Source organism: Phacochoerus africanus, chromosome 2 (assembly GCF_016906955.1).
Source record: "Phacochoerus africanus isolate WHEZ1 chromosome 2, ROS_Pafr_v1, whole genome shotgun sequence".
In the NCBI taxonomy this organism is placed as follows: Eukaryota; Metazoa; Chordata; class Mammalia; order Artiodactyla; family Suidae; genus Phacochoerus; species Phacochoerus africanus.
The window spans coordinates 148,082,096-148,152,651 of record NC_062545.1 but is presented as its reverse complement, the minus strand read 5'-3'; the positions used below and the strand labels follow the sequence as shown (position 1 = coordinate 148,152,651).

General features: G+C 49.7%; 1 protein-coding gene and 1 long non-coding RNA gene across 5 annotated transcripts; one reads left to right on the top strand and one right to left on the bottom strand.

Moving 5' to 3' along the window:
- The first annotated feature begins 25,692 nt into the window (after window positions 1-25,692).
- CTDP1 (CTD phosphatase subunit 1) lies at window positions 25,693-67,627 on the top strand. 4 transcript variants are annotated; one of them, XM_047766902.1, is made up of 13 exons: window positions 25,695-26,188; window positions 33,568-33,651; window positions 34,527-34,620; window positions 37,018-37,146; window positions 38,671-38,821; window positions 41,269-41,359; window positions 43,362-43,528; window positions 44,028-44,966; window positions 46,218-46,359; window positions 46,502-46,705; window positions 52,998-53,160; window positions 63,648-63,826; window positions 66,890-67,627. In XM_047766902.1, exons 1-13 carry the CDS (start codon window positions 25,884-25,886, stop codon window positions 67,029-67,031), a joined length of 2,790 nt encoding a protein of 929 aa, XP_047622858.1. In that variant the 5' UTR covers window positions 25,695-25,883; the 3' UTR covers window positions 67,032-67,627. The 4 variants fall into 4 exon arrangements, with proteins under 4 accessions (XP_047622859.1, XP_047622860.1, XP_047622861.1 ...); XM_047766903.1 differs by lacking the exon at window positions 63,648-63,826 and having other exon boundaries at window positions 25,693-26,188; XM_047766904.1 differs by lacking the exons at window positions 52,998-53,160; window positions 63,648-63,826 and having other exon boundaries at window positions 25,693-26,188.
- On the bottom strand, window positions 28,435-29,125 carry LOC125119644 (uncharacterized). The gene is made up of 2 exons (XR_007133134.1): window positions 28,989-29,125; window positions 28,435-28,545 (listed from the first exon to the last, which is right to left on the bottom strand). It is a non-coding gene; the product is annotated as an uncharacterized LOC125119644 (long non-coding RNA).
- Window positions 67,628-70,556: the final 2,929 nt, after the last annotated feature.

Genomic DNA, 70,556 nt, shown 5'->3' with positions numbered 1-70,556 from the left:
CTTAAAGCCAAAACAGAGAGGTGGATGGGGAAGACATTGTGCTGTGGCCGCCACACCACCCAGAGTCCCTCCCGGAGGCACTTCTGTCTCCAGGCGGACCTATGCCCGGCCACAAGGGTGGTGAGTCATGTCCCAGGACCCCAGGCCTGCAGGGTGGAAACACTTCCTCTTTCCGAGGCACAGTCAGTGTCCGGAGAGCAGTTTGTCCTATGTGTTGTCCGCCAGACCTCACAATATTTTCCTACTCCTGATGCATGGGAGCAGGTTTCCACGGGATGGTGGGCTTTTAAGGAAGCTAAGGTAAATTACACTCAATATTAGTTTATACTTGTATTTTAAAATATTTCTTAATAGTATGATGGAGTCCAGAAAAGTAAAAGTAGAAGTAAAATAAATGAGAATTCTGACACTAAAAAAAAAAAAAAAATCCCAAAATCTGAATGAAGATGCAAATATAGGACAGACATGGAGGTGGGTATTTATAAAGGGCTGGACCACGTCCTTTTTCTGTGACATGCTTGCTCCCTGCCAGGGCTTCGGTGATACCACAGCATCAACATATATGGAACAACTTCTGTTTAGGGCAAAACTCTCAAGTACAAGGCTCAGGCCATCTTGAGGCAGAATTCTACTTTCAGGGAAAATAACTTATGTGCTCCAATTTACTCTCTGTAAAACATGAAATAAGCTCAAGGAAGTAAAGGGCTGGACGCTTTGCTGGCTGCACTTCCAACCCCTCCCCTCCATCTCTTCCCAGGAGGTTTCCTTCCTGGCCCCTCACATGCACTCACTCCTGCAGCCCATCATCGTCCGGCCCCCAGTGCCCACCGTGAGCAGGGGTCACCCCATAGGGCTGACATGAAAACTACCCAGGTCACCCATGCTGCACCCTCAGAGGAGCAGGAGCCCTGACAAGACCTGGGTGTTGATGAAATGACCCCAGGAGTCCCAGCGGATGGGCCTGGAGTTCTGGAGCCGCCCGGTGCTCCCAGAGCCAAGATGATTAGGAGGGGCCAGTGAGGAAGGTCAGGTCACCAGTGTTCCTCTGCTGAGGGCACCGCCACCGCCAAGGAGGGCAGATTGCAGGGAAATGAGGGCAGACAGAGCCATCCAGGACCTCCAGGGCAGGGGCGGAGCGGGAGCACAGCTCTCTGATGCCCGCAGACCCTTGGCCCCAAGGATCAGCGGGTGTGGACAGTCCATGCCTCGGTCCACATCTGCTGGTCATGGTGACCTGATCCTCCTTGTCCCACCTCTTGCTTGCATTTCTGAGACCCAGCGGGAAAACCAGGCTAAGGTCTGGCTGCCCATCCTGCCAGGATCCTGCTGCCCTGCTCCCAGGCCAGGGCTGATCTCCGTGCCTGTGCTGCCTCCCAGGATGGGCATGTGAGCATCAGATCTGCACACAAGATCCAGGAGGGAGTGTTCTGTGAGCTGGGGTAGACAGGAGGGCAGGGTTGGGGGAGCTCAGAGAGCAGCCAAGGGAGATGGCAGGGGGCCCCTGTCATGGCTGCATCAGGCCAAGCTAAGATTTAATAACAAAGAGGAACCAGGACATGACCTCACAAAGGGTGCCTCTCCTGGATGTGCCCCAGAGAAGGCAGGCACCATGGGGCCAAACACCTGGCACAGCTCAGCCACTGGGCGGTGTCTCCCGAAGGAGAGGCTGTCTACCTGGCCCGGGTCTGGTCTGCTCCGCTGCACTTTCTTGTTGTGCCCCCGGGGGTAAGAGGCCAGCCGCTTAGGAGACAGTCTGATTTCTGTTTTCCAGGTGGAAAAGCATTTCTTGGTCTAATCTTCTGTGAAGTTGCTCCAGCTTGTTCACTCGACACACAGAACAGGGACAGAACAGTCTTGAGCAGCTGTGCTGTGTGCAAAGGACTGAAGGCGCTGGCTCGGGGGTGCTCTGGGGGGGTCCTGTTCTTGGAGGACTTGGGAGAGGCTGGGCCTGCTGGCTTCTGACAACCCAGAGTGGGAGACACAGCTGCCTGGCCAAGTGGCCGAGGCCTGCATGTGGCCTCTGGCAGGAAAAATGTCCACTCTGGTCTGGTGACACCCCCAGATGTGGGGGAGGGGCCACACCAGCATCATATCCCAGAGCCTGGAGTGGTGCTCAGACAAAAACTTATCTTCCATGTGCTGGTCCACCAGGTTCTAAGTCGCTGCTTTTAAGGGCTCTGAAGTTGGGCGGCTTCCAGGTTTTTCTCAAGAGGTTTCTGGGGAGCTGCCTCTCTAGGCCTCCTATTGGTGGCCCTGCCTCTCTGGGCCAGAACCAGAAAAGAAGGGGCCTGGGCTGGTCCCCTGGCATTGTCCCAACCTTGTGAAAAATGTTATCTTTTTAAAATGAGAAAGAATGATAGACGTTCTATATAACTATAGAAACTATAGCAGAAAAAATATAGCTATAATAGAAAAAATAAAAATCTTAAATAAATAAATAAACAAAATGAGAAGGTGCTGTTCAGCTCCCATTGCTCTGCCATGCATCTTTGTCCATGTCTGGACTCTAAATTAGAAACTCTGACCTAAAATGCTGTGATAGGCTTAAACGTTTGGGTGAAAGCATCTCTTGAGAAGTGTCTATAAGGGCACTTATTTTGGGTCAGTGTAAGCCGGGTGGGCTGCCCGGCCTTGCACCTCTAGAGCCCCTCCTGCTGTGTTGTTCTAACTGCTTTCCTTTCCTTCTCCAACCCGGCCACGTGGGCTAAGGAGAAGCTTCAGGGCTGGAGAGGCTCTCAGGACACTCTCTCCCGCTCAAGAGGCGCATCGTGGCAGGGGTCGTGGGGAGACAGGCCTGAGCCCAAGTCGCCGCAGGACCAGACCCACTGGGGTCTGAGTGGGAGGAAAAGACCTTAACCTCTAGCTCAGGGTCCCTCTGTGTGGGACGGGAAGAAAAGAGTGACATCTACGTAAAGAGCGTCACGAATTCCCTCATGGGATGGATGGAATGCGGAGGGAAAAGTACAGGAAAGGGCATGGATATTGTGGCCCCCATGAGGCCAAGGGTGGAGTGCAGAGCGGAGCTTCACCCCAGGGATGCTGTGGCTCGACATCCCGCGGGGTGCACCTGAAAGAGGGGTCCTGGCAACTCTGTTGTGTGTCACATTTTATCTGTCTGCCAGGGGAGGGGGACTGGGCCTGCAGACTGATGAGTCCAAAGCAGTCCTCACTTTCAAAGGACCAAAGGCAGCTTCACCACAGGGCTGGTCCTTCTGATAATGGTTAGCTCCTTCCCTGAATTTTGACTCTTTTTTTTTAATCTTTTTTTTTTTTTTTGGCTGCACCCACAGCCTGCAAAAGTTCCCAGGGCTGGAATTGAACCTGAGCCACTGCAGTGACAGTGCCAGAACCTTAACAAGATGTACCACCAGGGGAGCTCCCACTGCATTTTTTAAATTGCAGTAAAAGACACATACAATGTACCATCCTCGCCATGTTCAAGGGCACAGTTCAGCAGTACCAAGTACAGTCACACTGTTGTGCATCTGTCACATCTCCAAAACCCTTCTTCTCTTGCAAGATTGAAACTCTGTCCCCCTTACACACACCACCCCCCGCCCCAAGCCCTGGCCACACTCTCTACTCTCTGTGAATCTGGCCACTCCAAGTCTCTCACATGCTGTGACGGGTCCGTTTCACTCAGCTTAAGTCCTCCAGGCTCACCCATGTAGTTGCCTGAATCAGAATCTCCTTCCTTTTTAGCGTTAAACAACACTGCCTCGTCTTTTACTGCATTTTGCTCTTCTTCATCAGGGGACAGACCACTTTGGCTCAGGGGACCATGCACTGGGGACCACACATATCTTTTTGAGATCCTGCGTCAATTCTTTGGTATATCCCCAGCCTCCACTGTATTTGAATAAGCGAGCTCATCTTTCTCTGAGCTACTTTTTACACATTTGTAAAATTTAACTCATTTAACTGAAATGTACTGGTAATTACTGTTTTTGACATTGATAACCAACACCATCTACAAATCGGTTTTCTGCTAATAAAAATCTGTGAAGAGAAAGGAAGACAAGGGGATGAGAGGGAGGGAGGAAGACGGCAGCTCTGGAACCTCTGCCTCCCGGCCGAGGCCAGACCACTGAGTCTGCTTTTCCTCGGCATCCGGGTGTCCTGGTGTCCCAGCATCCCAGCCAAAAGCAACACCTCCTGCTGGGCCTTTTTCCTTCTGGACCCACAGGCTGTTCTGATGCTGCTGCCCCGGGTTCTGGGATTTTCATCAGGAGTGACTATGACTCTTAGGTCCCTTTCTAGGTGTAAAATGGCGGGGAGCAGTGAAGGGGGTGCCTATGCAAACCTTCACCCGGGCCTCTCAGCTCTGGGTCACCTGGGCCCCCACCTCCCAGCTGGATGGTTCACCCACTTGCTGTTGGTGTGACGACCTCAAGGAGGCCCTGCCTTCCTCTCGCACTTGCAACCACGATGGTCTGTTGTTCCAAGTGAAGCAGGGTGAGCCCGCCTGAGGCCCCACCCAGGACCCCTGGCCTTCAGTGCCTCCCACTCTGCACAGTATGGCAGCCTCTCTAAAGCCTGAGCCTCTCCCCTGTTCATTGAACTGGGTCCTGCCGTTTCCATGTGAAGGACACTGTCCTACAGAAACACTCACGGCTTGCACGTGTGCTTTTAAAGGTCTGATGGTGCCCCAGTGTGGTGACAGGGAAGAATGCAAACCAGAGCCGCGCAGTGCACGTGACCTACACACACCTGAATGGCAGTGCCAGGAACTGGAGGTAACTAGCGAGGGTGGCAGTGCCACACCAGCTTCTTTACAGAACTCTGGTCTTTGCAAAGTTGGAGGATTTTGTTAGCTTGTTAATTCTTTGAGACCAGGTACTCTGTTATCTAGCTTATTCATTTATTTGTGAAAAATTCCATATTCCTTAATGTATGTGTATCCCCCAAGCATTTCAGACAGATGGTTATAATGGAAAAACACCCTTTCATGCAATATGACCAGGCACCACCACAATGTGTGAGCGAAGACAATGGCTTAGTAGTGAATCCCGTCCTGTGGTTGCAGCACTGTGATCCAGAGAAACCCCACGCTGTCTTGGGTTTCTTTTTCTTTCTTCTTCTTTTTTTTTTTTTTTGCTATTCTAGGGCCGCACCTGCAGCATATGGAGGTTCCCAGGCTAGGGGTCCAATCAGAGCTGCATCTGCCAGCCACAGCCACAGCCACAACGAAGGATTCGAGCCAACATTACACCACAGCTCACGGCAACGATGGATCCTTAACCCACTGAGTGAGGCCAGGGATTGAACCCGCATCCTCATGGATCCTACTTGGGTTTGTTAATCGCTGAGCCATGAAGGGAAATCCTGTCTTAGGTTTCTTCACTCCGATGGCCTTCCCCACCAGAAAGCCTGAGGTCACCCCACACAAGGAGACTCAGCACATGTATTGGGCAAGAACTTTCTCGTGCTGGGGCAGAAATGATTCCGAGAATCTATAACACAGCGAAAGATCCAGAGTTAGAAGACCAAGATTCAAGTCCATTTCTTTGGGACCCATGAAGCTGCTCAGCTGTTCCGAATGTCAGATTCCGCGTTGAGAAAGTGGGAAAAAGCTTTTGCCTCACAGGGTTGTCACCAACATCGTGGGAAGACAAGGTGTGCACTCCTTGAGGAGAGTCAGCGGGAGGCTGCAGTGTCCATGTGACCACCAACTAGTACACACTTCCCAATCTGGGTCTGCTTCCAAGGTGTGAGCTGCCCCCCAGATGCTCTCTGTCCATCCCCCTCCCCGGTCCCTGTGTCACTGAGTGTGTGGTGACAGACAGGTCCCCACTCATGCACAAGTGACCACTAATTCCATAAAGGGCCGGCCTCCCGAGGGTGCTCTCAGAAAAGGACTCTGGTTCAGGGAGGGATGACCCTCAGGCACACTGGCACTGATGGCCTGTTTCTGGAAAGGAAGTTTCCTGCTCTCACTGCGGGGAGGCCTCCTCCCGGCCACTCTTCCAGCGCTGTTCCCAGACTCAGGGCCTGAGCGCCCACACGCTGCTTTTCCCATATTCACATGTCGCTTGTGCTATTTAGTTACTTAATAGCTTTCTTTAATTTTAAATGTAATCCTTAAAAAACAAAACTTGTCGTCCCAAATAACACCGTGGGCTTAATGTATTTGTTATATTTTTTCTATATGTATATAATATATAATAACAATATAATGAGTAAAATAAAACATGTTTATCCATGTCACCTAAAAATCCTCTCTTGTACCAAAGGATTCAGTATAGCAGTTGGGGAAAATTGTTTGAAAAAATTGCCTTTGAGGGAGCATGCCTGCCTCTCCTGCATAGTGGGAGGTACCAGCTCTGAAATCCCCTTCCAGCAAGAGAGCCCCCTGGGTCCCCTCTGCAACCCCCCACACCCCACAGCACAAGTCAGGGGGTCGAATCTGCAGATTCGCTGAAGGGATGTCTCCATCTAGTGGCTGGGCCCTCTCATCACACTGAGAAGCAAGCTCCTGCTCTGGCACCTGGTTGGGGTGGGTGGGTGGAGCAGGGTTTGAAGTTTTTTCTTCTTCTTCTTCTTTTTACATGGCACACACACCATATGGAAGTTCCCAGGCTAGGGGTCAGATCGGAGCTGCAGCTGAAGCCTACACCACAGCCATGGAAACAGGGGTATCCCAGATGCATCTTCAACTTATGCTGCAGCTTTTGGCAATGCCAGATCATCAACCCATTGACAGAGGCCAGGGATCTAAGCTGTGTCCTCACAGAGATAACGTCAGGTCCTTAACCTACTGAGCCACAATGGGAACTCCCAATGAAAGAGTTCTTGAATTAGACAATGCTGATGGTTGCTTATCATTTTGAATATACTGAAACCTACTGAATTGCACACTCTAAAGAAATGCATTCTGGAGTTCCTGTCATGGCAGAGTGGAAACGAATCCGACTAGGAACCATGAGGTTGCGGGTTCTATCTCTGGCCTCGCTCAGTGGGTTAATGATCTGGTGTTGCCATAAGCTGTGGTGTAGGTAGAAGACAAAGCTTGGATCTGGCGTTGCTGTGGCTGTGCCATAGGCCAGCAGCTGTAGCTCCGATTAGACCACTATCCTGGGTACCTCCATATGCTGCGGGTGTGGCCCTGAAAAGCAAAAAATAAAAAAAATAAAGGGATGCATTCCATGGCAGAAGTCATATCTCAGTTTTCCAAAAATGTGAAGGATTCACTATGAACAGAAGAGAAAACACTGTCTAGCCTTCCTTTGATGAAATGAAATGATCTAAAGCATGGCAAGGGTGTCTTTTTCTCTGCTTTGTCTTGGGGACATGAAGTTTATCCAGGGGCCAGAGGTCTTAAAAGTAGAAATCAATTCTTTCATTTTTGTTTGTTTGTAAACTACAGCTACAGTTCCTATTAAGCACAGTTTTCCCAGGAGTCCTTATCTGATATTCCTGAGTTGTTTATTTTTAAGGCCATTTCACCCTAGAAAGTGCTTTCCAGCTGCAGCTACACAGATCTGAAATGTGCAGCATATGCCTTTGCTCTTGCTTTGCTGCGGAGTTGTGGGTGTGGTTAAATTATGATGTTTTATTCTAAGGGGAGGCTAAGAAACATCTGCTGTTTGATGGAAACCATGTGTTATACAAGACACTACGTCAGGCATTTTAACACGATGTATTCCTTACAATTACACTTACTAAACAGAACACCATCACAGAATTCCCACTAATGTTCTCATCACACACCAACTCAAGAATCTCCCCTGTAACTCACAGGGGATTGATCAGTGCAATTATTTTGTAAAGGTCTTTGTCAGTGGATTCAAAATAACCAGAAACAGTAATTATTATTATTTAGGATTCAAGTGTTAATTTTCCAGCTGAGAGGCAGCCTCAGCCTCACTCAGCTACAGGTGTGGATACAGTGGAAAACAAAGCCTCTGTGCACAGCTCGTTCTCTGGGAGGGAGAACACTGAGCGGTTCCCGCCTGCCAGGAGCGCGCTCCCACAGAGGTGCGTTAGACACATGGCCTCAAGACCTCCAGCGCCCAGGGCGAGCCTTAGCTCTGCCACTGTCACAGCTCACATCTTTGTGCCCTCAGCTGGTCCTCCTCATCCATAAGCCTGGGGAAAGTGCCCTCTGTGGGGGCAGCAAAAGTACCAACCCCAATCTGCTCCCCAGAGGGCATTGCTGCCCCTCTAGCCTCGGTGCCTCAGCCAGAGCCATAGCAGGGGCCTGAGCAGGGCCGAGGGGGAAGCCCATGCGGCATCCAGGGAGAGTTCTGATGGCCACCCTCCCTCCAGTGAGGCCAGCACTGCAGCTCTGCTTCTCCCCACTCAGTCCTGATCCCGCTCCTCCTCTTACACCTCACACCTCAAAGCCCACCTGCACGTCAGCCACAGTCCATCAGGCAGAAGACGGCCCTTCACACCAAAGCGTCATCTAGCTCAGGGTGTCAACAGGTGTGAAGCTGAGCCATCCTTGCTAGACTAGCCAAGGAGAAAGAAAGAGAGGAGACACGATGGGCAAAACCGGCCATGGAGGAGGAGCTTCGGCTACCAACTGCAGTGAAAAGGATCATAAGGAAAATGAAGAACTTTATACCAATGAAGAGGAAATGCCCACATTCCTGCAAAGACACAGATGATCAAAACCAACTTAAGAAACAGAAAATTTGTTAAGAAATTCAATTGGTGATTTGAAGTCTTCCCACAGAGAAAAGGTCAGGCTGGCTGGCTTCAGGGATGAATTCCACCACGTAGTTAAAGAAAAGCTGTTTCAGAAGAAGAAGAGGTAACACTTCCCAAACTCGTGCTATGAGACCTGATCACCCTGATACCCAAGCACACAAAAAATTCAAAGAAAACCTCACACCAACATCTCTCATGAACATGGACATAAAAAACCTTAATAAAATACAGCAAACTGAATCCAACAGCGTATAAAAAAGGATTATAAACCATGACCAGTGGAGTTTATCCCAGGAATGCAGGTTGGATGAACATCTGAAAATTGATCAATCAATAGATGTGGGAGAGTATTATTGACAAAATACATCACCTATCCATCATAGAACAAAGAAAAACCTCTCAGTAAGCGAGGAAGGAACATTCTGAACCAGGTAATGGACATATGAAAAGCCTACACATCATAGAAAAACATGTTTCTCCTTCCTAAGACTGTGAACAAGGCAAGGGTGTGGATTCTGCCACTTCCACTCAACACTGCTGGACAAAGGAAGAGAAGGAAAGAAAGGAAAACAAACTGAAGCATAAATATTGAAAAGAAAAAATAAAACTGTCTATTTACAGATAACCTGATCCCATATAAAGAAAATTCTGATACACCAAAAAACCCCACTAGAACTAAAAAATGAACTTATCGGGTTTGCAGGATCCAGAGTTCCTGTTGTGGCTCAGCAGTAATGAACCTGACTAGTATCCATGAGGACACGGGTTTGATTCCTGGCCTTGCTCAGTGGGTTAAGGACCTGGCGTTGCCATGAGCTGTGGTATAGGTCACAGGTGCAGCTTAGATCCTGTGTTGCTGTGGCTGTGGCTTAGGCCGGCAGCTACAGCTGATTCAACCCCTAGGCTGGGAGCTTCCATATGCCGCAGGTGTGGCCCTAAAAAGCAAAAAAAACCACAAAAGATTGCAGGATCCAAAGTCACTGTGCAAAACCCATTTTCATACAGTCAACCCCTGAACAACATGGGTTTGAACTGTCCAGGTCCATTTATATGCTGATTTTTTCAATAAATTCATATACGTAATGTATCATCTCTTCCTTATGATTTCTCTTTCTCTCTCTCTTTTTCTGTTTTTGTTTGGTCTTTTTAGGGCCACACCCACAGCATATGGAAATTCCCAGGCTAGGAGTCAAATCAGAGCTAAAGCTGCTGGCCTACCCAACAGCCACAGCAACACGGGATCCAAGCCACGTCTGCAAACTATACCACAGCTCACAGCAATGCTAGATCGTTAACCTACTGACAGAGGCCCGGGATCAAACCTGCATCCTCATGGATACTAGTTGGGTTCATTACCACTGAGATATGATGGGAACTCTCTTATGATTTCTTAATAACATTCTTTTCTCTGCTTATTTCTTTATAATATAGTACATATTACATATAACATACAAAATATGTATTAATCAGCCATTTATATTACAGGTAAGGCTTCCAGTCAATAGTAGGTTGCTGTCAAGTTCTGGAGGAGTCAGAAGTTATGCACAGATGTTTTCCTGCACAGGGGTTGGTGCTCCTAACACTTGTGTTTTCCAAGGGTCATTATTATCAGCAAACAACCTGAAAATGAAATCAAGAAAATAATTGCATTTGCAATTGCATCAAAAAGAATAAAATACTGAGTATTAAATGTAAAAAAAGAAATGCAGGAGTTTTTTTCCTGCCTTTTTTTTTTTTTTTTTTTTTTTAGGGCTGCAACTGCAGCATATGGAAGTTCCCAGGCTAGGGGTTGAACAGAGCTACAGCTGCCAGCCTGCACCACAGCCATAACAACACCAGATCTGAGCAGTGTCTTTGACCTACACCACAGTTCACAGCAATGCCAGATACTTAACCCACTGAGCAAGGCCAGGGATCAAATCTGCATCCTCATGGATACCAGTCGGATTTGTTTTCACTGAGCCACAATGGCAACTTGCAAGAAATGCAAGATTTGGTCTCTAAAAACTATAAAACATAGCTGAGAGAAACTACAGAAAATTTAAGTACATGGAGAGGCATTCCATGCTTATAGATAAAAAGATTTGATATTATTTATATGTTCATTTCCCACAAATTGTAGAGATTCAATGTAATCATTATCAAAATGCTATCATGTTTTTATAGACATTGACAAACTAATCCCATTAATTATATGGACATGAAAAGGACCTAGAGTAGTCAAAACAATTTTGCAAAAGAACAAAATTGGAGAATTTACACTATTGGATTTCAAACTTACTATAAAGCTAGAGTAATCAAGATCATCTGGTGTTAGCACAAGGCTAGGAAACATGAGGTTGTGGGTTCGATCCCTGGCCTTGTTCAGCAGGTTAAGGATCTGGTGTGGCCGTGAGCTGTGGTATAGGTCACAGACACGGCTCGGACCCATCGTTGCTGTGGCTGTGGTGTAGGTTGGCAGCTGGAGCTCCAATTGGACCCCTAGCCTGGGAATCTCCATATGCCGTGGGTGCAGCCCTAAAAAAAAAAACGGGCAAAAAAAAAAAAAAAAAAAGATCAATGGAATAGAACTGGAAATTCTAGGATGTTCATCGCCTATACCATAAATTTTAACACAAAGTAACATTTTAAAGAGTCATTGGAGAGAGATTTTTTCTATTAAAGGCTCCCTCAACCCCATAGTATATTCTCAGGTCTAACTTGTGCTCAATTCAGAGAACGGGCTGACAGGCCATGACTTCAACCTGTTCTGTTTAGAATTACACGAACACGGTCATCTTGGGACCTGCTTTTTATAACTCTCTCTCCAGTGGCTGTAATGGAAACTTGGCAGTCATAAGACGAGAGCAAATTAGGAAGTAACTTGTACATAAATTATACGTGGAATTTATGCAGGAAGATTATTTCCTCTAATGCAACACTTAAATTTTTATTATGAAAGTTTTCAAACATTCAAAAATACTCATGTTCCCATTACCCGCCCCCAACGATTATCAGCACAGAACCTATCTCCTTTCTGCTGTACCTACCATTCCCGAAACCTGCCTATTTAGAAATAAACCCCAGGTACCACATTATTTCATCCATAAATATCTCAGCATATATATCTAAATGATATTCTTCTTAAATCCATAGCCAAATAAATCACCTGTATTCTCCTATGGGAATCTAAAAAATAAACAGAAGAAATCCTCCATAAGCTCCATGGACTCTGCATTCAGCCTATGAAGCACAATGTTCTCTGTGAACAGCTTTTTTTTTTTTTAGTATGATTTATTATTATTATTATTATTATTATTATTATTATTATTATTATTATTTGTCTTTCTGCCATTTCTTGGGCCGCTCCCGCGGCATATGGAGGTTCCCAGGCTAGGGGTCTAATCGGAGCTGTAGCTGCCAGCCTACGCCAGAGCCACAGCAACGCAGGATCCAAGCTGGGTCTGTGACCTGCACCACAGCTCACGGCAATGCTGGATCGTTAACCCACTGAGCAAGGCCAGGGATCGAACCGGCAACCTCATGGTTCCTAGTCAGATTCGTTAACCACTGCGCCACCACGGGAACTCCCTGAACAGCTTTTTTACACCCATCTGAGGATGTGAAATCAAATGAGTCTCACGCTCACTTCCCCCTTAAAATACACTTTCCAGCAGCAAAGCAAATATCACAATAAGCACTGGTCAGGAACCTGCTGTCTTGCCGGGCCCGAGTATGCGAGATAAAATGGACAGACAACCCACAAAACGCACTGGGGTCATCTCAGGTGGCAGCTGCAGCCCTAGGAAAGCTGAGCCTCAGTGCAGAAGAAAGGCTTACCTTCTCGTTCTAAGCCTGATTCAAATGAAACCTGTGCCTGGAGATGTGATCAGATGCACTCTAAAATGTTTTGGGTTTTTTGTTTTGTTTTGTTTTGTCTTTTTAGGGCCACGCCTGCATCATATGGAAGTTCCCAGGCCAGGGGTAGAATCCTAACTGCAGCCGCCAGCCTACACCACAGCCACAGCAACTCCAGATCCAAGCTATGTCTGTGACCTACACCATAGCTCACGGCAATGCCAGATCATTAACCCATTGAGTGAGGCCATGGATTGAACCTGCATCCTCATGGTACTAGTCAGGTTCATTAACCACTGAGACACAGACAAAATTCCTAAAATGTTTTCTTAATAGGACTTAAAATAATAATTTAAAAATTAAATCTGAGCCATATGGCAAAGCTCAAATAGTCAAATGCTTTGATGCCACTTCTCCACCACAACTGACACCACAGTTGGGAAAGAGGCTGTGTGCTCTCTGGATCATAACTTCATAGGAATTTCCGGGGGAACCAACCACAGGCTTCACAGCACTTCCTTTTACTAGGAAGTATAACAAGAGAGTAGGAATAAGTACAGTCGGTTTCTTCTCTCAGGATTGCCCAATTGCTGCCAAGCGCTAGGAAATGCTCCTGAAAAAGTCACTGTTGGTGCAAGACACAACCTAGAAGATCCCACCAGACGTGTGTGGGGTTCTGAAGCATACCCTCTATTCTGGTAGGTTTGTGGGATTATTTAAAGGGAATGTTTCTGACTGATGGTTATCCTGTATACGAATTGGCTACACAGCCGACTAGTTGTGGTCATGAGTCATGAAAGCATAGGCATCATCACTCCACGACTCCTCTTCTCCCAGAGAGCACAAGCCACGGTCTCCTGAGCAGCCCTCTCCGCTCCCAAAAGCACACTGTAACTACCACTGCCCCCTTTGAAAAAAAATGGTAGAATGTTTCTTTTAGCCAGAATACATTTGTTTTCATTATTCCTCTCTTCTCAAAGAGGCATTTTATAGAAAGTAAAGTGCTATGCAGCCAAGCCCCACGAGTGACAAAGAGTCAGTAAATCATTGATTAAGCCAGAACAGATCCGGTACTTACATGCCTTGCACAATCAATTTAGGCCGTCTGTGTACCGTGTTGCACAGGACAGCAATTCCACTCTACGGTCACTCCATCAGGTGACAACATCCCACATACAGACGTATGGGCTGTGCAGACACCTGGTCTTACAGCGGCTTCTCCTCCAAATGACTTAAAACCCTTACATCACAAGTGTCTCTTTTCCCAGACGTGTCAGCAGTGCTCTTCCTCCAACAGGAGCTCTCCTACCTCCTCCTTTTCCTCTGCCTCCTTCATCACCATCAAGGGGCTGGTGAGCACACGACTCCTCCAAGAACGGAAACTTGAAGTACAGACCAGAAAAGGAGAAACCAAGGGGTAAAAGAGGGGAAAACAACCAGAAGGGGAAAGGGGGTGGGAGAAGGAGGGGAGGGAGAGGGAGGAGGGGGAGGAGAGGGGGAAAGCAGAGGAGAAGGAAGACGGCGAGGGGGAGCAAGAGAATGTTTTCTCCTTGGGATCCAGTTAGAAGCCAAGACAAGAAAAAAATCAAAGTGCATTTCCACTTGGGGCGGTACAGCAGTCTGGGAACTCCCAAAGGCCCTCACATACAACACAGCTGGATCTCTGTCTAGGACTGAATTCTCTGTGCCAGTGCTGGGCCTGAAGTCTCTCAGACCAAGGAATCCCTAATAGGCTTGATCCAAGGAAGGAACTCTAGTTAAAAAACTCAAGCAGGACAGATGGCCTCAGAGAATGTGCCAATGTCAGGACCCCTCAGGGCCACAGACCAAGGAGGGAGCAGGAGAGGCGAGCTCCTGAAGGCAAACCTGGGGGATTCACAAGTGTCCCCACTGGGGCCTCTGGTTCTCAGGACAGCAAATGTCACCAGGATTTCCACAGATTTCAACCAAGTGTATGCTCGCAATGAGCACCAAGCATAAAGAGAAACACTTCTAGAGATGAAAATCAGTAGGAATAGCTACAAATACAAACCAACTCAGACCCACAGGGATATCAATTATTCAAATGATCAGATTCAGAATCTCAAAAATTAGGTGTGAACTACTTTTTTTTTGTCTTTTGTCTTTTTAGGGCAGCACCCTCAGCATATGGAGGTTCCCAGGCTAGGGGTCAAATCAGAGCTGCAGTTGCTGCCTACACCACACCCACAGCAACGTGGGGTCTGAGCTGCGACCTACACCACAGCTCACAGCAACACCAGATCCTTAACCCAATGAAGGAGGCCAGGGATCAAACCCTCATTCTCATGGATACTAGTCGGGTTTGTTAACCACTGAGCCATGATGGGAACTCCAGGTGTGAACTATGAAATAAAAAAGATAAAATTATAAAGATGATGTGCAAGTAAAAATAGACTATAAATGAAAAGGCATATTTGAAAAATATCCAAACAGAACTTTCATAAATGAAAAATATAATTTCTGAGATAAAGCTTCAAAAGATGAGTCAGATGGCAGATTACCAAAGGTAAGGAGAGATGAATAAACTGGAGTCTGTGTTTGAGGAAATTCCCCAGAAGGCTAGACAAAGAAATAAGAGGGAAAACTTGTAAAAGCTTGAGAGATGATTAGAGAATAAGAAGGTTCCGCACATACACACTCAGAGGTCCAGAGACTAAAAACAAATATTTAAAAAGATAATGTTTGAGAATTTTCAAGAACTAATGGAATTCATGAACTCACAATGTATTTCAAACAGTATAAACAAAAAGAAACCTACCGTTAGACACATTGCAACACAATTACAGGCCCTCAAAGGCAGTGAGAAGACCATCATCTACAATGCCAGGAGAACCAGATTAACAGAATCTCAACAATAAAAAATAGGAACAAGAATGCAAGAAAATGTCTTCTAAATGAAAAAAGCCATTGTCACCCTATGGCTGTATATCTATCAAAACTACCTTTCCACAATGAGAGCAACATACAACATTCTCAGATAAACAGAAACTGATTTTAACTACAGAAGAACTTTACCAGAGGAATTTTTTTTCTTTTCTTTTTTTTTTTTTTTTTTTTGCTTTTTGGGGCCGCAGGTGTGGCGGATGGAGGTTCCCCAGCTAAAGGTTGAATCAGAGATGCAACTGCCGGCCTACACCACAGCTCATGGCAACACAGGATCCTTTAACCCACTGAACAAGGCTAGGGATCAAACCCACTTCCTCATGGATCCTAGTCAGGTTCATTACCGCTGAGCCACGATGGGAATTCCTACCAGAGAAATTCTAAAGAATGTATGCCAAGGTGAGCCCTAATCACATGGGTAAAATGTGATTATTTACATATAACATAGTGTATACAAATGTGTATTATGATACATATCATACGTAATCATATATTACATAAATATATTAGATATCTATCATTTTAGTAGAACCAGTTTCTTTTCATTGGAATCTATTTCCTAACAAATTTACTTTTTTTTTTTTAAAAAAAAGGGAAGATATCAAATGTAAGAAAAAAGCGGTGAAAAATAAATTGGTCAATATGTTAAAGCAAAACACACATTGCCTTTAAAATAGTATCTAATTTGGAGGTTGTAAAAAAAGCAGAATTGAAATATTGGCAATTATAGCGTGTAAGTCTGGAGAAGAGAGGTATAGTGTTTTAAGATCTATGTATTGTTTGGAAGGAAACTGGAATGTTACCTTCAAATTTAGTTAAGTTAGGAATACAAGGTTCTTTTGGGGTCCTGGACCCACCCAATTCCAGTGTGCATCTGTGTGCCATGTGTGTGTATGTATAACTATGTGTGTGTGGTATGTGTGTGTAACTGTGTATATGTATAATTGTGTGTGTGTAACTGTGTATATGTGTAATTGAGTGTGTAGGCTTCCCCACACCACAGGCAATTCTCAGATGCCAGCAGGGTGCCCAAAAATTCAACTTGATCCTGATGCTGGGTCCCTGGAGAGACCCACAGGACAGCCCCGCTGCAGACTCCAGTCTGAAGCCCAGGTTTCCTGCTCCTGATCCACTGGTCGCAGAATCGAGATCCTGGCGAGGTCTCAATTCAGGATGCCAATCACAAGTCCAGGTTGTTCTTGTACTTCTGATCAACTCGCTATGAATTAGAGGTTCCCACGGACCCCACCCCAGTTTCCGCTAATTTGCTAGAACAGTTCACAGCATCTAGAAAATCTGGTTTTCTTACTGGATTACCAGTTTATTTTAGAATACAGTAAAGCATACAGGTAGACATCCAGATGAAAGAGGGGCACAGGAAGAGAAATAAAGCTTCCACACCCCCCACCCCGGGTGCACCACTCTGCTAGGTCTGCACGTGTTCACCAACCCAGAAGTTCTCCAAACCCTGTCCTCTGGGGTTTGACAGAAGCTTCGTTGGTTAGGCACTGTTGATTACATCACTGGCCACTGGCAATTGATTCAATCCCCAGTCCCTCTCCTCCCCGAAGTTCAGAGTGGAGGTGGGGAAGGGGTGAAAGCTCCAACCCTTTAATCACGTGGCTGGTCCTCTGGCAATCAGCCCTTACCCTTGGGTGGGGTCCAAAAGTCCCTTCCTGAAAGCATTTTCAAGAGACCAAATATTGTCCCATTCTTCTTAGCACTCAGGAAATTCCAAGGGTTTTGGGAGCTGCGATCCAGCTACTGTGGCTGAAAACCAAATATATACTTTTCCTAAAAATTGCAATATTGCAAAGGTAAAATTTCAATAGTGGTCACCAAAAAAAAAGAAATAAGAAAAAAACATAACAGGAAAATAAACAGAAGAGCAGATCTTAATATATCCCCAAAGAGAAAAAGATGATAAAAGAGAGAAGATATCCATAGAAAAATTGGAAAGTTAAAAATATATTGGACTTTCCAGTTAAAAGATAGAGATTGTCAGAATGAATTATAAAAGTCTAGTTATACATCACTCAAAAGAGAAATATCTAAACTTAACGTATAAAAAGATTAGAAGTAGAAGTGAAGTATATACCAGGCGAAAATTTATTAAAAGAAAATTAAGGAGGAGTTCCCGTCATGGCGCAGTGGTTAACGAATCCAACTAGGAACCATGAGGTTGCAGGTTCAGTCCCTGCCCTTGCTCAGTGGGTTAACGATCTGGCGTTGCCGTGAGCTGTGGTGTAGGTTGCAGACACGGCTCTGATCCCGCGTTGCTGTGGCTCTGGCGTAGGCCGGCGGCTACAGCTCCAATTCGACCCCTAGCCTGGGAACCTCCATATGCTGTGGGAGCGGCCCAAAGAAATAGCAAAAAGACAAAAATAAATAAATAAATAAATAAATAAAAATTAAAAAAAAAAAGAAAATTAAGATAGTCATATTACTCAAACAGGATTTCCCATCGTGGCTCAGCAGAAACGAACCTAACTAGTATCCATGAGGATGCAGGTTGGATCCCTGGACTCTCTCAGTGGGTTAAGGATCCAGCGTTGACATGAGCTGTGGTGCAGGTCTCAGACGAAGCTCCGATTTGGCATTAATGTGGCTGTGGCGTAGGCTAGTGGCTACAGATCCAATTCGACCCCTAGCCTGGGAACCTCCACATGCCGTGGGTGCAGCCCTAAAAAAAAAAAAAAAGACCAAAAAAAAAAAAACATTTTAAAAGATAAGAATTATTCAGGATACAGAGGGCGCTACATATTGAAAAGTTTCAATTCTTCAAGGATATAAAAAGTTAATGTCTATACCTTAATAACAATCTCTGCCCCCCATTTGTGTATATATATGTACAACTGTGTGTACACATACACAATCAATAAAACTACAGGGAGAAATTGGCAAGTCCACTACCACAGAAGGAGATTTAAACATGTATCTCTCGATCATTGCTTGGTCAATCAGGAAAAAAAAGTAAACCTGGGAAATTTTAGTAACATATTCAACAAGCTTAATTTATTGGGTAGATAGAATCCTGATTTAAATAAGGAAAGAAGATATATTCTTTTGAAGCACATACTAACCATATACTAGAGTTATGCTAATTGAATTAAATTTCAAAGAAGTAGTATCATTCATCTTATGCAATTCACTTAGAAATCACCAATAAAAAGATGGAGAAAATTCCCATGCATTTTAAAATATATTTCTAAATAATCCACTGGTCAAACAAAGAAAAAGATCATAATGGATATAAATGAATTATCAAATGACTGATAGTGAAAAAAACTACATATCAAAACTAAGAGAAAAGCAAGGACATATATGGCCTAGAGGTTTTACTTTAAAAGAAGATAGACTAGGGAGTTCCCCTTGTGGCTCAGTGGTTAACGAATCCGACTAGGAACCATGAGGTTGCGGGCTTGATCCCTGGCCTTGCTCAGTGGGTTAAGGATCTGGCGTTGCCGTGAAGTGTGGTGTAGGTCTCAGACGCAGCTCCGATCTGGCATTAATGTGGCTGTGGCGTAGGCCAGCGGCTCCAGCTCCAATTAAGACCCCTAGCCTGGGAACCTCCATATGCCACAAGTGCGGCCCTAGAAATGACAAAAAAAAAAGACAAAAAATTAATAAAAGTACTCTAAAATTAATGCTTTAAATATGTGATTAAAGATAAAAGGAAAAAAAGAGTGAATCCGAACAAACTGACAAAATTCCTAGAAAACGCAATTTCCAAAAATGACTCAAGATGAAAACAGAAGGTCTGAGTAGACCAAGAACTAGGACAGAAACTGAATCATTGGGATAAAATCTTTCCATAAATAAGATACAAAGACCAGAAGATTATAAAAGCTAGTTCCACCAAATTTTCAAGAAATAGATCATTCCACACCTATAAAAAATTTTAGAAATAGAATAAAAACAAAAAAAAGAAATAGCTCCCCAACTCATGAAACCTATTGGTCTTGATACCAAGTTAAATAAGAATACAGAAGAGAAAACTTATGGACTATTCTCACTCATAAACATGGATGTAAAAATATTAAGTAAAATATTGGGTAACTAAATAATATTCGGACTGAATTGAGTTTATCCCAGGAATGCATAATTTAACTTGGTTATATAAATAGAATTCATATGCGTGTATGTATATGTGTGCACGTATATGTATGCACATACATATACATATATATATGACATATACATATATATATGACATATACATATATATATGACATATACACACACACACATATATATATATGACATATACATATACATATAGTCTTTTTAGGGCCACACTCCCAGCATATGGAAGTTTCCAGGCTAGGGGTCAAATCAGAGCTACAGCCGCCAGCCTACACTATGGCCATAGTAACTTCAGATCTAAGCCGCATCTGCGACATATGGTAACTCACAGCAATACCGGATCCTTAACCCACTGAGTGCGGACAGGAATTGAAGCTACATCCCTATGGATACTAGTCGGGTTCATTACCACTGAGCCACAATGGGAACTCCTATATATTTTTATATACGTAAAATACCATATAATTTTAACAAAAGAGAAAAGCCATATGATTACCTTGAAGATGCAGAAAACTTTTGCTATCATTCTAAAATGATCCTAAGAATCTTTTAAGAGGCTCAGGAAAGACTGAAGCTTCTTTAACCTTATAATGGATATACAAAAAACCCTCATCAGGGAACTGTTGTAAACGTCTCCCTTAAAATCTGGAATAAGACAAGGATACCCACAATATCTGATCCTGTTCATCACTTCAGTACAGAGATAAACTCGCACAGTAAGGCAAGAAAAGAAATACAGGGGTTCCCGTTATGGCTCAGCAGTAACGAAACCAACTAATATCCATGCGGATGAGGGTTCGATCCCTGGCGTAGGCCGACAGCTACAGTTCCAGTTCGAACACTAGCCTGGGAATATATGCCGCAGGTGTGGCTCTAAAAGACACACACACACACACACACACACACACACACACAAGAAAAGAAAAAAATAAAGCTATAAAACTTGGAAAATAATAAAACATTTATATGTAAATGATACAAACTTCTACATAAAAATCCAAAGAATCTACTGATATACTATCTGAAATAAAAGAACTTACTAAGGTAAATAGGTGTAACATCAATTCACAAAAATCTACTACGTTTTTATATATGAGCAAAATCAATCAGAAAATCATCAATTTTTAAAAAGTATTATGTATCAACAAAAGTACTGACAACAAAAAATAAGGAATAAATCTAACAAAAAATGTACAAGTCCTATATGCAGAAAATTATAAATCCTTATTGCAGGATTTTAAAGGAGGCCTAAATAGATAGAATGATATACTGCATTTACAAATGGGAAGATTCAAATTACAAAGATGTCATTTCTCCTCAAACCGAATTATAGATTCCATACAGTTCTGATCAAAATTCTAACAGGTTTAAACCATAAACTTGACACACTACTCCTAAAATTTATGAAACAAAGGCCAAGAATAGCCACAAAACTTCTTAAGTAAGCTACTGTGGGCCCAACTGCCTTCCCAAATACCATGCCTTGCAGTGAAGTTGTGGCAATTAAGACAATGCAAGAACAAATCAGAACAGAAAGTCCAAAATAGGCTCATATATTTATAGAGACTTACTGTGTATTAGAGATGGCATCACAGCACAGTGAAAAAGAGATAAGCTTTTCAATAGAGAGCTGGGACAATTGGTTACCCACACCGGAAAGACATAAATCAGATCCCAGCTTACAGCATACACAAAACATCCATTTATTACTATTTATAGACTTAGCTGTAAAAGGCAAACTTTTACAAATTTCAGAAGTAAAGAAATAAAAGAACTTATTAAGGTAAATGGGTGTAACATCTTTACAGCCTCAGGTTAGGGGATGTATTCTAAAAATTAAGGACTTCTCAAAAGATCATGAAAAAGACAAGCCAAAAGTTGGCAGATGTTGTGGGTAACATGTAAACAATAAAAGATATATATATATATATCCCAAAAACATAAGGAACTACTCAATAAGAAAAAGAGAAACAACTCAACAGAAAAATGAGCAACAAACTTGAACAGACACTTCATGGAAAACACAAAAGGTAAATAAAAAATAGGAAAAGATACTAAGCCAAAATGGCTAATAGAAGAATGAAAATTAAAACCACCACTCGGATTTTCATTTAGATTGGCAAAAATTAAGTCTGATAAAACCAATTTGCTGAAGATGTGGTGAGCGCATACACTGAGACAACCATTTTGGCATTATCTCAGAATCTGAACATTTGCATACTCTGATTCAGCAATTCCACACTCACATACATATCCTCAGATTTTTAACCAATGTGCACCAAGAAACATGCAGAGGTATGCTCACTGTAGCAATTTTCATAATACCAAAAAGTGAAAACAATCCAAATGTCCATCTAAAAGATAATGGATAAATGTACCCTGTTACATTCATACAGTGAGCTACTATACAGAAGTCACAATAAAAACTAGGACCATATAAAGTGCTATGAATACATCTTAGATATAGTGACAAATAAAAAAGCCATTCGTAGATTGAAAAATGATGCATTTTATAAACCTCAAAAACAGGCATGACCAAACAGTACCTTTGTGCATAGCTATATACAAATGCAGCAAAACACCATGTAAAAGGAGGACAAACATGAAACTGAGGATGGCGGATGCCTCTGGAGGGGAATAATCAAGGCGATGGGATGGGATGGTGAGGAGTAGTTATAACAATATTGGTAATGTTCTAGATTTTAGGTTGGCAGATAGGTTCATTTTAGCATTGCAGTCTTTGATATGTACATAATTTACACACTTTTTAAATCAGAGGAGAGAACAAAAGGAGACAGATCCAACTGAAGGCGATGAAGGTCTGCCTCTGGGACATTAAGGGTATGGTTCCACACCACCACAGTAAAGCACATATCACAAGTTCTATGGATTTTTGGTTTCCCAGTGTATATAAAGTTATGTTGCACATTAGGTGTTCAATAGTACTGTGTCTAAAAAAAAAAAAAGGACATACCTTAACTTAAAAATATTTTCTTGCTAAAAAATGCTAACAGTCATCTGAGCCTTCAGCGAGTCGTAATCTTTTTGCTGGTGGTGGGTCTTGCCTTGATGTTGACGGCTGCTGACTGATCAGGGTGGTGGTTGCTGAAGACTGGGGATGGTGTGGCAATTTCTTAAAATAAGACAACAACGAGGTTTGCCACATCAATTGACTCTTCCTTTCATGAACAATTTCTCTGTAGCATGCAATGCTGTTTGATAGCATTTTACCCACAGTAGAACTTCTTTCAAAATTGGAGTCAATCCTCTCAAATCCTGCTGCTGCTTTATCAACTAAGTTTATGTAATATTCTAAATCTTTTGTTGTCATTTCAACAATCTTCACAGCATCTTCACCCATAGATTCTGCCTCAATGAACCACTTTCTTTGCTCATCCATAAGAAGCAACTCCTCATCTGTTAAAGTTTTATCATGCGATTGCAACAATTCAGTCACATCTTCAGGCTCCACTTCTAATTCTAGTTCTCTTGCTATTTCCACCACATCTGCAGTTACTTCCTCCACTGAAGTCTTGAACCCCTCAAAGTCATCCATGAGGGTTGGAATCAACTTCTTCCAAACTCCTGTTAATGTTGATATTTGGACCTCTTCCCATGAATCACGAATGTTCTTAATTGCATCCAGAATGGTGAATCCTTTCCAGAAGGTTTTCAATTTACTTTGCCCAGATCCATCAGAGGAATCACTGTCTATGGCAGCTATGGCTTTACGAAATGTATTTCTTAAGTAGTAAGACTTGAAAGTTGAAATGACTCCTTGATCCATGGGCTGCAAAATGGACATTGTGTTAGCAGGCATGAAAACAACATTAATCTCATTATACATCTCCATCAGAGCTCTTGGGTGACCAGGTGCATTGTCAATAAGCAGTAGTATTTTGAAAGGAATCTTTTTTTCTGAGCAGTAGTTCTCAACAGTGGGCTTAAAATATTCAGTAAACCATGTTGTAAACAGATGTGCTGTCATCCAGGCTTTGTGGTTCCATTTATAGAGCACGGGCAGAGTAGATTTAGCATAATTCTTAAGGGCTCTAGGATTTTCAGAGTGGTAAATGAGCATTGGCTTCAGCTTCAAGTCACCAGCTGCATTAGCCCCTAACAAAAGAGTCAGCCTGTCCTTTGAAGCTTTAAAGCCAAGCATTGACTTCTCCTCTCTAGCAATGAAAGTCCTAGATGGCATCTTCTTCCAATATAAGGCTGTTTCATCAACATTGAAAATCTGTTGTTTAGTGTAGCCACCTTCCTTAATTATCTTAACTAGGTCTGGATAACTTGATGCAGCTTCTACATCAGCATTTGCTGCTTCACCTTGCACTTTCACGGTATGGAGACGGCTTCTTTCTTTAAACCTCATGAACCAACCTCTGCTGGCTTCAAACTTTTCCTCTGCAGCTTCCGCACCTCTCTCAGCCTTCATAGAGTTGAAGAGAGTTAGGGCCTTGCTCCGGATTAGGCTTTGGCTTAAGGGAATGTTGTGGCTGGTTTGATCTTCTATCCAGACCACTAAGACTTTCTCCATATCTGCAATAAGGCTGTTTCGCTTCCTTATCATTCGTGTGTTCACTGGAGTGGCACTTTTAATTTCCTTCAAGAACTTTTCCTTTGCATTCACAACTTGGCTAACTGTTTGGCGCAAAAGGCCTAGCTTTCGGCCTATCTCAGCTTTTGACATGCCTTCCTCACTGAGTTTAATCATCTCCAGCTTTTGATTTAAAGTGAGAGATGTGCGACTCTTCCTTTCACTTGAACACTTAGAGGCCATTATGGTTTATTAATCTGCTTAATTACACTTAGACGCCAGAGAAGAGGGAGCGAGATGGGAGGAAAGGCTGGTCAGTGCAGCAATCAAAACACTCGCAACATTAACCAATTAAGTTCACTATCTTACCCGGGCATACCCCCAAAACAACTATAATAGTAACACCAAAGGTCACTAATCACAGATAATCATAACAAATAATAATTAAAAAGTTGAAATATTGTGAGAAATACCAAAACGTGACCCAGACATGAAATGAGCAAACGCTTTTACAAAAAAATGGTGCCGATAGACTGGCTCCATACAGGGCTGCCACAAACCTTTAACTTGTGAAAAAATGCAGTATCCACAAAGTGAAATAAAGCAAAGTACAACACAGTTATGCACATACTACTGTTGAGTTGTCTGCCTCCCTTAAATTACATCAGTTTCTGCTTCATGCACCTAAGGGCTCTGTTGTTGGGACAGGTGCTTCTGTCCAGTTCCCGCCAGAGAGTGCAGCTCTTCAAAAATCGAATCAAGAAAGACCTTGAGGGCAGCCGCAGTCCACCACGTCCACTCCTCCCAAAGGCTGGTCTCCAGGTGGTTCCAGTCTCCCCAGGCAGGCACCAGGGCAAGAGGGCTGGGACAGTGCGCGGAGGGTCGGAACCAAAGAAGACCCCAAAACAGGCACTCTTGGGGGATGCAGGGAACCTGGCGCCCACCAGGTTCCAAATCCCAACCGCGCTCCGCATGCTAGGACAGCAGCTCCACGAAACCCGCGTGGCATGCCGGAATTCCAAACGCCCCACTGGAACCCATGGGACAGCAGCGCACCAGTGGCGCACCCTAGGCCTTGCAGTCCCACAGGCAGCCAGCCTCAACGCCAGCGGGAGGAGTCGTGGGTCGGCGCCCCGCGTTGCATGCTGGGACCGCAGAGCCTGACGGTGTTTCTGGGACAGAGGCAAGTTGCATGCCGGGACTTCAGCCTTGTAGTCCAAAGACATCCCCAAGACTTCAGCAAATGGAGGGCTGTGGGACAGCCAAGCACCGTGCATACCGATATTTTAGTTCTCAGTATACTGGATCTCAGCAGCCCAGGGGAACTGCAGAATACAGACTCTCATTGTAAGCCCCAGCCGCTGTGCCTGATGGGAACTCGTGACACAGGGGGGCGCATTGCACGCCGGGAATTGTAGTCCCACCACGACGTCCAACCTCAGCGTTTGATGGGGGGGGGGTGCGCGTTGTATGCTGGGACCCGCGATCCCAGACGCTGGTGTTCGTGGGACGGATGGGGACTAAGAACACTGTTTCCACCGGAATCAGCCCCATAGGTGTGGTTCTAGGATGGGGCTCACTGCCCGTGGCTGGTGCAGGACCTCTAGGGCCCCGCGTGGGCGTGGTTTTTAACTCGGGTCCTCAGTTCATCCGCGCATGCACGCGGCGGCACGTGACATCGCACGCTGTCCCGGAAGTCGGCGGGGAACGGGCGGCGGGTGGGAGCCGGTGCCGGGGAGAGAATTGGTGCTCCGCAGCTGCCGCCACCTCCGCCTGGGCCTGGGTCTCCCGCCAGCCCGCGATGGGCGCCGGGCCCTGAGCGCCCGCCGCCGCTTTTCCACAGCAACTCCGCACAGCTGCGATGGAGGCGCCGCCCGGCGGCCGCGTTCCCACCGAGGGCGCCCCGCCGCCGGCGGTGGCCGAGGTGCGCTGTCCCGGCCCCGGGCCGCTGCGCCTACTCGAGTGGAAGGTGGCGGCGGGCGCAACCGTGCGCATCGGCTCGGTGCTGGCTGTGTGCGAGGCCGCAACCTCCGCGCAGCCCGCCGGGCCCGCTCCTGCCCGCGCGAGCTCCGGGAGCTGCGTGCGTACCGAGCGCAGACTGAGGTCGGAGCGCGCTGGTGTGGTTCGGGAACTGTGCGCGCAGCCGGGCCAGGTGGTGGTCCCCGGGTGAGTGGGAAGGGGAGGACGGGGCCGGGCCGGGCGGGGCGGCCGGGTTGGAAAGAGGTTCTGGGCCGGGAGAGGGAGGAAGGGCCGAGGCCAGGAGGGGGTCCTGAGCTGGAAACTGGGTAGGAAAAGTCTCTGAGGCTGCAGTTGAACGGGATGCACTTAGGGAGAGCTTTAGAAGGTAAGGCCCACTGTTGTGTGACTGCATGTTTTTCTAAGGCCAGACGACAGTCACTACTTGTGACTTAATAATCAGAGGCGGCTGGGTTTTTTTTTTTTTTTTTTTTTAAGTTCTCAACTACCAAAATTGAATTCTTTAGAGAACAGTTGTGTTCCCTTCTTTTTTTCTGTGGTAGGATTGCACGTTTGTAAATTAGGAAGACATGGGCCCATAGCGAGTACAGGAGGAATCAGACATGCCCCATGCTGGTTGTCGTGGTAATAACTGTTGGGAGGTGTGCACTTCTTTAGATCCTAGTAAACCCTGTGAAACGTTGCCTGTAATATCTAGTGTAGTTCTGCATCAAGCTTAGGAAGGGGGGTGCAGCTTTGGCACAAGTAGGTCAGTGTGCAAAGTAGTAGTACACCCTCCTACAATAGGCTTTTGCTGTAGGTACCTCTGTTTTAACCATGTAGAGTGACTTTTTTTCTTCTTTGAAGTGTATGAGCTCGTCAGTTCATATTTCTCTAAGTTTACCAGTGCTGTGTGCAAAGGTGTGTACACATGTGGTTGTTTTCAGGAACAGAACCTGGGGCAGGCGAGCATTCCTGACTCCTGCTGTAGTGGCTCTTGTTCAGCTTACCTCTGTGGGGGCCACAGTGTGCCCTGAGTGCTCCCTTTCTGCCCACTCTCCCTGTGGCCTGAGTGACCTCTGGTTGTTGAGCCTCTTCTGCTCCATTCACACAGAAGCGAATGACCAGGATAGAACCACCTCCTCCCCAACCGCGGGGAGCCTCATTCTCCATCTATGTCTCTGTCATCTTGGGAGGTAGAGCCTAGTCCTCAGCCTACTGCTCGCCTGCCAGTACCTGCCCACTGAATGCAGGCGGGGTGGCCTAGGCTGCATCCTCCACTGGAGCCATCTGCTTGGCCTCCTTTAGAAGGGAGGGGCTCGCTGTGCTGGTGTGTGTAACACACTACTATGCTGTTAGCATGGCTTTGAAGTCAAGTCTTACCTGATCATTGCTTGGGCACTAATGAGCCTGTAAATCCGTCAGCTAAATGATGAAGGTGCAGCATGATGCTGGTGTTTCACTGTGTAGAAAATCCCTGAGGGAAAGAACTCCTCTCCATGCTGTTCTGTTCCTCTGACTGCTCAGAAAAGGCTGCCAGGGCCCACACAGGCCAGTGACTGTCACAGCAGTTAATGAGACTTCATGTACAGTGCATTGATCAGTCCCGCAAGTCTGAGTAACCCAATACAGTAAACTCACCAATCAGCTGGGAAAACAATCTTGTGACAAATTCCCAGCTGGGAGTAGTTTTCTGTCTTGTGTGTTTTGTGTGTTTGAGATCTCAGGTCTGCAGAGGTTCATCACAGGGCCTTTTGAGAATCTGAAGAGTGATAGCATTTCTCCTGGAACACAGTTGTGCGAGGTATGTGTAAAGCACCAGACCAGAGCTGGGCTCACCTAGCTGGAGTCGTCCTGTCTCTGTCATTGCTGTCATCAGCAAGGCTCATCCTGACCACATCAGAGGTGGTTCTCAGGCAGTGAACGTTTCTAGAAACTTAGAAATCCTGCCTCGGGGTGGAGTTAAAATAATCACTAGATTACTCTCGGGACCTCGAACAGGACTGTATGTTTTTGTAATACTTCATGCTGTCAGGTGGAGGTGGGGACTATCCTTGCTCCTCTGACAGAGGCAGGGGCTCTGATGTGCCGGCGTCGGCCCTGCTGAGTGAGGCTTCCCCTGGCTCCTCCGTGCTGCTCTCTCCTTAGGCCGTGTTTCATCCAAAGCACCCCAGTGTGGGAAGTGAATGGAACGAGAGTCTGTTTCTGTCTTCATAACATGTATGTGAGTTGAAATTATTTTGATTTGGGAATATTCTGACAAGGCACCATCTGCCAGAAACTAAATCTGTTAATTGTTTTCTTGATGATGTCCCCCATCCCAAGTCTGCTTTTTTTTTTTTTTTTCTGTTATTCATAGGCATACATTGAAGACTCCAAAGAAAAGGAAAATATAAATCTAAAATAATCAGGGAAGAAATATCATGAGATAAAGACCGACACAGGAAGAGGCTGTGTAGGTGTGTGTTTGCATCTTTTACTGACACCTGACCAGCTTTATCTGTGTCCAGTAGCCATTCTGTCTTCAGGGAGAAGGTGCAGCTCAGCCAGAGTTTGGAGTGAGTCAGCTGAGGAGCAGGACAAAAAGAATTACTGAATAAAGTGAAAACCATTCCAATAAAAGCAGCATTATTTGTCTCTGGCTTTTAAAATAGGAAATCTTAGATTTGAGGTTGCAGGTTCGATCCCCGGCTTCCATCAATGGTTTAAGGGTCCCTTGTTGCCTTGAGCTGTGGTATAGGTCAAAGATGCGGTGGCTTGGATCCCACATTGCTGTGGCTGTGGCGTAAGCCGGCAGCTGCAGCTCTCCCATTCGACTCCTAGCCTGGGAACCTCCATATGCAGTGGGTGCAGTCCTAAAAAGCAAAAAAAAAAAAAAAAGACAAAACCTTAGAATAGAGTGCAACCTGAGATTAGTACCCCATTTCAGTGTTTGAAATTAGTGAGGCTATTTTAAAATTTAAACACAGTTCAGTTGGTACAGTGAAATAATTGTCTGCAGAAGTCTTACCTGGGAAGCAAGGGGATTACTTTTTCATCCTGGTATCCATAGAGTCTTGGAGTTCCCATTGTGGGTCATCATCAGGCTGAGAACCCAACGTAGTCTCCATGAGGATGCAGGTTCAATCCCTGGCCTTGTTCAGTGGGTTGAGGATCTGGCATTGCCTTGAACTGTGGTATAGATTGCAGATGTGGCTTGAATCTGGCAGTGCTGTGGTTGTGGTGTAGGCCAGCAATCTGCAGGTCCAATTCCACCCCTAGCCTGGGAACTTCCATATGCCGCAGGTGCAGCTGTAAAAAGAAAGGAAAAAAAAAAGAATCTTAATGAATTAGTTATTATAGTTAAAACATTTTATCATTGGCCATGGACATTTGTCCTCTTTAAAAGATTACTCATTTAAAGACACTTATGTCTGAAACTTTAGAAATTGTCACTTTGTTTAATTGAACCCATTATACTTAGTCTGTACTTCAAATGGATATTTGTTTTGTTTTCCAGTGTTCGGTTAGCAATAAACCATTGGCCTTTTCATTTCCTGGTTCTGTGTACACATGTGATTTATTTTTGCTACACTTCTGATTTTTTGTCATCTTGTCAGATCTTTTAAATATACGCCTTTGAACCAAATGGGCTTTGAAGCATGTCTTCCTAAAACATGATAGGTGGCTTTTAAGAAATTGTAGTGTTCTTTAAATTAGATTTATCTCCATTTTCATGTTTTCTTTGAAGTTAATTTTAAAATGGAGTCTGTGCTATCAAACATCTGGTTACAGGGATTGAATGAATCTTCAGTTAATAACAAGTGATGTGTACCATGTCAATCTGTCTCAGGAAAAGGCCTTTATATAAAAGACCTATATATGGCAGTGAGAATCTAGAGAAAACAAAACAGATCAATTTTATAGTATTTGCATCATGTTTTAAAAGATAGATATACTCCCTAAACGTTATAAATAGATTTTAAATATTACTTATTTGGCATTTTATATTTACAAAATTCTTTAGAACTTCAGGAAGACCTTGAACTAAATTTTAACCTGCTTGATGTTTGTATTTTGAAGTAGCTTTTAAAAGATGTTCATGATTTTCCTGCGCTTGGAATTGTGGTGGCTGTTGGTTCCATGCTCTCTTGATGCATTTCCTGTGCTGCCTGGGAGGTGGGGTGATGGAGTTGAGTCCACCTTGCCAGTAGCTGACATGTGTTTTCGCCCCGCATTGCTTTTCATCTGAGTATGTGGGGGGTGGAGCCGGGGTGGGTGGTTAACTGCTTTTTAAGGATGTAGCACTTCTGGCTGACATGTTGTTTTGAAGGATTTGCATCCCTCCAGAGTGTGGCTGGAAATACTGTTGAAATTCAGAGAGAGGGGAGGCAGATTGGGGAGGGGAGCCCCTCAAGCCTGTTTACTTAGGGTGGGGAGCCCGAATGTGCAGGGTTCTACCCGCCTCTGAAATATATTAGGAAAAGACAGTTTCAGCAAGTAAGTCACTCTAGGACACACCGTGTACAGTTTTAAGGGAGTTTTGTAAAGACCGTCTTTGTAAAATCTCAGTAGCAACTGTAGATTTGTGATGGCACCGCAAATGGATAGTCCATTTTTATTTTAGTTCCATCTTTAGACTTTGTCTCTTACAGCCAAAGATTCAGTAACTAGGCCAGAGCTGGCCGAGGTTCTTGCAAGTGGCTGTGTTCTGGCTCTAAGTGACTTCTAGCCCTGCTCCCAGCTTGGATGACAGTGGGATATGCCACTGGTAGCCCAGCTGTGCTCCCAGTCACAGGCACTCCACTCACCCATCCCTGTAGAACTTACAAACTAAGTTCTCTTTTTGGCTTTTTGCACATAATTTTTTCAGACATAGAGAAGAGTTACAAGAATAGTACCAAGAAGTCTTGTATAAGCTTCACCCAGATTTGCCAAATGGTGACACTTTACCTTATCTGCTTCATCCTTCGTTCCTCTTTCACACCTTGTTTTTTCTGTAAAGTTGAGTAAGTTGTAGCATGCTAGAACTTTATCCCTAAATACTTGGATTTTCTAAAAAATAAAGATATTCTCTTACCTATGTACAGTCATCAGAATCAGGAATGATGTTGGCATGGGCTGTTTCTTCCCTGCAGATCTCCCCGATGGGCCCATAATGTCCTTTGTAGCAAAGGAAACCCTGGTATGTTCAGCTGTCAGCTCTGGGTCTCCTGTGACCTGGAACAGTCCCTCTGTCTTTCCCTCCTCTTTCTTCTCCTTGGTGGGGAGATTTTGAGACCAGCCCTGTTTCCCAAGCAGCCGGTTGGTTCTGTGTCAGTCATTCGGTTAGGGAGGTGTCTGTGGTGAGACCTTCCTTCTTCTCCTTTGGTAATTAAGTATCACATGAGAGAGACTTTGTTTCTTGTAAACATCTTAAAGCTCAGGGAGCATGGCCCAGCACTTTTTGCATTGGATGATGGTCCTAGTTGGCTGTTTTTATTAGAACTGTACAGTGGTGATGTTTTCCTGTCCATCATTCCGTCCCCATTTCTTGGTTAGCTTTTTGCTGTAAGAAAACTAATTTCGTGTAGACTCAGAAGGTCTTACTTTCTTGGATCTTGTGGATTGTATTGCATTACTGTTTTTTGTCCTGATGCTGCAATTATCCTAGATTTGCCAGCTGGTGCCTTTCAAGGTGCCCTTATCTTAGAGCGTGGTCCTATTTTCTGGTACAGATGGCTTTTCTTCTCCCCTCCCCAGACCTGGAATCAGCCATTTCCCCCAAGAAATCCTGCTTGCTTTTAGTGGAGAATGACATTTAGAAGTCACCGTCTGGGTGCACGAGAGTCTCTGTTTTCCCCTAACACACTTCAGTACTCAGATGCTCCGAGCTTAGAAGAGCCCCTTGGCTCCTACAGAGAGAGGCAGTCCGCCCCGCCCAGGCCTACTGCCTGAAGAGCCGCCCAGCTCCCTAACCTCCCTAACGTTTACTCTTTCTGTACACCCTGTGCCCTCCGCCCTTGCTGTCAGCAGACCTGAAAGCTGATGAGTACACAAAATTCAGGAGACTTTGACGCTTCTGTATTCTGGGGGGAAAAACTTGTTTAGGAATTGCATGTCATGATTTTATTCATGGGCAAACCTGGAAAGTTAATTCATGACTGGCCTGGCATTCTGGGGCCTGCCTCTTTGGTAGAAATGGTGTTTCTAGAGTTCGCAGCATGGCAGTCCCTTGAAGGTGTGGTGGATGAGTGTGAACATGAGCTACCCTGTAGCCTTCTGCCCCTGTCGGCAGCGGTGTCTGCAGAACTGACGAAGAAAACATCTGGTGCCGAATATGATGTCGCTGTTGTGCTTCTTTCTGATCCCTTTCCTTTCTCTTGGCCATTCTATCTCTTTGGGGGATGTTTGTCTCCCGTGCAGAGATGCAGGAGTCAGCTGGGATACGTAGTGTTGTGCTCAGCTCTGATCCTGGAAGGCAGCTCTGAATGATCTTATAATTGACACAAGATGCAATCGACCCTCCATATTCTCAGGTTCTGCATCTGTGGATCCAGCCAAACTTTGAAGCATCTGGGGTGAAAATTTTCAGAAAGTTTTGAAAAGCAAAACTTCAATTTGTTGTATACTAGCAGGTATTTACATGGTATTCACATCGTATTAGGTATCATAAGTAACCTAGAGATGACTTAATGTGTCCAGGAAGGTGTGTGTGGGTTATAATGCAGACACTAGGCCATTGTATTTAAGGGACTTGGGCATCCTCAGCTTCTGGTACCTGCAGGGTTCTGGAACCCATCCCTAGCGGATCTGGAAGGACAACTGTCAGGTCTGTGTCTCCTCCTCTTAACATGGGCTGGATGTTTCTGAGATGCTTTACCCCGGAAGTTTTACCCCATCAGCTGTGCCCTCGGGAGGAGCACTGAGAGTGGAGGCCAGCCCCCAGGTCACCCTCCCAGGCCCGGGAACCCTTGAGTCTCCGGTGCTCGAGTGGCCTGTACCATGCTCATGGGAGAGCATAACCTGGACCTAAAGCCCACCTGCAGAGACTGCTGCCTGGCAGCCAGAGTTGGATGTGAAAGTACCAAGAAAATAGTCATTTCTGTTCTTAGGAAAACTAGGAACATGGCAATAGTTCAATCAGAAAAACTTAGATTAATCCTAGCTTTCCTCTAGACGGGGACTAATACATGGGCGATAACAGTCCTTTATTATTTGTTGGCATTATACCAAGTTGTTCCTTACTCTATTCATGGTTTCCATTTTTGAAAGTTATTTGTCAGAAACATAGGACAACCGCATGCAAGTATGTAATGTATGTTGATAATTTTCACGTTGTCCTCAAGTCTCCTCTCCTGACAGGATGGCCTGGGTTTGCCCAGTTGTTCTGTATGTCCTTTGTTTTGTTTTATGTGAGAGGCACCCAGAGATGAACCAGCCCTTCGTTTTGTGGCCAGAGCAGGGAACCCAGGAGGGTGACGTGACCTCCCTCAAGTTCCGCCAGCGTCACCGGGAGAATCAGGGCCACAGTCTCGGTGTCTTCATGCCCTGCAGATGCTCTTTCTAGAACAGTGTGCTAAACCAGGAGATTTGAGTTCTGACTGTGGCTGTTCCCATCTCTTTTCCAGAGCGGTTCTGGTGCGGCTGGAAGGATGCAGCCACCCGGTGGTCATGAAGGGCTTGTGTGCTGAGTGTGGCCAGGACCTAACCCAGTAAGTGCTGGTGGCTGCAGGGGGCACGGGGTGGGATGAGGACCCCTCCATTTACCTGCTGACACGCAGCAAAAATCCATCAACTTCCCTGGGGGGTACTCTTTTCTGGTTTTATTTCTTTGAGTTCTGGAACCAACTTGAGTTGTCTCCTGCTCGCAGGTGTGGTAGGAAATGCCTAGTGGCTGAGATTTGCTTCCTTGTCCCATCTGAGCAGACCTTGGGGCCCCTCCTGCTGGGACCCGCCATCCCTGAAGGTAGCCTGGTCTTCACCACCCCAGGCCCTCAGCTTGAGACCAGGGCTGCTTTACCACTGTTTCGAGTGGTTTCTTCGTTTGTCCGTGTGGAGCAGTGTGGGCTGCTCTTTACTTGCTTGGTTTTTTGTTTTGTTTTGTCTTTTTAGGGCCACTCCTGTGGCATTTGGCGATTCCCAGGCTAGGGGTCTAATCAGAGCTGTAGCCTCTGGCCTACACCACAGCCACAGCAATGCCAGATCCGAGCTGCGTCTGCACCTACACCACAGCTCATGGCAATGCCGGATCCTTAACCCACTGAGCGAGGCCAGGGATCAAACCCGCAACCTCATGGTTCCTAGTTGGATTTGTTTCTGCTGCGCCATGATGGGAACTCCTTTACTTGCTTGTTTGTGAGCCTCTACATGTCATGGTGACCATCATACTGTTTTCAAAGAGAATTGTGATTATGAGTGTGCCTATTGCTTAAATTTTTTCACCAGTTTTCCTGTTTGTTTTCAATGGAGGACATTTCAGCAGCTGTCCACAGAAAAAAATTCTGCACTAAGCTTTCCATGAATAACACCCAAAGTATCATTGAAACCCTCTGGAACCTTGCTCAGTAGTGTTCTTCTCCTTCTGCAGGTTGCAGAGCAAGAATGGGAAGCAGCAGGTGCCGCTGTCCACAGCCACTGTGTCGATGGTGCACAGCGTCCCAGAGCTGATGGTGAGCTCCGAGGTAAGTGCACTGAGAGCCGTGAGTGTGTCCGCGAGCCTGTCTTCCCTGAGGAGGGTGGTCAGAGGAAATCCAGGCCTGCCTTCAGCGCTGGTCCTGGATGAGCACAGTGCACGGTGCTCGCTATGGCGTATGCTGCCTGCCTGCAGGGTGAGGGCTGCCCTTCTTGCTCTTTCTTTCCTAAGCCATCTCACTGCAGAGGCACCCAGGCCCCAGCACCAGGGGCTGGGAGCTCTCCCAGGTGCTGCAGTGGGAGCTGTTGGGAGCTCCTCTGAAGCCCCAGGGCGTGTGTGCAGGTGTCCAGGAAGAGAAGAGGCTTCTTCTTAGCCATCCCAGAGTCACCCAGCAGTGTTGGTCAGAGGCAGCCTGCTGTCTGGCCAGGGTCTAGTGAGTGCTCATCTCCAGGACAGAGCACGAGGTGCAGCACTCTGGACAAACGGGGCTCTTGTCCTCACTGCAGGGCAGTCTCAGAGCTGTACATTTTTGTAAGTAGGTAGGTAAAAATATTCTTCATTGTGCTTTTTTTTTTTTTTGTCTTTTTGCCATTTCTTGGGCCGCTCCTGTGGCATATGGAGATTCCCAGGCTAGGGGTCTAATTGGAGCTGTAGCCACCAGCCTGTGCCAGAGCCACAGCAACACGGGATCCAAGCCAGGCCTACAACCTACACCACAGCTTGCAGCAATGTCACATCCTTAACCCACTGAGCAAGGCCGGGGATCCAACCCATAACCTCATAGTTCCTAGTCGGATTTGTTAACCACTGAGCCATGATAGGAACTCCTAGATTTGTGCTTTTAAATGATAGATAGCTACTTCATTTTTCACAGGAAAGACAAAATGCCAGATACATGATTCTGGTTTCCCAAATTACTGAAATTTAAACAAAGGCAAATAAATGTGTGTTTAAAACAAAACAAGGAAGTTTGGGGATAAAACAAGAAGAAGGTGTCACTCATTGTTCTTGCTGAGATCATAACCCATTCAGAAACAGACTGCAAGTCCTGTCTGACCCAGTTAGGACCACTTGTTGGGTTAACAGGAGTCAGTGCATATCAGTTACCATGAGAAGTGGTAAAATGACGCAGCTCTAAGGCAACTCTCACCATCACTCATGTCCCCTTGGCTGATGGTAGGACCAGGGCTCCTTTCCAGAACAGCGTCCCACAGTGGCAGATGTGGGGATATCTGTGCTTTGCCAGCTGTGGACCCGCCTGCATCTCTCTCCCCAGGGTAACATGGCAGAAGCCTAAGGTGGCGTTGTCCCACAGCTCGGCTCCCTGTGCTATCCTAGATCTGCAGCTCACTGGCCCTGAGTGGCTCCAGAGCCTTCAACTGAATCTGTGTAGACACAGGCAGTTTCTTCTCATCCCCCTTTCACTGGTCTATACATTTAATTAAAAATTCACATCACGAGTTCCCATTGTGACTCAATGGGTTAAGAACCCAACTAGTATCCATGAAGATGTGGGTTCAATCCCTAGCCTCTCATTGGGTTAAGGATCCGGTGTTCCCAAAGTTGCAGCATAGATTGCAGATGCGGCTCAGATCTGGTGTTGCTTGGCTGAGGTGTAGACCTGCAGCTGCAGCTCCGATTCAGCCTCTAGCCCAGGAACGTCCATATGCTGTGGGTGCGACCATGAAAAGAAAAAATTAAAAAATAAAAAAGCATTCACAGGGAGTTCCTGTCATGGCTTAGCAGAAATGAATCTGACTAGCGTCCATGAGGATGCAGGTTCAATCCCTGGTCTCGCTCGGTGGGTGAAGGATCCAGTGTTGCCCTGAGCTGTGGCGTAGGTTGCAGCCGAGGCTCAAATCTGGTGTTGCTGTTTCCATGGCGTAGGCCGGAGGCTACAGCTCAGAGTTGACTAGCTTGGGAACCTGCGTATGCTATGATGCAGCCTTAAAAAAAAAAAAAAAAAGGAGTTACCGTCGTGGCGCAGTGGTTAACGAATCTGACTAGGAACCATGAGGTTGCGGGTTCAGTCCCTGCCCTTGCTCAGTGGGTTAACGATCCGGCGTTGCCGTGAGCTATGGTGTAGGTTGCAGACGCAGCTCAGATCCCGCGTTGCTGTGGCTCTGGCGTAGGCTGGTGGCTACAGCTCTGATTCAACCCCTAGCCTGGGAACCTCCATATGCCGTGGGAACTGCCCAAGAACTAGCAACAACAACAACAACAACAAAAAAGCCAAAAAAAAAAAAAAGGCACTCACAAATCAGGCTGGCTTAAAGCAGTTTGGACGGAACAGCCACTCTAGGCAGCTGGGGCGTGGCCCTGGGCAGAGTGGTGTTGGGCGTGGAAGGCAGCACCCAGCTTCCTTTCCGGTTCCTCGTTAAGGCTGAATTTTACTTTGGATCCAGATGTGCTTACTTTGTCATTTCTTTTCTCTTTGCACCTGTAGCAGGCTGAAAAGCTGGGACGGGAAGATCAGCAGCGACTGCATCGTAACCGCAAACTGGTGCTCATGGTCGACTTGGACCAGACCTTGATCCACACGACGGAGCAGCACTGCCAGCAGATGTCCAACAAAGTGAGCAGCTCCTGGGCAGGGGAGGTTTGGCTGGGCCAGCTCAGTGAACAGCACACGTCAGCAGAGATCTGTCACACTCATCTGAAAGCACCTGGTTGCCTAGGCTTTAGGCAGTGAATAGGTGGTAGGGACATGTGTCCTCCTGCAGTGGTCACTCTGCCCCCAGAGTTGACGCTCCGGGTGTGGGGGACAGGGAGTGACCAGTGAGTGGCTGGAGTCCAGCCCTGTCCCCCAAGAAACGGTGTGTTTGGTGACATGAGTTATCTCTATAGGTGGAGGGAGCTTTCACACTTGGAGGACGTGCACCACCAGCTGTTTGCATGCGCTACCAGGCGGTCTTGTGTGTCACAGCTGCGGTGCTCACTCAGCCAGAGCACGAGTGTGCCACCGAGACCACTACCACCACCGCAGCTGCCCAGGGCCTGGCTGCCTTTGATGTTGGGTGTTTTAAATCATTTCATTGAACACTTGGAACGAGTTTTAACATGCCTCTTCTGGCTCTTGTGTCCTAGAAGGTGTCCTCAGGGCCACTCAGCTACTTCTGGGGCTTCACTGTCTGCCCCCCGACACACATACACACTCTGGTCAGGCTCCTCTGCTGACCCCTGTCTGGTGTCCATGACTCCTGGCCACCCACTTGCAGTGGCCCCCAAACCTGCCAAACACCTGCTGGTGACTCTAGAAAGCTACATTTAGTCCTTCCTTCACCTCAGAGACCCAAACTTCAGTTTTTAAAAATGTTTCTATTACAGCTTTTGGACTTTTTAAGTGTTGGGTATGATCAAGGTTGTTCATACAATGTATGCTCCCAAACGTTTTAACAGGACAGCCCCATCATGATGGGTGTGATGAATTTAAGATCAGTAAAAAATTAACTGGGTCTCAGGTCGTTTACTTTCCATTTTTAGTTATTATTACTGAGAAATTTAATGATGAGCAGAATTTAAGGGATCCAGAACTTCCTTAAGAGAGTAGACATATTTGCATGCTTATCATGTGTGAGCAGACCAGTATTACTGATTTTGCATGTCCCCTGAAGATGGCTGAGGTCACAATCTTCAGCTTTGCACTGTGTTAGTGAAGCTGCATCTAAAACTGTCCATGGGCTAGACCATTGCTGGGGCTGTGGTTTGCTTCCATCACTGCTTCTTAAAGATGCTGTCAGTGGGTCCCTGGAGACTGCTGAGGCGGTGGGTCACTCACTGGGGGCGCTGGCTTTGTCAGTTAATGAGGCCCAAGGCTCCTGGTCCTCAGGCAGCTGAGGCGCCAGTTAGCACAGTCACACAGTGACCACAGGCCGGTGGTTCCCTGGTGGCTCTGGGTGGTTGCTGTGCTCGTCCCAGGTAGCACTGTAGGTGATTACATGGCTGCCACAGCAGAGAAGGCCAAGTCCCCCTCACAGAAGGTGGGAAAGGAAAGCATTTGTGGGAAGCGAGTGTCCTTGGCTGTATGTTGACCCCATCCATGGCCGCAGGCTGGCCTCTAGGCTCTTGGGGCCCTGTCCTAACCAGCTGTCCTCTGCAGGGCATATTTCACTTCCAGCTGGGCCGGGGTGAACCGATGCTGCACACCCGCCTGCGCCCTCACTGCAAGGAGTTCCTGGAGAAAATCGCCCAGCTGTACGAGCTGCATGTCTTTACTTTTGGCAGCCGACTGTACGCACACACGATCGCAGGTGGGTACCCTGTGGAGACACGATCACAAGTGAGCACCTGCTCAGAGGGCTTGCTTGCTCCTGGTTTCCAGTGGTGTTTGCGTGAAGGTGAAGGAAAGCCTGTCTGGATGCAGTTTCATCTTCCAGCTGGCGGTTAGGGGCGGCTGGGCACGGTAGATGAACGTGCTGCAGCTCATGTCTGCTGAGGGGAAATCCCCACTCTGCTGGGCCCACGGGACAAGCTGCTGCCCCTCCCATTAGCTGCACACTGCAGGCCGGTTTGGAAGTTGGTCAGTACCACAGATAGACGGGAAAGTAGAAACTTTCTTTATAAGTGTCCTTTAGAAAACCATTCATTGGTTTGAAAATAGCTAGGATCACGTTGCTGGTGTTTGTCTGCGGGAAGCACTTGCAGCACAGATGGAGCTCTCTTACCTGGAGGGGAACAGCGCGCTGCGTCAGCCTGGGCCTGCTGTCCTGGGCTGGGCTTTGTGGTTCTGGGCTGGCCATGCTCATGCTTGTGCACAGGACTCACTGGCCTCCCCTCTGGCTGGGGAGGGACTGTAGGACACCTGCTTCACCCTGCACAGGCACAGCTGGGCTCCCGCCCGCCAGGACCCAGCTGTGGACACTGGTACCTGCACTCTGACGTAGTCACAGCTCCTTAGGGTTAGTTACTACAAGGTTCCATACTTTTAAATTCAATTATTTTGGCAGATCAGCCTCAGTCTTTTGTTGACGGGGAAATAGATTTTGAATCCCTCTTGAAGGTTTAGTGCCTTTGTAGGAAATGTTCATCACAAACATGGAAGCGGCGTGTTAAAGGTAATCCACTTTATCAGTAAAACCCAGCCTGTTTGCCTGCAATTAATGGCTGCTCTGCGGCCACCCGGGAGACAGGCTTTGGAGACTGGCCAGCTCCTTTGTAGAACTCACACTGCAGTGCCCAGCGTGGGAATAGTGTGTGGAGCCCTTCAGGTGCCCTTCTCCAGTGGTCAGTTGGCAGGACTCAGGTCCCTGGGGAGGTGTCCCCGTGGGTTAAGAAGTCCCGTGGGTTAAGCTGTATCTTGAGGTTCTCGGGAGCAGGCTGGCCGAGGCTCTGCTGTGTGCTGCAGAATTCCCACATCCAGCAAGTCCAGACAGGGGCATCCCTTGGAAACTGCAGTCACTGTCCCTTGAAAAGTGGGTGCAGAAGCCCTCGGGGGTATCATCTTAGCCAGCAGGGCACTGAGACCAATGAGGCTTCGCTCACCAGGACCAAGAGCAAGTTTAGGGCCCGTAGGATGGCTGCCCCATGGCCTGAGGCCTCTGAGAGCCCGTGGCTTTGAGCCCAGTATCCACACACAGTCGTGGCATTTGTTGCTGGAAGGAGCCAACTGATCATCTGTGTCAGTCTGATCATTGGCAGGTGCCAGTAGAGGCCAGGTGTTCATTCCAGCACCTAACAGTGGTTCCTAACGATGACGGCTTCCATAACTTCTTCTTTCACCTTCTAATTATAAAAATTTACTGTTTTCACAGAATATGTATTTTCAGTATAATTAAGGGAGAAACATTTTCATTGGGGTTGAACTGATAAAAGCTTCACATGCTTTTGTTTAATGTAAAGACTGATAACCCTACTAATTAGTTTTAAGTTTAGCCACTGAGAGATTTTAGGGTTTCTATAGAAATTATGTTCTTTGTATGGTTTTAAAAAAAATAGTATATTGTTTCTTCTACGGATGAGTGTTTTCTGTTGATGAGATTGTAACAACTTGGCGATGGGGAGGCTCTGAGCTCCAGGGGTGGCGATGCCTCCTCATTGCAGAGGGTCCTCAGGAAGGCCACCTGGGCCCAAGGGTAAGGCATGCGGCACTGCGTAGAAGTGTGCAGGCTTATCAAACTGTGTACTGTGGGATGTCTGCATTAGTCTGGAGCAGAACATGATGGGATGGTGCATAGATTGTGGTTTCAGAGGTCCTGTCACAGGCAAGGCGAGCTCCAGGAGGGCGCAGTGCTGGATGGAAGCCAGTGGGAAGGGGACGGGGACTCTGGTGGGAGAGGGCTCACGTGACATTATGAAGCTGCTGCCCTGTGTGTGAGCAGCCTCCAGAAAACACAGGTTATACTGTTGGGGTGAGCTGAAAGTGGTGCCCAGACACTCTGCCCTCCCCTCCCCTCCGCTTTACGAGTGACGAAGACCCAGGGTGCCCACCCAAGGTGCAGACCCCAGCGCGGGCCCCTCTCTGATGGTGGGTGGACATGGTGAGGGCGCTGAGCTGCCGAGGGAACCTGAGCCTTGTTCCTCCCCCTCTCTCCTCGCAGATTGCTGGTTCCTGGGTGGGCAGTCTCACCCAGGGTCAAGAGTCAGTGTCCTCACCCAAGAGGAAGCACTCTGCCCTGGACAGTGTCACAGCTTTGCTGCACATGGGGCCAGATGCCAGTGCGTCTTAGACATCTGACCTTATCCTCTTTCCTTTTCACAGGCTTTTTAGATCCTGAGAAGAAGCTCTTTTCTCATAGAATTTTATCGAGGGATGAATGTATTGACCCCTTTTCCAAAACAGGGAACCTCAGGTATGTCCCTGGCTGTGCAGGCTGCGCTGAGCCTCAGGCCTGCGGGTCTGGACTCCCATGACCGGCCCCCTTCCCCTGCCTCTCCCTGAGCATCCAGACCTTGGTGGCTCCTGCGGGACTCCGACTGGAGCCCAGGACAGCAAGGATGTGGGGGAGGGGCTGTGAACTGGAATGGGACGGGTGGAGCAGCCGACTGGGCAGAGGAGCCCCCAGAGCCTCCACAGGGGGCGGGGCGAGCATTTTTGCTGAGTCAGGAGTTGATAGAGGATTTTGGCCTTGGTGTCAGCATCTCAGGGGTTATACTTTTGTGGGACCTTGCGTGCCGTTATATCTGCAGTAAGTTATAAACTCCTAAGTCATGATACGATCTGCTCCTGCACTGCCTGTTCCCACTTCTCTCTATCTGCCTGTGCTATCCCATCCTGTGCTTTCCAGCAGGGTGCTCCCTCTTGTTGGGAGGCTGTATTATGTTCTTGGGAATTTCTTGCTCACTCTGTATAAGAAATTTCCCCATTTCTACCCAAAAAGGTAGGCTCCCCTCATTGTGACCCTAAATCAGATATAACTTTTCTCATGAGTGTTGATTCCTAACAAGACTTGGATGGCAGCAGCTGTGGCCTCAGTGGCCTTTTGGCCACCCTCAGCTTCTATCTCATGTTTTAGATGTAGGGTGTCCACGAGACTGAGAGCTATGCACACCTGCAGGGAAAATAGGACCCTGCAAGGACTTGTTGCAGAAACAGGCCCCTCCTGTTTCCGAGAGCAGATTGGCAAGGGTGAGAAGTGGAGAGGCAGTGTGACAACTTGTTCAGGGGGAAAGCCACCCCGGATGAGCGTGGTGAGGTTGTGGGCACTGGGCTGGTGCAGATGGGGCAGGCAGCTGTGAAATCATTGTAGCTGCCTCTTAGGGGGTCACCTTTGGGAAACAGACTCATACAAAGTGATAGTAGTTTTGGACCCATGAACACTTAGTTGTAGCCTCTTTCAGCAGTTTGAGACCCCGAAGGACAGCGGGCGTTTCTCCCAGGTTTGATTCTAGATTCAGGGAGCCAGGCAAGAAGCACCCATCCTTCTGCATTTTGAATCTTCATACCTGCCTGTCGGAACCTCAGGATTGTAGGCAGAAATCAACCTGAAAGACCACGGAGCTCACCTGCATCTGTTAGGTGGCTTTTTGGACCCTCATTAGCGTTTCTGCTCACCCCATACCTCCTAATAGCTTTTGGAAATAATAGACCGATTTTGGACTTGACTCAGGTACGAAATGGTGGTTTATTTCAGACAGCTAAGATCTGAGTAAGGTCTTGCCTTTGTGCCTGTAACTGAATGTTCTCAGCTGTGTGCTTGTAAATAAAGTTGTTGGGACATAGCCAGGCCCACTGGGTGTAGCCAGCTTCTCTGGACGAGGGCTCTCTGTGGCCCCTAAACACGAAAATCCTCAATCTCTGGCCATTTTTTCTTTCTCTCTCCCTCCCTCCCTCCCTTCCCCCCTCCCTCCTTTCCTTCCTTCCTTCCTTCCTTTTGGCTGCCCCATGGAGTTCCCAGGCCAGGGTTTCCTCCTTTCCTTCCTTCCTTTTGGCTGCCCCATGGAGTTCCCAGGCCAGGGATCAGATCCGAGCTGCAGTTGCAACCTGTGCCACAGCTGTGGCAACACTAGATCCTTTAACCCACTGTGCCTGGCCCAGGATCGAACCTATATCCCGCTGCTGCAGAGACACCGCCAAACCCAACAGAAACTCCACTCACTGGCCCTTTAAAGAAAGTGTACTGATTCCTGCTCTTTGAGGGGTGTCACACGGTGGAAAGAAGCGTAACTGTCTCAGTGTTACTTCTGGAAACAGAGTTTGTGTGGGAGCTAAACAAAAGCCCTTCAGTGCAGCCTGCACCTCTGTCTGCTTAACCTGCTATCTACTGATTACAGATAAAAGATGATCTTGACTTCTGATTGATGATGATTTTTTGTCCATTGTACTAGTAGTTCTGATAATGCTTTTACTTCCAGAAATCTGTTCCCTTGTGGAGACTCAATGGTTTGCATTATCGATGACCGAGAAGATGTCTGGAAGTTTGCCCCCAACCTGATAACTGTGAAGAAATACGTGTATTTCCAGGGCATAGGCGACATCAATGCTCCATCTGGGCCCCGGGAACCTCAAGCGAGAAAGAGAGGTAGGTGGCCTCCCCGGCCAGCAGATAAAACATTGGCTTCTGTCTCTTGTCTCTGTTGTGGCTGCTGTAAATTCAAGATTCATTGTGAAGTTTCGAGCCATGCGCTTGCTGCTGCAGTCGCTGAAGTAGAACTAGAGGTGAAGGCAGGAGGGGTGAGACCTAAGGGCAGCCTCGGGACAGAGCTAGACCTCCTGGCTTGAGCAGCCACCCAGAGCCTAGGGACTAAAAAGGTCCCGCACATATGCCATTGTGCCTAGATGATCCCAGCCCAGGGACTAAGAGTGTCCTGCATTTGCTGGGCCTGGATAAGGCCTGCAGACTTAAAGTCCTGGCTCTGGTCTCACAGTGGGTATTGCTGCCCTGTGCAGAGTATATATAGTGGCAGTGGCGGCAGCCATGGGAGGTGGTCTGTTTACTTCATCAGGAAGGGTCCTGTTAACTAGTAAGTAAGGGTAATCTTTTCTTGTGTACACATGTGTAGTAAATCCTTTTTCTAAAGGTGCCGATGTCACAGAACAGCCTGCATCCGTCAAGGACCCTGAGGAAGGCAGGCAGGCATCTGGGGTCGAGCAGAGCAATGGCCTCGGAAAGTCGGCGAGGGAGCTCAACGGGGGCACTGCCCCACGGGGGGCCTGGCCCTGGTCCGGGCAGGAGGAGGAGAGGGGCTCTCGGCCCACCGGCCGGGGGTCCTCAGCATGTGCCCAGCAGCGGGGGCGGACACTGCCGGAGAAGAGGCCCGGGCGGGGTCCAGCAGGCCCTGACCTAGACCTGGATGTGCAGGGTGACAGCGGGAGCAGCAGCAGCGATTCTGAGGGCCAGCCCTCCCCCGGCGCCTCTGATGGGGAGAGTGGGGATAAGAGGACCCGGAGGAAGCCTCGGGACACTGGCTCAGCCATAGAGAGGCCTTTAGGGGTGAAGCACTGTGGGGAGCCCGTGCCCGGAGTCCAGTTGGACGTGCAGGAGGAGGGCGGACGGGACGGGCTCTGCGGGCTGGGGGGCGGCGGTGCTGACAGGAAGGAGGCAGAGACCGAGTCCCAGAACAGCGAGCAGTCTGGCGTCACAGCAGGCGAGTCCCTGGACCAGAGTGCGGAGGAGGAGGAGGAGGGGGAGGAGGAAGACGCTGATGACGACGACCACCTTGTCCACCTGGAGGAGATCCTTGCCCGTGTGCACTCCGACTACTACGCCAAGTACGACCGCTTCCTCCGCGGTGAAACCCAGGAGGCCCCTGACATCCGGAAGATTGTCCCAGAGCTCCGGAGCAGGGTGCTGGCAGACGTGGCCATCATCTTCAGTGGGCTGCACCCTACAAACTTCCCGATTGAGAAGACGCGGGAACACTACCACGCCACAGCACTCGGAGCCAGGATCCTCACCCAACTCGTGCTGGACCCTGACGACCCCGACAGACCCACCCACCTGATTGCCGCACGGGCAGGTGAGTCCACCCCGCCGCGAGCTGTTGCGCGGCTGTACAGGCTTCCTCCGTGGGCCGCATGCTTGGGGTGGAGGTGGGGCTGCAGTTTGTGCCAGAGCAGTGTGGGCAGTCACATAGCCACTGGGACACAGCCTCTGGCTTAGAGAAGTGAGCTCGGAGGCCGCCTAGGACCTTACCACCCCCTGGACTGACAGAAAGAGACTGAAGCATGGTGAGGGGGTGTCTCATGGCCTCAGGCTGCTTCCAGCCCAGGGGACACCCTCAGGGATGGGCAGATCCTGAAGGGATGCTTACACCTGGTTGCTTTTAAAAAAATAAAGGGAATGAGAAAAAGAGAATCTTATCATTTCCTTCAATGAAGCAGTTTAACATTTCCAAAGACTGCCTCTGCCCCCGCGCCTGCACGGAGAAGCTTGTCCCCCAGGCCTATGGTGGGCCTGTGATGTGTGTGCCCAGACAAGCCTTTCTGTTGGGGGTGGAGGAGGCTGTCTGTGGTCAAAGACTGACCAGCCGACCCTAACTGGGAGGGAAGGGTGCCTCTTCCCCCCCACCCCATCTCCCACCCTCTCCCCTGCCCCATCCTGAAGTCACTGCTCGCAGGCATATGCTTGGGACAGTCATGGCAACTGGGCTGGCCTCTACTCTCATGGTCATGGTCCAGCACGGTCCTCTCTGAGGTTGTGCTGGGCAGGCAGGGGTCCTCTGACCGGCATGGACACTTTTCTGAGACCTGGCCTTGTGCACATGGGACACCAAGCCCCATCTGCCCTCCCTGGACTCCGCCCCACGCGGAGGATCTTGTGGGTTTCTGAGCAGGTGGCAGTGAATCAGGGGTATGGCGCACGGAAGTGGGGGTCTCCACGCAGCTGGCCGAGGGTGCAGAGGAGGCAAGGGTGTGGCTGGGGCTTTTAGACAGGACAGGTGGGAGGGGTTGGGAAACATCCTTTAGAAGAGGGTAGGGCCACAGCTTGTCTGTGGGGTGTATCTGTGCCAAGTGCCTAGCTTTGCATGGGGAGACCTACTGGGGCCCAGGCTCGGTCTGTTGTCATGGTCTCAGCTCCTCTCCACCACACCCACGCACCCGGCTTTGGGGCCCAAGAGTGGACACTGATGTAGAGAAATGATGCCAGGGGCTGGGCCCTTCACCAGCCCCACAGAATGGTGCCCTGAGGGACACCCTCCAGGACCCCAGCCCGCCTGCTGCTGCGCCCCCAAGCAGCAACGCTAAGCTGAGCAGGTGTTTCATTGCAGGCACAGAGAAGGTGCGTCAGGCCCAGGAGTGTGGACAGCTGCATGTGGTCAACCCTGACTGGCTGTGGAGCTGCCTGGAGCGGTGGGACAAGGTGGAGGAGCAGCTGTTCCCGCTGCGGGACGACCATGGCAGAGGGCAGCGGTGAGCACCACCAGCCTCGTTTCCTGTGATTGCCACTCCCAGGCCTGGTCCCTCAGCCCAACCCACAGTCTGGGGGTGTGGGAAGGTGGCTGGGGCATCCCCATGGGTTCCAGCCCCTCCTCACACCCACTTGTCCCCACAGGGAGGACTGCCTGGCAGCCTTTCCCGACAGGCAGGGCGTGCTTCCCACCACCCTGTGCCACCCAACGCCTGTGCACCCCAGGGCCCCGCCCGGCCCCGAAGTTCGCATCTACGACGCCAGCACGGGCAAGCTCATCCGAAAGGGTGCTGCGGGCCCCGGACCTCCCGGCTCCCTGCCAGTCCACACGGAGCTCTCCTCCTTCAGGTACAGGCACCCTACACACAAGGACATCCTCCTGGGGCTTAGCCGGCAGGTGCCAGGGTAGGTGCATGTGCAACAGGCCTGGGCACACTCCCCGCCCACATGCACGCCAGCCCTGCCTGCGCCTCCTTCCATCCTGTCTTGGGTCCCAGAACTAGTTCAGCCTGGACAGTCACACACTCATCCCGCCTTCAGTCAGGCCCAGGGGTGCGGGCCTTAAGCTGGATGGGCCCCTTCTGCCTCTCCCTTCCTGCTCTGTGGCCCCAGCCCTCCCTGTCCTGCTCCTGACTCACCTCAGGCTGAGGGCCATGGTGGCTGTAGCATTTGGTAAGTAGGAATGTGGAGAGAGAAACCCAGGGTGGTTGGATTGGTGCCACCCTGAGGGCCTTGGCCAGTGGTCTCTGTGCAAGTTCCCTTCCTGCACATCGATTGGTGATTGGGGGTGGAGGGCCTCACAGACCATTTTTTGAACAATTAGGATGCAGATTTAGATGAGTTTGAAACTTCATTTTCTTTTTGAAGAGTGGCCAGGGCTTTGAAGCGCCTTGATGAGTCTTGCTACTGGGCCCCACCTTTCTGGAGCCCAGCCCTTCCTGAGAGCTGCCGCACACAGTAGCCGTCCCATGTGGCAGTGGGTTCCTTCTGCCCTGGCTCCTGGCAGACCTGCACTGATTGGTGTGGCTCCCCTAGAGTACCCCACGGGTGGGCAATGACACTGCAGGGTTGACATGAGCGAGTGGACACAGACAAGGAGCCTCTCCCGAAGGTCACGGGGTGTCCATTGATCCTGCTGCTGGGCTCCAAATGTGAACAGACAGATGCCCTGGTTCAGGCCAGTTTGAGTTGAGCTATTGGTGATATATTTTATTTGTAACTAAAAGCACCATTGCTGATAAAGCGTTCATTTTTTCCCAATAACGTGATACTTATCATTTAAAGAGACACGTTATGGTCTCTGCTGCTGCTTGTTCTCCTGTGGAGTTAGTTTCTAGAAATGAGATTATTGGGTTTAAAGGTCATGTATGTCTTTTTACTGGGGGGTATTGCACCTGTGGCATACGGAAGTTCCCAGGCTATAGGGGTCAAATCCGAGCCGCAACTGCCAGCCTACACCACAGCTCATGGCAACGCCGGATCCTTAACCCACTGAGCGAGGCCAGGGAGCGAACCCGTATTCTCATGGATGCTAGTCGGGTTCGTTAACCACTAAGCCATAACAGGAACTCCAGATCATGTATGTTTTTAACTTTAATAAACAAGGTCAGTTATTTTGCCAAAAATGTGTTGCGCTTCAGGGTCCCACGCAGGAGGACCCAGCTGCTCCTCCCTTCCTTCCAGCACAGGTCTGTCTCCCAGGCGTACGTCCACCCTGTCCATCTTTGGCTGCCAGCGAGGGTGGCCGCCTCTCATATGTTGGTCAGCCTTTCAGATTTCACTTAGCTTTTCATTTAGCTTTTTATATCCTTAATTGACTGTTTTTTCCTTCCGGGGCTTTTGAAATTTCACCTCTGTCCCTTTTGGGAAATATTTAGTGTAAGGTAGGAAAGTGTTCTGATGACGACATGCCCTCATGGCTGCAGGAGGAGGTGCCTGTGCCAGAAGCCTGTGCCCGGGCTCTTACTGAGCCACGCTGGAGGCGGCAGCCTTTTTTGAAAATGTGGATTGCTGGGCTTTGTCTTTAGCGCAAACGTTTACGGTGTAAACACGTGCGGCTGCTGTATTCACTGTCAGATCCTTTCTCAACATAGAGTAGGTGTTTGGGGGCTTTCTCTGTTTCCCAAATACCAGCTAAATGGACTGCTGGTCGAGTGATGGTCCAGCTGAAGCACCTGGTGGGCCCCACCATCAGGACAGAAACGTTGCCATATTTTAGAATAACTCGTCCACCTTGTCCTGGTTTGCAGCTCTATATTTGCATCCCAAAGAGTCTCGGGGCGGCTTGTTTTCTCCACCCAGCCTGGTCGCCTGTCCTTAGACTCCTGGCTTGGGCAGACCTGCGGCTGTTCAGCGTGTTCCGTTTGTCACCACCAGGTGTGTGCTCATCGTGCCTTCCTTCTTCTCTGACCCGTTCTTTAAAGTGTTGAGATCACCCTCATTTCTGAGCTTCCTCCGTATGAAAGTAAACCCAGTGGTGTGCAGGACATACCTCCCAGGGGACCCACCTGCCCGCAGGGGCCTTTGTAGATGTGGCACAGGCCCATGGTCTTTCTTCTCCTGTCTGTGTTCAGGTGGGTGGACGGTACAGCACACAGCACCCTGCAGCATTTACTGGAGACGCGCTCAGTTCCTCTTAATGGGCTCTGGGCACCTCCCCCAAGGGAGAGTGCCAGCCTTGAGGTCAGAACCTGTGTCCAGGGGTTCTGGTCCTGGTGTGATAGTGCTGCTTTGATTGGGTTAACCCTCCTGCTGAGGACAGGACAGCCAGAAACTGCACAGAAGCTGGAACAAGATTGGGGTTGGAGGCCACTGGAGCAGGTCCTGGAAGGGAGGCTGGGCAGGAGGAGCCCAGGGCCCCCAGAGCCTTCAGAGCGCAGCGGCTGCCACATTGAAAAAGCAAAAGGGCAGCAGAGCAGATGAAAAGGCAGAGCTTCTCGACAGAGAATCACAGCCTTTGAAAACAGCCATGGGGACATGCCAGACTGAAAGTGACAAAACCTAAACTTAACTAGAAAATACTCAAGCCAGCTGTGGAAGGGAGGGCTGGGAAAGGGGAGACATGGGACGAGCGGGACCCCAGGGTGGGGACTAGTCAGCTCGGAAGTTCCCAGCCAACTAGGAGCAAGTGCGCAGATCCCAGGGTTCAGGGACCACAGGCTAGACAGTGGAGAGAAGCAGAGCAGTCAGGTCTAGTGAAACTCCTCACAAACCAGAGCCTTACGTATGTTGTGTGACAGTCTATGCCCCACGTGCTCTCAGTTAATGCTGATGTCTGAGATTAACATTAGTTAATGTTGGTACATTAATAATGCATTATACTATCAAGTGACATTGTAGTTATGTATTCGTTACATAATGTATATAATTACATAATGGGTTGGTTTTTACCTCTTAAGTTTTAAGGTAATTTAAATTTTAATTTAAATTTCTATGTAACGAAAAAAGTTAAAGCAACTTGGTTTTTTAATTGCTACGAGAACGTTAAGGCTGATGGCATCAATGTGTCATAAGGTCACCTCTGTAAGAAAAGCTGGGCGTTTGGTACAAATCCAGCTGTGCACACACAGGAGGGATTGGAAAGAGGGTCGGGTCTTCTGGGGGCATCATGAGGCTACCATGGAACGTCGTTTGGAAAGAGGGTTCCCTGGGCCAGCAGGCCACTTGAACACCCTGGGATGGCCTCTTGCAAACCTCCAGGCCACTCTGTGCAGGCGACCCCGAGGACAGGGGAGCGGGAGCACCTGCTGAGTGAGTCCCATGCAATGGCCGCAGTTCCGCCAGACCTGGAGGCTCTGGAGAGTTGGTCGTTTCAAGCAGAAGGTGTGGCTGTGTTGGATGGGACCTTGAGGGCCATGGGTCCTGCCTGGTGGGGGTAGATGTGAGAGAGGGAAGGGCCTGTGATGAGGCTATGTTTCCCACTGGGGTGACGGGGACGGCATGGCCACAAAAGTGAGAGCATTTCCGACTTCATGACAAGGTTCTGTCATAGCCCTAACCTCTCACTGTTGGTGTGATTCTTCCTTTGACTCACTTCCAGCCATTTGCAGCGCTGACCAACCTCCCTAGCCTCCTAGCAGTGGTCACTGCTGAGATTGGCTGAAATGATCATCACTTGGAGCAAAACGACACCGTGGCTCGCATTTCACTGAGGTCTTACTGGTTGTGTGGCTCCCATTTCCGTTTGACAGATGTCGTAATTTGGGAGTTCCTGCTATGGCACAGTGGGTTAAGAATCCAACCGCAGCAGCTTGAATCACTGCATAGGGTAGGTTTAATCCCCAGCCCAGTGCAGTGGGTTAAAGGATCCAGTGTTGCTGCATCTGCAGGATAGGTTGCAGCTGCGGCTCGGATTCGTTCCTTGGCTGGGAAACTTCCATGTGCCACAGGTGAAGCCATAAAGAAAATAATAAAAAATTAAATTAAAAAGATAGATTTAATAATTTGAACTAAAAGCATGCTGACAGGGAGGACCTGCGCATTAAAATGACAGAGAAATGCAGTTTTACAGGGATGTGTCGTTGTAAGCAAAGTACCGTACTGCCATTTACCAGCCATTCGTGGTTTTTAGAATCTGCTCTCATACGGTTGAAAATAAAATCACAAACATTGGACTTATTTTTCTTAAATGTGAAGAATAAAGGCATATGGTCTGAAACTGTTTGGAATATTTAAAAATTAGGTACATTTTGGTTTTTCATTGGTCCAACCTTCCTGGAAGTCAGTGGCAGTGGGCTAGGGGTGAGGAGATGTAATTCGGTGCTGTCTGAAAGCAGACTCGCTGATGGGGAGGTGAACTTAGAGAAGGTTGATAATCAAGCAACACGTAACCACGTTTGTTCCAAAAGGTATGGAATTTACGTGAAAAGTAGCCTTGGTAATGTTTGGCCCTGGCTGTCTTTTCTGTGGAAAACATACTGGGCTTGTAGTTTATGCTAGAGTTGACTTTATAGGAAATTTTCTTCTTTAGTGAACTTGGAAGTGTGCTTTACAACAAAGCATTCATTTTTTTCTCTTATGGTCAGACCGTTTGGATGCACGGGAGGGTGTGTCTGTGGTGCACTGAGTCACATTAATCCTGTGGGGCTGGTGGGTAGGCAGCTACAGCCGACCAGCCTGGTCCTGCTGAGAACCAGAGGGGCTGACACTCCCTGACTCTGCTTCTCCTTCCTCACGGGCAGGAGCCAAGTGCTCTCCTGACGGGGCCTGGGTGCTAGGAGTTCTATTCTCTTAACTGTCAGGATGTAGACACGGCAGTGGGACTCTGAGGAGAATGTGTGCTGACCACAGACACGCGGGTGTCTCGTTTATCTGACCTCAGGCAGCCACCCAGCACCTGCCTTTGGAGAGTGGGCACCACAGATGCCAGGTGTCTAGTGTGCTGTGTCCTTGAACCCTGAGCCTCCTTCTTGCCCCAGGAGTGGTGTCTCAGCCGTGTTCTGAGCCTGGAACCCCACACAGACCCTATTGTGACAGCATCCCCGGTGCCAACAGGCAGCTCCTTCCTTCCTGGGCACTTGTCAGAACTGAGGCTTGGACGGTTGTGAGTTTCTGTAATTCTTGCTTTGATGTTTGGGTTCTGGACAAAAGTGCCGGCCCGTCAGGGGCCTTGGAGTCTGAGGTCCCTGGAAACTCATGGCCTGTGGTCCACGAGTGCAAGGGTGGCCCTGCACAGGGTTTCGGGGGCACTGCAGGGAGAGTAGCTGGCCCTGCAGTTTGTCGCAGCCAGCCTCAGTTCACAGCCCACTGTGATAGGCTGGGCTCCGAGGGGCACTCCCTGAGCCCAAACCGTGGGTTGCCCTCTGGCTTCCCCTGGCCAATGAGGTTTTACTAGGTCGTCTTCAGCTTTTTGGTGCGTGAGCTCTGGTGGCCAGGAGCTCTGCAGAGCTTCCTCACCTGATTCCCACTCCACATCCGGCTCATACCATGCCCCCTGGCAGGTGTCCCTGACCTGACACCTGGGGCAGAGTGTGTGCAGAGGGGCAGAAAAACTGCTCTAGTGGCCCTGAAACTAAGTAGTAGAGGAGTCACTGTTCTTAAGCCTGGGGCTAGCTTTGCAGCAGAAGCAGCCTTAAAACAGAAGCTTGTTTAATGGTTTAATAAAACCACACACACACAAAACCCTGAATTTTCTTGTCCTCTGTGGACGGACAACTTTACCTGTGGCCAGGGCCATCTGTTTCTTAAAGTTGCCATCACGGACTTTCTTTCAGCCTGGGTGATATAGACACGGTTGTTTCTTGAAATCATACAGCTGGCTTGAACTTTTTTGGGGGATAAGCAGCCCTTCTGGCTGGTTTCTGGGAGCCTGCCCACCATCTGTCTTCACCTTTGCCCTTTGTTCTAAAACGGGTCCAGCCAAGAGGACTCCAAAGGGTGCGGTTTGTTGATGAAAGAAGGTGGGTGTTCGTTCGCTCTTGGGCAGAAGAGGGTGAGCCTGGCCTGCCCGCAGCCTGGCTGGACCGGCAAAGATTTGGTTTCATAAACAAACCCTGATAAAGCCCAAGGAGGTACCATGTTTCCGCAGCTAAAATATCCTGTGTGTGTGTGGTACCTATTCCGATTCAGGAATCTGATTCAGGGCTGGAATGGTACATTCAGACTGACCTTCCTCATGTGGGGCCTATAAAATTCCTTGCAGAGCGGTTCAGCCACACCAGCAGCAGATGTTTGGTGAAGACTCGCCAGATAATCAAGACGGGGAGCAGCCTGGTCCTTCTAGAAGAAAGCGCCAGCCCAGCATGTCCGAGGCCATGCCGCTGTACACGCTGTGTAAGGAGGACTTAGAGAGTATGGACAAAGAGGTGAGCCCCCAGGCCAGCCCCCTGTGTCCTGGCCTCCACGGCCTCTGGCGAAGGGGGCGGACGGCGCTGCAGCACGAGAGTTGGGTTTCTGATCCTCCACACTCTCCCGGCCCTGGGCACCTGGCAGTGTCTGGGAGCTGTTGTGATAGGGGAGCTCCTGCCATCGAGTGGGTGGGGCCGGGAGGGCCCAGGACAGTCCCCACACTTCATCTGGCTGAGGCCAAAAGGTCATCACCACCTCCCCAGACATGCCCATGGTTCAGGCAGCACAGGGGTGGGGGTCCGGGGTTTCTTTTAAGTGCTCGGTCTGGGGAATAATGATAATAGGACCCAGAACCCTTTTTGAATTGACGATGAAACAGGCTTCTCCTTGGGACCAAAACAAAACTAAAGTACAGGTAATTATGCAAGTCAGCCACCTGCCTTGGGTCCACAAGAGAACCTGCGGGAACTCCCCCTGGCCTGCCCTTTGGGCCCTGTATCCTGTGCCTCCCCAGGCCCCAAGTGCCCCTTTTCAGTCATGGGTCACCTGCTGGAGGTGGCTTTACGGCATCATTCGTGGGCTAATTGTTCTTCACAAGGCTTGTCAGGGAAACAACCCCTCGTCCCCAGGGTTCCTGGTCAGGACAGACGCTCCCCGCCTCCGCCCGTTGGATCACCATCCCAGGGGTCCTGTCATCTCAGATAACTGGGGGCGCTGGGTGAACACAGGGCCAGGGCATCTCAGCTCATTTGCAGCAGTAGCAGGAAGCGTTCGTGGTCCTAGTCAGTACAGTCCTTCCAGCAGCTCAGACCCACATCTTCAGACAGCAGTTTATCCCGGGACACTGCAGCTTGTTTGTGGGTGTGCCGAGTGCCTCTCTCTGCCATTTTCTGCCTTTTTGAAGGTGTAGCCAGTATACATGCTGGGTTTTTCTTCATAAAATGTTTTCTCCCTAAAAGACGTCTCTATTCCCTAGCCTGTCCCCTCGATCTAGGATGTCCTTTAGTCTGCATGAAGGAAGCGTCCTGCTTGGGGTGGGGGTTGGGCAGTGCACCTGGACATTCACTTCCCTTCTGCCCCGGCCCCCAGTCCTCCCAGTGACCACAGGTGGGTCCCTACAGACAGTACAGTTTGTCAGCAATGGCACCTGTGTTTGTATCAAAGGAAATTAAAGTGTTAAGTACACCTTCTGTCACTCTGAAACCCAACTCTCCTTTCAGAAATAAAACATAGTTAAAACCTTAGATTTGGCTCCTCAAAAATAAGAGATTTTGAAAGACAGTGAAATCCTGAATCTTGGATTGCAGTGAACGTGGCTGTCATTCAGGAACGAGGGCATTTGGTGCCCAGTGACCAGGTTGGGAGCTGGAACGGTGCCCACTAGGTCCCACTTCCCACTGTTTCCTCAGAGGGCATCCCCACAGAGAGCAGCTGAGCCGGAGAACGTGTAAGCCCTTGACGCTTAGTAAAGCACGACTGTCCCCTGCTCCTGGGCCAGGTCCGCACATGGTATGGGGAGGGGAGTCCCAGACTGGCCCTTCAGATCCGAGCCCCCGAGAGGCTGTGAGCCTGGGGCGGGCACAGCCGGCTGGCCTCACCTTCTCCCCTGGTGAGGAGCCCTGGTCCTGAGCCCTGCCCTTGAGGTTTGAGTTCTTCCCCCACTTCCTCCAGTCCTGGGAGGTCTGCACCCAGAGAGCTCCAGATAGGGGAGAGAATCCATGAAAGTCATCCTGAAATAGGGGGCTGGGTGCCCACTGGACATTTGCTGTGCAGGGAGGTTTCAGAGTGAGTCTAAAAGGCTGTTGTCTTCCCTGAAATAAGCTCATCAAAATGGGTTTAGGAGAAAATGCCAGAAGGCGCCTTGTACTGGAATCGATTCTGTCAGGAAACTGTCATGAGTGAGTCTGGGAGGTTTGGTGTCTCAGAGATTCTTGCTCTTTTGAGACAACTTGAAATAGGTTGCTTTTTCTCAGCTTCACTCTGGTTTCTGTAGGCATTTCTATACACTGCATACTTATGAAGTGGCGTGCTTTTTGTGCATTTTCTCTTGATTTATCAGCAAATTATCTTTCCATTGAATGACAGACGTTCCTGAATGCAGTGGGCTAGCTGCTGGAAACATTGGTTTCCAACATGGTTCAGTTCTAGGAATCCCGAAACTTACCCCAGGTCACTGCAGTTGTGCACAGTTGTCAGGTGACGTGCTTGACTTGTTTCAGTAAATGGGGGGGGGGGGGTCCTGGGAACTGTGATGGAGAAACATGAGATTAATGACCCAGGATAAGTCCTGAGGCCCCTGCGCCCACCTGTGCTCTGTGAGGTGACCCCACCTGAGCACTGAACTCTGCACCTGTGGTAGTAGTTTAACCCACCAGAGGGGGCTCTTCAGTCAGGCTCTGACCCACAGTGACAAGTGCTCCAAACCTTTAGGGCTCCACAGCACAGCTCCCAGCCACCCCCACTTCACATCCAGCCCCTTGTCTCTGCCACTCACACCGAAAAGCATGTCTTGCCAGCATCAAGGTTTTCTTGTCCTCACTGCCTGCCCTATGTTGCTGGCAAGGACACACCAGGCGCACAGGCTGGCATGCATAGAGCAGCCTCTTCGTCAACCCAGGGTCTGAGGCAGAATCTGCTCTCTGCTCCCTTCAGGGCCTTACAGAAGCAAATGCAGGTCTAACGTGATTACACCTGTTTGTTTGAGTCCTGTTACTGCCATATGGTTATGTTTGTGTATTTCATACTTTTACATGGAAAAGCCATTTGCTGAGTAGAGCTCAGCAGCGTCACGTCTGCCGTGGTTCAGGCAGAGGCAGTGAGGGTGCCGGCCAGCGTGAACAGGGCCCAAGTGAGCAGGGCCGGCGTGTGTGGCCTGTGTGCAGAGTCAGGGCAGCTCCCTTTCTGCCCACAGCAGCCTCCAGCAAGGAGAGAGTATAGACTTTCTAGTTTGGGGCTGGTTTGTCCTCCTTGACCGTAGGTTTGTTTGGACCCATGGGCTCCATCCAAGAAGAGGGAGCACGTGTCATTCCCCCTGTGAGTATGAACACCTGTCACTGGAGGAGCTGAGGCCTCAGACACAGGCTTGTCGGCTGGTGGGTTCAGGTTTGGTACGAACTAACCAGAGTGTCCCGAGGTGGTCCCGTGACCCTGAGAGGCCATCACATGCGCCATGTCTATCCTGCAAATGATCCCACTTGCCTTCTTAGTCCTCTGAGACTTCATGGTTTCAGCCTGACGCCCTCGCCCATGGTCCCTGTTGCTTCACATGTGGTGGGGCCGGTGCCCCAGAGAGTCTTCAGAGTCACTTCTCCCACCTGACAATGGCTCGCTCCGTGCTGGCAGCAGTACTGTTGTGATGACTCTGGGTGAAGCAGGCACACTTCCCCTGGGCTTCAAGATGCTGAGAAGGAGCAGGTTTACCCCCAAAGCTGCTTGAAGCCTCTGCTCTGGGCAGCAGGAGGCAGGTGCAGGTGCAGTTCTGGCAGTGTTTCAGTTTGTGTCCGTCAGTCAGGACCGTTAGCGCCTTCCTGATTCTTTGCCCAAATTATGATTCTCTTTAGTGTTAATGGGGTCTTATATTCTGCAGGGCATTGTTTTAGAGTTGTTGTATCCCCAAGGTTGTGATGTCTTCACATAGCACTGTTTTGCTAGTGACAGGATTTAGTCATATATATTTTCACATTCAAGGCAAACTCACAAGGGAGGCATGGAAAAGAGCTCTTCCTCACAGCTTTGCTCAGCAGCATCTGCTCGGGCTCTGGTGGGAGGCAGCAAGTGCAGACGTTAGAGTGATGGGGGAGCAGGGAGAGGCGGCGACAGCCTGGGCCTCCTCCCCACCCCCACAGCAAGTGCAGCACTTGGACCTCTCAGGTCCCCCTTAGCAGCGGCAAGCGTCTCACAGCTGCAGGTGCGTGGGCGACACATCTGGCAGCAGGAGTCTACCTTCTCTGCACCCCTCTCCGTTGGTCTGGCCTGTGGACCGCTTGCACACGTGTTTCCCCTGTGCTTTGTGGGCTTCTGTTGCCATTTCTGCTCATCTCACCTTTTCTTTCACTGGCTCTTTGTTAGGAATCAATGCCATTCTTCCTCCTTCTGATGTTAGGTCTTTGTTGGTTCCGCCTTAACAGGACTCCCACCCAGAACCTGATTGTTTGTGTCTGCCATTTTTTGAGGTTGATAAGTGTTTGTGGTGGGAAGTGTAGGTCTCAGCTGCAACACAGGAGGAAAGCCCATCCTCGTATAGAAACACACAGCAACCCATACTGAAAGGTAAAGTTTAGAGGCAAGTGGCTAAGTGCTAGCCCTAAATAATCATAGACGCCACTGACAGAGTTTTTATAAGTGAAAGTGAGGCAGGGCTGGCTTTTGGCACCAGCCAACAAGAGGCAGGCCTGCCACCTCTCCTGCCCTATGACAGCAACAGAAGCCTCGGCAGAGCAGGAAAAGCAGGACCCTGCACTGTCACCCTGGGAAGGGGTAGGGCACGGCCAGAAGAGTCAGCACAGTAGGGAGTTTCCTGGTCTCTGCCCTGGGCTGGCCCTGTTGTGGGGCTGCCCTGCTGGGAGCAGGGGATAGCCGGAGGGGACAGGGATGCCCTGTCATTTATGGCTTTTGCACCATGGACAGCCTCAGCCAAGCACAGCTGTGCCAGGGCTCGGGGTCCCTGTCTGGGAGAGGGCACCACAATTCTGCATATGAGCCAGCCCAAGCCCCAGGCTCACCCCGAGTACAGATGCAGAACAGAAGAAATCACAAGAATTGCTGTTAAGGCTCAGTGGGTTAAGAACCCGACTGGTGTCCATGAGGATGTTGGTTCAATCCCTGGCCTTGCTCAGTGGGTTAAATATCCGGCATTGCTACAAGTTTTGGCGTAGGTTGCAGATGTGGCTTAGATCTGGTGTTGCTGTGGTGTAGGCCAGCAGCTATGGCTCTTAATAGACCCCTAGCCTGGGAACTTCTGTATGTCACAGGTATGCCCCTAAAAAGAAAAAAGGAAAAAATAATAAATCAGAGCCATGAAAGCTGACCCACCATGGAAACCCACCCTGGGTGTGGGGTAGATGGTATTGCAAAGGTGTAAGACTCATGTCACAGTCCACAGATGGCAAGACGGAACTTTCCATCTTAGCCTGACTGGGCTGGTCACCTGCAGAAACACAAAACTTTGTTCTCCAGAGCTTCTAACAGGATGTAAGAGTCAGGGTATCCAGGACCCCATTTAAAAGTTACTCAACGTGCGAACACAGGGACTGGCAATTCCTGAGAGCTGACAGCAGGTGCCTGCCCCCAGCCCAGGCAATGGCTCATCGCACAGGTACTGCAGCAGTTTGCATGGCTGTGCCCATGGCCATCAGGAAAGACACAGCCTTGCAGGGTGCAGACCACGAAGAGGAACCAAATGGAAACATCAGACCTGAAAACAGGTTCATTGAAAGTCGCCAGAAGGACCCCCAGTGACAGGTGGCAAGGAAAGACTGACTAAGCTTGAAGACACATGCAGAAACCACCCTGAAGAACAGCAGGGAAACTTGCCAGGCGAGGGGACCAGAGTCCCAGGAACACTTGGGTTGAATCAGAAGTTGCATGTGTGTGTCACTGAGTCAAAGAGGGAGAGATTGGTGTGGAGAAGATACTCAGGGAAATAAGGGCTGAAATCCTCATATTTGTTGAAAGATCAATTGACTGGCCTTGATGATACAAACTGATTTGGCTGGTTGCAGACGTTTTCAGAGGCACTCGCTGTGTGCATGCTTCTTTTCCTCTGGGATCATAGCAGGCTGTGGAGAAGGCCACATGCAGGCTTCGTCAGTGTGCGGGGAGGAAGGAGGACTCGAGATGGTCACCAGGACGGGGGTGCAGCCCTGCTTGGTTCTAACTGCAGGGTTGGCTGAGGCTAGATCACGCATGTCTCAAATATGAGGGATCTGAGTTCCTGCCATGGCCCAGTGGGATCAGTGGCGTCTCTGGAACCCTGGGACACAGGTTTAGTCCCTGGCCCGGCACAGTGGGTTAAGGATCCAGCATTGCTGAGCTGTGGCATAGGTTGCAACTGTGGTTTTGATCTGATCCCTGGCCCAGGAAATTCCATATGCCTCTGGGCAGCCAAAAAAAAATACGAGGTGACTTTACGCCTGTTTTATGAGCAGCACACATTTGCAAAGAGTTTGGTTTTGAGGCAGCCTGAATCTTTTCCTTTATCTTCAGCCATTTGCTTGGCCAGGTTTGCCATTGGACGTATTTCAGTTTGTGTAGGCTGGTTAGCCTCCTGGCACTGTGGGGTCGGTTTCCCACTCTGAGAAGCAGGGACGCCACAGTCTCCTGCTGAGATTTGGGGCAGGTGCTCCTGAACCAGCTGGTACATTTACGAGACCAAGATTTATATGGGTGAACAGGCTTCCCCAGATTAGGTGTCCAGAAAATCAATGTGACGAAGTCGTGCGCATATCACCACAGTTCTGTGCTCTGCTTTAGGACGCTGGCAGTACTGCGGTTACTGTCAGGAACTTCCCAGATAATTTGGGGATAACACGTATTGGGCTTTAGGAAAAAAATAATTGATACTGAAAATAATGTGTGAAAGTAGCATTGTAATATTATGACAGCAACATGGAGGCATGTGAGGACTTTTCTCATTTCCCAGCACGCCTGTTCCCGCAGACCCGCTGGGTCTGCCCGAGGAAGAACTGGTGCATGCTGAGGGTGAAAGGATTATTGAGAGCAGCCAGGCTGCCAGGTTGGTTGCTGTTGAAAGCTCGGGGCCTGTGAGACAGGGGAGAGCGTTTCTCTGTTACCGCCTCCCTGGCCATGTTCCGCCAGGGGAACAGGCAGACTTTTTGGTGTTGTCTCCCTGAAGCTTAAAGACTAGCTGAACTTGGGAGACGGTGCATGTGTGTACACTGCTGCCTTCCTTTCCCCCTTTTCCCCATCTTGGGAAAACGTCATTGGAGAAAGTTAGTTTAAAATGTCTAGAAATGCTTCCAGTTCTGTTTCATGAGAATGCAGTACGTTTGAGAGAATGACCAGGGATGCTTGTTCTCTGGCCAAGAGAGATGTGTTTCTGCTGGTCTGAATCACCTTTAGGTGGTATCACTTCTGTCTTAGGAGAAATTTATTGCCTGAGACTGGAGCTTGGAATTCATGTGACTGGTCATCGGCATGCTGTCCCAAAGAGCCTCCCCCCCACTGTGTCAGATTCCCTCTGCAGGTAAAATAACAGAGCGGTGGAGGAGGAACGTGCTGCTGGAACAGGCTGCACTGCCCACACCTCTGCGTTCCCCCCAGCCGCCCCCACTATTCTAGCCCAAGGCATGCAGTTTCCATATCTCTTGGCTGCCTCATCTCTGTATGTCAGAATTGTTCACGGTCCTGCATCTTCCAAGTAGATAGATGGAGACATTTTCAAGAGCGTCTGATGCCGTTCACATTCACTCTTTTGTTTTGAGAGATTGTGTACATGAGTAAAAAACGAATTTGTATTTCTCTTCACTTACTCACTTTTAGTTCTGAAGATTTTAAAATATTTATATTATTTTAAAAGTAACATTCATAAAGTAAGTAGTTCATTACAGATTACTGTATTTCAGAAAGCGTGGTTACCTTTTGGTAAACACAAGCCGTGGAAAAAGTGTCACTCTCAGTCGAAGGCAGGAGAAAACGCATTTGAGCAGGATTCAGCCGCCACTGCCACAGGTGCTTGCCTGCAGGTCACATTGGGAATCCCCAGGCCTGCTCCCTGAGAGCCCCGTGCGCCCACCCAGCCAGGTGCTGATGCCTAGGTGTGAACCCTTTTTGGGGCGCCCTGCACGCAGCCCAGTCTGGGGTCGCTCCCCAGTCTCTGAGGTGCCAAATTGTGTGCTTCAGGCAGACTTTAAATGACCAGCTTTTTTTTTCCCCTTGAAGAGATAGGATGCAAAGTGAAAGGATGGCCTTCAGTATTTTCAGACCAAAATTTAGTGAAATATTCAAAATAGAGTAAGTACAGCCAACTAAATATACCAGTGAGTGTAAATGCCGTAACTTGTTAAAATTAATAAACCAAGGTGCTCTTTGTTAAATGACTTTAGCTTAGCCCAAGAGGATGTGTTATGGGTAAAGCTCGTGACCACCTAATGATGAATTAGCTGTAGACTGGAGTGTTTCTGTACTTAAACACTGAGGTCAGTGTGTAGGCACATGAACTGTGCATCAATAGGCTAGAAATTGGGAGTTCCTGTCATGGCTCAGTGGTTAACGAACCCGACAAGTATCCATGAGGATGCGGATTCAATCCCTGGCCTCGCTCAGTGGGTTAAGGATCCAGCATTGCCGTGAGCTGTGGTGTAGGTCGCAGGCACGGCTTGGATCTGACGTTGCTGTGGCTCTGGGGTAGGCCAGCGACTACAGCTCCAATTTGACCCCTAGCCTGGGAACCTCCATATGCCGTAAGTTCGGCCCTAAAAAGACAAAAAAAAAAAAAAAGACTAGAAATTAGAGACAGTGGTGTCAGAGACGTCACCCTTGGCCTGAGTGCTCTGGGTGTGGCTGGTGGTTCCCGGTCAGAGCTGCTCTGTATTGGGCTGGGGTGTGTCCACTAATTTAATGGGGGGTAAAAACTGGCTGGTCCTGAGCTGCGGTGCTTTGCTGCAGGTGCCCTGCCATCTGGCGTGCCTCCCACACAGGGAAACAGCCTGGTGGAGCCGCGTGGAGGAGGGTTGCACAGGACGCACCGAGTGCTGAGGGCATAGGAAGACACAGAGGGCACCCCATTGGTGCCCTGGGTCTGGGACCTTGCAGGAGCTCCCTGACCTCAGGGCCTCATTAAAAATGAGTGGTTTGGAGTTCCCATCGTGGCGCAGTGGTTAATGAATCCTACTAGGAACCATGAGGTTATGGGTTCGATCCCTGGCCTCGCTCAGTGAGTTAAGGATCCGGTGTTGTGAGCTGTGGTGTGGGTCGCAGACGCAGCTTGGATCCCACATTGCTGTGGCTGTGGTGTAGGTTGGCGGCTACAGCTCCGATTCAGTCCCCTAGCCTAAGAACCTCCATATGCCACGGGTAAGGCCCTAGAAAAGGCAAAAAGACAAAAACAAAAAAAACAAAAAATGGGTGGTTTGTGGGAGGAAGTCAAAGTTCTCCAGAGTTAAGTCCATCTCACAGTCCTCCTTCCTTTGAGTGTTTTCTCCACATTAAACCACAGGGACATAACGACTACGGAAATATGAAAAGTTCAAAAAAGCCCAAAAGCCTGCGTGGCCACATCCCTCCTCAGGGTCTGGAAAGCGAGCTTTCCTCTTGCGCATGGTGTCCCAGGTTGCACCGCCATCGTCAGGCCCTCTCCCCGGTGTTGGGTGGAATCTGTCCTTAGCGTACACGTGTCCTGAGTGTTTGGGGGTGGGCACTCATGCTCGGTTGTCAGGGAAGGGAGCATAACCTGGTTTTGCTGTGAGACCATCTCTGGCTGAAGGTGGTGGTTGAGACGCTCCCAAGCAAACAGCACCCTTTGTCCTTCCCTGGATCCATGCTCAGGGTGGGCTTGCCGGGAGCCGTGTGTTCAATGTCGAGAACATGGCGTTGTGGACCCCACCCCACAGGCCTGCCCCAGGTCAGACTTGGTGCAGATAAAAAGTCCCAGGTGGTCACCGTCCTCCAACCTGCCAGCCACCTGCCCAGGGTCCATCTCTGCCAGGGCGGCTCAGAACTCAGGGAAGCACATCATCACAGAGGTGGTGAAAGAAAGCCAGCAGCCAGGTGAAGGCTCTGGGCAATTTCAAGGGACATGGGACCCAAGGACAGAGCCCGAAATGTCACTGCTTTACCTCTGTTTCTTCCCAGGAACAGAGCTGGGATGTCACTGCATCCTGCCTCTGTCCCTTCCCTGGAACAGAGCGGGGATGTCACTACATCCTCCCTCTGTCCCTTCCCGGGAGGATGCCGCCTGCCTGTCCTCCTCTTTGTGCGTCCTGCTGTCGGCGCCCCATCCTTGGTTGTGTCAGGTGTCACCAGGGCCCTGCTCCTCCTGTCCCAGCCCCCCTCACTTGACGTGTCCTGAAACAGGCCTGAGGTCTGTCAGGTAAAAGGGGGGCAGACCCCCATGGACAAAGCTGGGGCTCCCCATGCAGCACCTATCCCCCAGGCTCTGCTGCTCCTCGAGCACAAGCGGTTGGCAAGTGCCCTGCTCGTTAAGTACAAAACCTGCCAGGCACTTCAGGCAGAGCCCCCGTTAAGAGTCGTGCAGCTGAGAAGCGGCTTTTGGGTGTTCTGCGTGGCCTGTCCCGGGCAAGGTGGGCACGCAGGAGCAGACAGGCCAGGCCACTGCCTCTTTACGTTGTCCATCCCGGGCACCTCTTCCATGCTCCTCTGCCTGCAGACCCTATCTTGGAGTTTTTGAAGGTGTCCCTTGTTCTTTTCATGGAAGTGGGGCCTGTGCTGAAATCTGCAGTGGTTTTACCCCTGGGAGGGAGTGTTGCGTGGGCTCTTCAGGAAGGTGGTCTGTCTCTAAGTGTGCTGACTCTCGGCCCTTTGTCAGGTGGATGACATCCTAGGAGAAGGCAGCGATGACAGTGACAGTGAGAAAAAGAAGCCAGACGATCCAGAGGAGCCAGGACCCAAGTCTGGGGAGCTCGGGGCCCTGAGGGCCCAGAGGGGGCACACGCTCAAGTCAGCGCCACCCAGCGAGAGGCACGCAGCCGATGGCCGGGGGCCCAGGTGAGGGCGGGCCCAGGTGAGGTGGGCATTCGTGGGCCCGGGTGAGGCGGGCATCATGGGCACCTTTGTCTCATCCTTGGAGTTATGAGGTGTTGAGCTGACTACAAGGTCTGTGGGCTGGTTCTGTGACAGGCGTCTTGGGTGGAGCCATGCTCACCTGGGTGCAGACTGGTCTGACCACCACCGTCAGGAACCTATAGAAACGTGTCCCAGATGTTTGGCTCCAGAGTCCCAGCGCCCTCTCTCCATGTGGAGAGTATTGGGTGGTCAGCCTGGGCAGGGCTCTCATTTACACCCAGGAGGTTTGTCCTTCCCGGAGGTGGAGGAAACTGGGCCCTGTGGCATCTGTGAGGAAGCGCCCCTGGTCTCGAATGCCATCAGACATAGGGTGGGGTGGAGTGGGGATGGGGCATCTGCGTTGCTAGCAGCCAACTCTGGGACCTGAGCCCTTGGCTTAGATCCTGCGCACCGCTCTGTACCTGTTTGTGGGTGTGTGAGGGCATCCTCCACACGCCAGCCTTACTTCCCAGCTGCCCTCCCTCCAGGAGAAGTCTCACTAGCCTGCCCTTCTACTACACGATGCTCTGTGACAGCATCTGGCCAGTGCACCTTGTAGATAAAAAGTGTGTTGTTATAGTTCCACATGCCTCTCCCTCCCTGTGGGCCGGACCTGGAGCCCAGGAGCCCAGCCGGTCACTAAGCACACGGCAGCAATAGGCCCTGGGCAGAGGGAGCCCAGACCCCAGGGTTGCTACAGCGTAGCAACTAAGACATCTAGTTTCCAGCAAAAAGAATCATGAGACAGACAGAGGAGGATCCACACACAGGACAGAAGGCAGAGAGCAGCTGCCCATGAGGGTGACTGGATAGTGAAAGACAAGATTTCAGAGGAGCCATAGGAAGCTGCAGGACGGAAGGAGCGTGTGGCCCGAGTCCCATCAGAGATGAGAGTGGGGGGCCCAGGGTGAGGCCAACACATGGCAGCACTCCTGGAGGAGGCAGAGAAGTGCTCCAGATGCATCCTGGAGCTGCACACCCTCCAGCTGGGTCCTCCAGTGCAGGCGCTGAGGCCCTAGAAGCTGCCAGAGGAAAACCCTGAGAACCCGAGAGCTTAACTGCAGGCACTGAGGCCCAAACAGCCAGAAATCGTATACCCAGCAATATTGGCATCCATGGTGGGGGCTGCAGCACCAGACATAGTGAGCTCGAACACAGGACGTGCTGAAGGATCCCCGCCAGCCCCAAGCAAGGCGCCCAGAGGGTGTGAGCGCCCACAAGCCTGGTTCTCTGCTTTGCTCAGCTGAGTGAGGCCCCAGCTATGAGAGGACATGTTTGCACTTGCACCATCAGCCTGTGACACGTGCAAGTGCTAACCGCACAGGGTGGGGATAAATAGGGGCCAGTGTGACCAGCACTGGGGTGTGCCTGTGGCCTACTTTGTCACCTATTAGAGCTAGTCACCTATTAGAGCATCTCTTTAAAAGAATGAAATCCTCGGGAGTTCCCTTCATGGCGCGGTGGTTAGCGAGCCTGACTAGAATCACTGAGGATGCAGGTTCGATCCCTGGCCTTGCTCAGTGGGTTAATGATCCGGCCGTGAGCTGTGGTGTAGGTCACAGACACGACTCGAGTCCCCCGTTGCTGTGGCTGTGGCGTAAGCTGGCGGCTACAGCTCTGATTGGACCCCTAGCCTGGGAACCTCCATATGCTGTGGGTGTGGCCCTAAAATAGCGGGGAAAAAAAAGAAAGAAATCCCCAAACATAACAATTTCCATGTAGGTTTTTTGTGTTGATGAGCAACCTGTGTTACAGTTGTAGCTCAGGAAGCAGGCTCTGGTGTGAGCCCTGACCAGGTGGTTCCTGAGCTTTAGCCGCACTAGGATGCACTTGCGTGACGAACACAGAGGACGCAGGGAGAGAGGACAGAGGCGCAAATAGATCAGGTAGTTGGGCATGGGTCCGAGTGGCCCTTTTATGGCAGAGCCCAGAAAGGAGGAATCTACGTGCTTGTGTTTCCATCATGTCCTTGCTTTATCCCACATGGACTTTGAGATGATTTTCAGGCCTTAAATTTTCTCCAAAGTAAATCTGTCAGCATTTCTCTAGGGGGCTGTGCAGTTGGTTGTGAAAACAAAATATAAATATTGCCTGTTCTGAGAGGAAAGGAAGCTGGTATCAGTTAATTAGTAAAATTCAATTATGGTGTGTATATAACCAAGACTGAAGGTTTTGCCTGTTCCTAGTCAAGCTCTTTGTCATTCATCACAGAAGGTCTGAGGTCCACGTTCCCAGGACTGGGAGATGACCTTGTGCCTGTGCCGCCTGCACATTAGCAGGCATCTCCCTGGGGCTTGGCTCTGGGGACTCTGACCCCACCTGACAAGTCTCTCAAGGATTGAGGGCCGGTGCCCATGCAGCCCACGCTCTCCCCAGGGGCTGCAGTGCAGCAAGGGCTGCAAACCCAATTCAGGAGGTTTTAGTGACATGTCACCCCTGAGCTGCCCTCCCAGGGTCCCTCATCTTCCTCCTAGCTCTTTCTGTGCCTCCCACCTGGGGACCACAGAACCCCCCCCACCCCCACCCCCCACCCCCCCGGGGACCTCAGACCAACCCCTCTCCCCCAGGGATCATAGGATCCCCGCCGCAAGGACCACAGACCCACTGGGCTTCCTAGTGTGAGCCCCAGGTCACACCCAAGCTTCTGTGATTGGGCCAAAGCCCCTTAGGGTGTGTGAGGGTCTCTGTGCCCAAAGACCCCCCGTCACAGGCGTGCGGAGTTGGAAGGGATATTTCCAGGGTGCTGTGTGAGCATCTGTCCAGTAGGTGATGGGCACGCATGCTGGTTAACAGTGTTTGTGTCCAGCCCAGTGGCCTCGCCCCCACAGTGCCGTCCTCCATCCTCTCCTACATCCTCTTGGTCCTGGGAACACAGAGCTGGTGGGACTGGGGAGCGTGAGCACCCTGCTGCCTGGGCTCTCGACCTCAGCACCCAGCCCATGGTTGCACCAGGCACAGGGCTGCACCCCATACCTGAGCGTCATGGTGCTTGTGCTTCTCTTGTAGGGGCCACAAGAGGAAGCTGAACGACGAGGACGCTGCCAGTGAGTCCAGCGGGGCGTCCAGCTGTGAGGACGAGGAGGGGGGCAGCTCGGAGGCAGATGAGATGGCAGCCGCACTGGAGGCCGAGCTCGGTGACCTCATGTGACTACAGGGCGGCAGGCGACTCACCTCCGGCCTCCCTGGATGGGGCCACTTCTTCTCCACTTGTTTTGCAGAACTCCACCTACAGAAACACATTATTTTGCAGAAATAGGTGTTTTTAGAAGTTTTACTACAGGAAAGCCTACTTTTTACGGGACAGCGTCGTGGGGAATGTGGGCCGTGCCAAAGACCCTTGCTGAGCTCAGCCGAGCTGCACAGCAAGGCCGGAGTTGGTGGTCTGTAATCAGGAAGACAGGGGTGTGGGGTGTTTTTTCCCTTTAAAGACCACAGAGGGCTATTTAGGGTGGAGATTGGGGACCTGACAAGACATAGGAACCATGTAGCAGGGACCCAGCACCCTCCGTGACCCATGCTTTTCCACAACTGAAGTGTGTATGGAAACAGTACTGTGAGGACCGCCTGGTCTCTGTAGCCTCAGGTGACTTGGCGGCCCTGGGCCCACAGGTTTTGGGGTGAAGGGCACAGCCCGTGCTGGCTTTTGGCTCTTGTGTGAGATCAGATGTAAAGTTTTGTATATCTATTTCATATGTGACCCACCAAACAGATTTTTCTTTCATTTAATAAAAGTCCTTTTTGTAAGCCTTCTTCTCTGCCGTGCTCCATCTGCACCACGTGGAGCCGCCCAGGCACCCTCCCTATCGGGTCTTGTGGCACAGAAGGCCTGTCCAGAGATCCCCGGTGGATCACCAGGGCCTTGGAGTTTAAACAGGGAGAAGTGATCCTCTCCGAAGCCAGTCCACCGCCCTGGGCTTCCTCTCACTGCGGTGGGTGAGCTTGCACCAGAGCTTCAGGCATGCAAAGGATCGGTGTTATTTCTAATTGTTAGATTAATGAAAATTAGATCTGATACATCCAGGGAAACCAAAGGCAATTCTGATTATAGGAGCTCACCTCTGGCAAGGCCTGAAACGAGGATCCCCACATACACCAGACAGCTGGGCACGTGTTCTTTGGAAACCCCTGGGCACTAGCCTTGGGCTGAGGCCCCAGGGGGAGGTAACAGCGGTGCATTTGCCCAAGCCTGCCCTCAGGTCCAGAGTCTGGGGAGAGAGGACCCCGTCCCCTGTGGAGAGAGGACCCCCGGCCAGGGCTGGGGCTGTGGTGTGTGTGAACCAGCAGATACTGTCAGTGACGCAGTGGACACAATGTTGTGCTTGCTTAGCGCCCGCAGGTCATATGAACCCTGCCTCCAGACACGTGCACACTTAATGTGTGCACATGCATGTGGGGGCACACGAGCACACAAGTACACACACATACATGCCACCACCCTGGAGCTGACATTCACACAAGATGCAGGTCCCTGAGGGCACAAACTGATAACACCTCCAAGGGTCCACTACATCTTGGCACTGAGCCAGAGCGGAATAACCCGCATCAAAACCAAAGCCCTCTAAGGGCCTGACCTTGGCATCTGAGCTCCGCGCAGCAACACAAGTTGACAAGGTCACCATGTGATGTGTCACTTGAGAGGCTGCAGCGAGTTCCACAGCATTTTCTGGGCAGCTGCTCCCCAGCCCTTCCATCTCCCCAGAGCCGACAGTGTTCCAGAAAAGCCCAGATTTGTTAGGGGACTTGTGCCACGTGGGGTGAGGGGCCCCGGATGGGCCAGGTCCACTCTGCAGAGAGGCCCCCATGAAGCTTGGGTTCCTTGAAGTGTGGAGGCAATGACCTGCTTGCCCTGTACAGGGGTTTGGACATCTACCACCTCGGAGCCCTTGGCCTCAACCTCTTCCCTTCCTCTCTGTGGGTGGTCCCCATCCAAGGGCAGGGTCACTGGGGAGCTGCACTGCCCACACACCGCCTGTGGGAGACGCCATGCAGGTCCTGTCCAGCCTCATCCCTGGGGGTGGAGCTGCCACCAGCCCACAGCCTGGGAGCACTGTCTTGCAGCGAAGGAAGTGGTCAAGGTACCAGCAGGGGCAGGCGGACAGCCGAGCCACCGGCCCGAGCCTCCCAGTAGCCAAGCTTTCTAGGGCTCTGCCCTGCATGGTGCCCAGCAGGTCCTGCCAGGCTCAGTGAGAGGGTTGTGTGGGGCAGAGATGAGGGTACAGCCCACACTCCCAGAGTAGAGGTTCATCACAGATTCTCAGCGTCAGCTCCATCAAAAGTCAGGGCAGGTGCGCACTGTGTCTGAGGGCTCCCTGTCCCCAGTTGGGGCCTTGGAAGCCATGGCACCTGGGAGCCAAACAGACCCTCCGGGCTCTGGCAGCGACTCCACCCGTGCTCCCTCCATGGAGAAGAGACAGCGGCGCCTCTGTCCGAGCCCTGAGCGTCAGCAGCACCAGTCAGACCACCAGGCAGAGCCGGGGGACCTGCTGTTGCTTCAAGCACGCAGAACAGGTTTACCAGAACCAACTGCTTTGGCAGCTGCTGTCCTAAACCAGCACCAGTTATTCTCCCCCTGGTTTCCATGCTCACCTCCCCCAGCTCCGAGGGCTTTCCCCACCTGCTCCCTGAAGCTCCAGCCTTTCCCCTGACGCCGCACTGTCTCTCTTGCATTACCCAGGGCCGGGCCCACAGTGGCACTTCCCATCGAGTGAGTGTGAATAGTAGTGATGACGCAAGAAGAGAAGCCTCTGCCTCAAGAGGGGGATCTCTGGGCTGATGGTCCTGGACGGTGCCTCAGAGGGACCCCGAGGTGGCCCACTGGCCTCCCTTCCGGCAAGGACCTGCTGCACTTGTCTGAGCACATGCTGGGTCTGCACACTGGATGCAGTTTGAAGGAAGGGTTTCCTGTGAGTAAAATAAGGGGTCAGAACAGCAGACATAGCAGTGCTTGAAACAGCACTGGATTAAGCAGCCTGACAGGGACCCAGCACTGAAAAGACATGTGACTTCGTCCTCTCCTTTGAATACAAAAATGCAAACCCAGGGGAACCCCTGAGCTCCTCACAGCAGGTGTTTATCTTGCCAAAGCCCCACGGCAACATGTGGGCCAACATGTGGACGTGTGTCTGGGAAACACCCAAGTTGCAGTTGCTCCTCCCATTCAGGGTCCCCCAAGGTGCACATGGTGAATCCAAAGGAAGCGGCCCTGGCTCAGTGAGCACCCACATCCCTGATCGTCTGGGGAGTAAGTCGAGGGTGTAAATTCTAGGGTTTAAAGTTGGGGGTTTCTGTTTGGCCTCCACCCACATGAGCTACATGGAAGAACCTCCCGGCAGGGGCACTGGGGCTGGGTCCCTAGCAGCCACCCACCCTGCTCTTGCTGTCCCTACACATCTGGGGTTCAGTGCTGACCCTCCAGGTCAGTAAGGTGAGGAGCTTGTGTCGGCAGCCCAGCTGATAAGGAGAGGCTGCTGACTGACCTGGTGTCCTGCCACTGCCCACCTCACTCTGTCCCCGAATCTGGCTCTCGCGCTTCGTTCCGTCCTCAGGCCCCTGGTCCCCCCAGGCCCTCGGTCTATTTCTGCCAGGGGTTTCACCCATTCAGTGTGGCTCTTCTCAGGTTTCCCAGAGTTCAGGCCTCACTGTGCATCCTGTGAGAACGCACAGGGCCAGGTGT

Bases quoted from the DNA above. Each gene is read 5' to 3' on its own strand.
- CTDP1 (XM_047766902.1), top strand. From the start codon at position 25,884: ATGGAGGCGCCGCCCGGCGGCCGCGTTCCCACCGAGGGCGCCCCGCCG. The intron at 44,967-46,217 runs GTGAGTCCACCC...GTTTCATTGCAG, and splicing joins CCTGATTGCCGCACGGGCAG to GCACAGAGAAGGTGCGTCAG. The intron at 53,161-63,647 runs GTGAGCCCCCAG...GCCCTTTGTCAG, and splicing joins TAGAGAGTATGGACAAAGAG to GTGGATGACATCCTAGGAGA.